General features: G+C 37.9%; 3 protein-coding genes across 3 annotated transcripts; 1 reads left to right on the top strand and 2 right to left on the bottom strand.

The window, feature by feature from the left end:
• The first annotated feature begins 3,663 nt into the window (after positions 1-3,663).
• Positions 3,664-8,636, top strand: LOC145779155 (U2 small nuclear ribonucleoprotein A'-like). The gene is made up of 7 exons (XM_082590731.1): positions 3,664-3,883; positions 4,560-4,707; positions 4,955-5,183; positions 5,793-5,872; positions 6,376-6,457; positions 7,263-7,365; positions 8,188-8,636. Exons 1-7 carry the CDS (start codon positions 3,802-3,804, stop codon positions 8,229-8,231), a joined length of 768 nt encoding a protein of 255 aa, XP_082446857.1. The 5' UTR covers positions 3,664-3,801; the 3' UTR covers positions 8,232-8,636.
• LOC145779153 (uncharacterized) lies at positions 8,491-17,727 on the bottom strand. The gene is made up of 7 exons (XM_082590728.1): positions 17,197-17,727; positions 14,906-15,023; positions 13,220-13,297; positions 11,485-12,444; positions 11,132-11,234; positions 10,619-10,738; positions 8,491-10,175 (listed from the first exon to the last, which is right to left on the bottom strand). The coding sequence occupies exons 1-7, from the start codon at positions 17,725-17,727 to the stop codon at positions 9,989-9,991; spliced, it is 2,097 nt and encodes a 698-aa protein (XP_082446854.1). The 3' UTR covers positions 8,491-9,988.
• Positions 17,728-36,899: 19,172 nt separating this feature from the next.
• LOC145778119 (protein Wnt-5b-like) lies at positions 36,900-44,282 on the bottom strand. Its single transcript, XM_082589533.1, has 5 exons — positions 43,997-44,282; positions 42,833-43,074; positions 40,966-41,108; positions 40,367-40,519; positions 36,900-38,798 (listed from the first exon to the last, which is right to left on the bottom strand). Exons 1-5 carry the CDS (start codon positions 44,086-44,088, stop codon positions 38,337-38,339), a joined length of 1,092 nt encoding a protein of 363 aa, XP_082445659.1. The 5' UTR covers positions 44,089-44,282; the 3' UTR covers positions 36,900-38,336.
• Between the last annotated feature and the right edge of the window lie 16,666 nt (positions 44,283-60,948).

Below are 60,948 nucleotides of genomic sequence, written 5' to 3'. Positions count from 1 at the left end.
GCTGCATGGAAACATGGACCCAAGAATGGAACGAGCTGCCACATATCCCTCCCCAGTTTTCAGTTATGCCAGCACTCTCCATCCCTCCTGGAGCAGACCTCTCAAGAAAGGCATGGGTCACATTGAACAGGATCAGATGTGACGTTGGCTGTACTGGAGCTAATTTGTTTAGGTGGGGGTTGCATAATTCGCCGATATGTGTCTGCGGAGCGGTAGAACAAACAATGCAACACATACTCCACGAATGTCCCATCTTACGACCCCCAAGTGGAATCACTGGTATTCGACAACTGGACCCAACTACCGTATCTTGGCTGCACGAGGAGGCATTGCCAATCTAAGCTACTGCAAGTCAAACGAGAGAAGAAGAAGAAGCCTTATCTTCAATAATATATAATCAGCAATTCAGCATCTCAAGTTATAAATCTCTCAGCAGCAGACAGCAATCGCTCGCGCTCGCGTGTGTGCGGCACACAACGCGTTTTCCCTAACTAGCCATTCAGAGCGCGCCATCTGGATCACGTGGATTGATGCGTTGTGATAGTATTGTTTGTGGAATCACCTTGCAAGAATTAGAAAATACTAACCTTAAAACGCTTACATGTTTACGGATACTGGATTTTATTGCATAAAACTTCACAAAAATACTCTACACAACAGTAGTCACCCTGTGTGATAATTCGATTTTGTCCATTCAAATTTCACATCGCCTTAATGTCTATTGTTGGAAGTTTTTACGTAATTTAACGAGGAAAGTAACCGCTCACACATTATTGGCCAATTTTTTAAAATATTGCGTGTTTTATTTTTTCTTGCCTTCAATCGCACTGCAGTATATAACCTGGTGAAATTTTATTTTGTATGTTATTCGCTCTGAGGATGCGCATTGTCATGGTGCGCGAAACGTCAGTGAAGCAATAAACCATCTTGTTTGTTGTTAATTTTACTTTCAATTTCATCAGATGAACGTAGCAACTAGTGCTAGAAACGATAATTGTCCTGATGAACACCCAAACTTTTCAGTATTCAGATCATAGACTTGTTACAAAAGAATCTCTTTTTAATAATTACTGTAGTAATGTTCACTTAAATGATACATACATCATTCATTCATTTATTTTTCGTCATTAACGCATCCCGGACGAAAAAGATACTACTAAGTACAGTAACTACAATAGTCGATATAGGCCTACCAGCACGTTAATGAACGGGAAAAGGTGGCAAAACCTTCAAAGGCTTAAAACGTGCCTGAATAGTAAACCATGTAGTAGCCTGTCTGTCTGTAGATAGATAGAAAAAGAAAACCGGACATAAAAGAAACCCATTCTCAGGCAAAAGCCCGTTTCGATGTGGCCCAGGAGAGCAAAGTGTTGAGCTCTTTCTATAATCAGATTGCACATCACGCAGTAGCCTACGACGATTGAGGAATTAAGACAACATAAATTTGACGACATGAACATGAAATACGGTATTTAATTATGACGACATGAATTTAGCTTTATTTGCTGACGACATTTTAACATTGATTGCTTTCATATTTGACGTTCTTATGAAAAGTGTTCAGCTCTGTTCGACACTAAGACTCTTTCCTGTTGGACCATTCCTTTCAGACTTTGCATTGCCTCCTAAGAAAATTTTCCACCAGAATTTTCTTGTATTATTTTGGCATTAAGACCTTTTCACAGTCTGACAACCCTGATTACAATGCTTATTTTATCTTGTTTGAGTTTGGCTTATTTTTGGCCTTTTTTCTACCTATTTGGCCTCAATTTGGCCTTTTTTCTTGTTGAGTTTGGCCTTTTTTGCAAATTTCAGTCTGGCAACCCTGTTTTAGCCTAGAGTGCGCTTCTATCAGTACTCCCATGGCTGTGACTTTTATTCATTATTTTAAAAAAAAATTTGCAAGAAAATTTTGAAAGAAGTTTTGGCTGTCAAGTGTTTGAAGACAATTTTTAATGATGTTAGTTTCAAACAAAAATAGTTTATATCAGATTGAGAACATGATTCTTCAAAGAAAAAGTTCTCATTCTCAACAATCAGAATATCTTAATTGAAAGAATAAAAATTCAACTTTTAGTTATAAGCTCAATGTAGTTACCGATCGATTTCGAGTAATGGGTAGTACCTGGGTTTTTTTTTCGGTCATTTATCGGTCATTGACCGATTTTTTAGCAAAATGTCCGAAAAAAATATAGTCAATTCGGTCAAAATGTCTAAAAAATATATAGTCAATTGACTACATACAACTAAAAATGACCGAAATGAATAAAAAATGACCGAATTTTTTCAAGTCATTTCGGACAAATGACCGAAAAGTCTCAGCGAAAAAATAAACCCAGTAGTACCAAATTTAAGTCATATATAAGTAGAGTAGACAACCGGAAACAGACATTGCCGTCGGCTGCAACGTGGGTCAGGTGTACGTCGGAAGGCGTACACCGATGCATAGCGCTCAAGTCCGCTTTCCCGCAATGCAGGATAAAGATATAAAAAACAAACATCAAACAGTGAAAAAGATATGAAAAAGAAAAACAAACAATGACGTGTTATGAAAAAAAACAAAAAAAAAACGTATCATAGGATTTTTGGTCTATGGAAAATGGTGTACGTATGCTAATTTTATTTTGGTGTACTTCTTAATATCATAAGTGTTTAAATGATTGTAGAAAGCAGTTCAGTCACATCACAAGTTTGACAAACTTTTTACATTAATCATAATAAATGGGTGCAACCTAGTTCGTACGGGCCCTGAACAGTTTGTACCCTCAGTTTGTACCCTGAAAAGATCAAGAGAAAAAATTAAAAAAAGCGGAAGTCGCTGATCGCAGTTTAATAGCACAAAGCCGAAGTCGCTGATCGCAGTTTCCGCAAACAACTTGAAGGTTAGGGATAGCGGAAACTGCGGAAAAATATTTGCAGAAACTGCGATCAGCAAGGGTTAGGGTTAGAGAGCATAGATTACTCGATGGTTAGAGTTAGGGTAAGCGGAAACTGCAGAAAATGTTTGCGGACACTGCAATCAGCGAGGGTTAGGGTTAGAGCATAGATTAGTCTATGGTTAGAGTTAGGGTAAAGGCTAGCGGAAAATGCGGAAAAATGTTTGCGGAAACTCCGATCAGCGAGGATTAGGGTTAGAGAGCATAGATTACTCGATGGTTACAGTTAGGGTAAGCGGAAACTGCAGAAAATGTTTGCGGACACTGCAATCAGCGAGGGTTAGGGTTAGAGCATAGATTAGTCTATGGTTAGAGTTAGGGTAAAGGCTAGCGGAAAATGCGGAAAAATGTTTGCGGAAACTGCGATCAGCGAGGATTAGGGTTGGAGCATAGATTACTCTAAGGTAAGGGTTAGCGGAAACTGCCGTTAGCGGAAACTACGGAAAAATGTTTGTGAAAACTGCAATCAGCGAGGGTTAGAGTTAGAGCAAAGATTAGTCTATAGTTAGGGTTAGCGGAAAGTGCAGAAAAATGTTCGCTAAAACTGCGATCAGCGAGGGTTAGCATGAGGGTTACGGTAAGGGTTAGCAGAAACTGCAATCAGCGCCTTCGGCTTTGTGCTATCTTTCTCTCGATCTTTTCAGGGGGAAAATTTTAAAATGTTTGCGGAAACTGCAATCAGCGACTTCCGCTTTTTTTAATTTTTTTTCTCGATCTTTTCAGGATACGAACTGAGGGTACGAACTGTTCAGGGTACGAACTAGGTTGCATCCATAATAAATTATACATCAATAAATACTGGTTTGGAATTTTAAATTTTTGTAGTTGTAGCTTTTACTGCATTACAACACAAACTGGAATAAAAATGGTAAAGTTAACTCCAGATTTAATTGAGCAAGCTGTTCAATACATCAACCCAGTTCGAGATCGCGAATTGCTTTTACGAGGTAAGTGTGCTTGTGTGCTGTGAGTAGTTACCGTACAATTTAAACAAAGACTTTCAAAGCTGAGAGGCAGTACCACATAATGTAAATAACATTTAACAGCTAATACTCTGTACATTTATGAATGACTTAAAAATATTTTCAACCATGTTATAAAAATTGTACATACAATACGTAATTAACAGTGAAACAATAGCATGATGTGAAATTTTCAAATGCCACAGGCTTTCTTTACTTCTGAAGAACCTAGGTTTCAGGAGGTTGATTGTCGTAGTAAAATAGTTTTCAAAGTTTAGTTAAAAGTCTTAATAGCATATTTTAAAGTACATTATGTGCTTTTACTTAAAATCTTCTAATCAGTGAGGCCACAATTGGACAAAAATGGAAGTTTCCATACTTGATTTTCACCTTTGTTTGGGATCATCACTCATCAGTAATGCATCTGCCTGTTGCCTTAAGCGCGAATCAAACTTCCTAATTGCTGAAAATTGTGGATGGCCTTGACTTGAATGGGAATCTAATCTCCTAGGCTATTTGATTAAAGAAAAATTTTAATGCAATGTTTTTAAACAGTGTAGGTAGACATAATCTAACCGTAAAATAAAGAACTTGTTAATTTTATGTTAACAATAACAAAAATCCATTATGGCATTCTAATTTCATTGTTGTGATTTCACAGGTTACAAGATTCCTGTCATAGAAAACATGGGTGCAACATTAGACCAGTTTGATACAATAGACTTTTCGGATAATGATTTGAGGAAAATGGATGGCTTTCCATTGTTGCTTCGACTGAAAGCTTTGCACTTTAACAACAACCGAATTTGGTATGTATTGGTTGCTTATAAAAGTTGTGAACAATACGTAGTATCAGAGATCTATGCTTATGTGTTTAACATTAAAGACTTTAACTGGTGGATTTAAACTCATGTTACTAATTTAATACCTTTTTTCAAAATTTGATTTTAAACATGACTGATCAACTTCCGAAGCGACATGGATCAAAAGAATGTTCTTGAAGGTTTCATACATTTCTTTAATATGTGTTCTTGTGTTTTGATACTGTTTTTTTAGCCGTATTTCAGAAGATATTCACAAGTCGATTCCAAACCTACAAGAACTGTACTTGACAAATTGTGAAATAAAGGAATTAGCAGACTTGGATGTCTTGGCAAACTTAAAAAAACTTGAATTTCTAAGTCTCTTGAGAAACCCTGTCGCTCACAAGCAACACTTTCGCCTCTACGTTATCCATCGCATACCACAGGTCCGAGTTCTGGATTTTCGAAGAGTGAAGATGAAGGTAATTTGATATTGTTTATGCGTGTCATACTCATGTGCATAGCGGAAGTATTACACATCGAATTTTAAGTGCATTTGTTCAAATGAAAAGTAATTTTCCTTCTCTGCTTGTTTTGTCAGAAAAAAACATTCAGTTGTAACAAATAAAAGTGTTTTGCACATTCTATTTTAAAAGATTTATATTTCTGAAGTGAAGAAGGCATGACCTAAGTAAATATCTGTAAAATAGGGTTTCACAAAATTTGGTTGAAGCGTTTTGATTTTCAGTTGTGCATTGTGTGATCACTTTATCTCAGTTTTAAAAGTTTAAACCTTTTCACTTGAAGAGTGGTTGAAATTTGCCTTTTTTAACGATTTTTTAAATAATATCACTTCAATTGACATGACTTTTTTTTATGTATACGAAGGCAGATACACTGAAATCTAACACAATAATCTTTTAATCTGCTGGAAGATATGACTTATGAGAAAATAATGCCAAATGCATCGAAGACTGTGCAAAAATGAAAGCACTTTTTGGTAAAACTATGTCCATGTGTCGCGTCATGTCTGGCTTTGTATGCATGAAAATTTCATTCGTTTTTGATTTTCTTGGTTCGGTGGCATCCAGGAAAGACAAGCCGCTAAGAAGCTGTTTGGTTCCAAGCAAGGAAAGCAACTCATGACAGATATAGGCAAAAAACGGAAAACGTAAGAAAATTTAATTTGATTTTTTCGAGAATTTTTTTCAAAGTCTGGTTGGTGAGTTGATTTTCTTTCCAATTAAACTGAAAAGAACAGAAACTACTGTGAAAGCATTGTGTTTTCACAACCATTATTCGACTACATTGTGCACTATGACTACTCGTAATACTCTACATATACTTTCTATGTTAACTGATGTACAAATCTCAAACGTTGTGAATGCACTAATTGTTATAAACGGTCACTTTCTGCAAGCACCGGGTAACCGGCTAGAGGAAGTCCCACCCCCCGACAAGTAAAATATAAGCTTAAGTTAATCTATGCTTATATTTAACGTTCAAAATATGGTAAACGAGCCTCCTTCTGACTTTCCCAGCGCAAACCACTGGTTGGATTACTGTGGTCAGGTTTTCTCAAACACTCAAGTTTGGTATGAGCATTTTTGTAGCAAGGTGAAGCTTACAGTAGGTACTATTGGGCAAGAGTGACGTTTATTTTGCACTTTTCAGGTTCGTACCTGGAGCTCCAATCGCAAGTAATGGAACCGAAGAGATTGGTGGACCATCGAAGGCAGACAGAGAAGCCATAAAAGTAAGTGGCATTAACGCAACTTGGAAACGTAATATATATAGATATAGGCAAAGAACGGAAAACGTAAGAAAATTTAATCTGATCTTTTTGAGAATTTGTTTCAAAGTCTGGTTGTCTATATATATATAAATTAAATCAAATATAGTTATTAGTCACTAAACCCTTGACAGCCTGTTTCCAATATAGGGGGCCTTCTGATGATACTCCTTTTAGGGTGAAACAGGCTGTCAAGGGTTTAGAGAGTAGTAACTATACTTGATTTAATTTATACAACAATAAATACTCTTAATACTACAAAAAGTGATCAATGCCAAGCAAAAAGCCAAGCAGAGCGAATTAACATTGAAAAACTTTTTTTTTTTAAACTCACCAGAAACAGTATTATTGAAGAAGTGTGGATCACTCATTTCGCATTATACAATAATGGGTAAAAAGTTCTATCAAGATTGATTGTAGGAATGTTTTTTGTATATTAAAAGCCTCTTTGGAAGCTTTTCCGAATACTTGTAGAGGTTTGGACCATGACGTAGGCGGTTCACCGAGGGCAACAGTTTAAACTTTACAGTTTTCGCTTGTAGTTGCCGTGTTGTTTGACTGTAAATTATTATATCCACTCCACCAGATGCTGCTGGATGGAGAGTTGTTTATGAAGCGTGCTACGCATTTTGCGAGTTCAACCCTAACTACTTGGTTTCGTCGCTTTTCCTTTTACAGAGCCGGGATGTTCATGTCACTCACTGTTATATGTCAGCACTGAGTTGAAGCTTTGTGCCTGTCAGTTTTAAACTATTGCTTGTTTGTTAAGGACGCGATTCTTAAAGCAACATCATTGGAGGAAGTTGAAAAATTAAAAAGAATGTTGCAAGCTGGACAAATCCCGAACAAACCGACACCAGCCTCTTCGCACAGTGAGTATTAAGCACAGCGTTGCTAATATTAATATCAGACGTGGATAAACTTATAATTACTATTCCTGACATTGACATTATGAGGTGTCGAAAACGTTCGCGAAAAAATTGTTTTAAATAAGTTTTTCTGTATTTTGAAAATAAATACGTTAAATCTGGCTATGTTACTCGGCTTTCTGTATTACTATTTATAGTACAAGAAGACCAACTTTCAACCGAAGCTCTATTGTTTTTACTGATCTCAACAATAAAATTTTCCATTTCATCCCAATTTTAATTTTTTCTAAATGTTTCGCGGCCGCGCCAAATTGTTTAACTTGCTGTCCAACCTCCGTTTCGTGCACGTCTCTTCGTTCACTAGCTTCTGCCTTTTTCTAGATCACTGCTACTTTGGCATGTATTGTTTTCTCCAGGGCTTTAGAGCCGGCATAAAAATGAAACTGCTCCAGCTCCGGAGCTCTTTCATATCGCTGCTCCAGCGCCATATTTTCTCGAATAATATACGACTTCATTAATAGTCGCCCTCGATCAGTAATCATCAATCAACCCAAATTTAAAGTCTAATGAAATAGCAGACGCACAACGAGTATCAGTTTTGTGATGGGTTGCTCTTAAATTATTTGAAATCAGCCAATAGCGATAGCATCTCATGAAATCAATTGTTGCTGGAGCTGTCTATCAAACAACTGGCTCCACCTGCATTTTATGTTCAGATCCGGTTCCTTTTGAAAATGCAAAGCTCGGGGCCCCAAAACTCTGGTTTTCTCTGTGATAAGTTAATAACGATATCTTGTGAGTTGACGAATGCAAACAATGTTTTAGAACACAACGGTAATTCCCAAGAAGTAGAAATGGATGAAGACTGAGCTGCATCACCTTCGATACAACGCCGGAACAGGATGAAGACTACTCCTCGTCTTTCACAATGGCTGCTCTCGCCTGTACAAGACGATTTTTATCACGGACAAGCATTTTGTCCAGACTATTGCGTTGGTTCGAAAAGGTTAAATCTCTATCTCAGCCAGAAAAATCCGTTCTTTTTACATTGATTTACCGTGTTTGGTGAAGTTTGAATCTTACGTTTTTACACTAAGTTAAGTCGAAAACTTAGACTTAATTTAACTCTTCATAGAATTATGATGCTAAACTGAAACATCACAAGCCGTTCAACTGCCTTGACGTCACCTTTTTTTTTTATTGTGAATCAATACGGATCTCAATTGGTTTATTTCAGGATATTTGTACAATAAATAAACTCTGCAATAAGTGCGGCCTCGGTTACCAATATTGCAGCACAGAAATTTTACAATACTGTATTCTGTGATCTTGAGAACCATAAAAGGAAATACTACTCGGTACTACCAAACTTTTGTCACACGCATGTGTTAGGATGTTTCATATTTTACGTAGTTAGACTGATGATGCTATAACAATATAGCAAAATCGATTTCTGATTATTAGACATGAAGCTGGTGAACTGTGGTGAACGTAACAAGGCCTCTTAATACTGATAATGAGACAGTCCACCGCTTCAAGCCGACAGTTTGCTTAGGTAGGTTACCATTAACACTAACAGAAAGGTTTTATAAGACAGTTTTCACAATACTGTCGAAATTCTAAGTGCTGTGGCCCTACATTTATGACGTAATAATGAGCTAAGCTTTGGTTGAGGAGTCTTTACCTAAAACCCCACCACATCAGACTCAATGTTTTTCAAAATCGAAAAAAACGGAACACCCTAAGGCAGGAGTCACCAAACTTTTTTCTCTGAGGGCCGGATTGCTGCGAGATTAACAGCTGCGGGGGGATGCAAATTGCGAAAAGACATACAACTATTTAGAATCTCCATTTGACTTGAATTGAGCACAATAAATAACAAAGTCAGCGGTGGAATAGCAAAGTTGCAATGAAAATCGAAAGGTTGCTGGAAAAGTTATCCCCTGCTGTGATACACTACAGGGCATTGTGCTCTTTAAAAAACATTACATCTTTTCAAATTTGGCTTAGGCTGTCCCCATTTGTGGTGGCCTAATGATAAACAGCAACGTCAGTCTTTTACAAAAAGTTTGGAAACTTTTTTCCTTAACAGTTCGCGGGGCGTAGTGTGGTGACCCCTGCCCTAAGGTATCGTACATAATACTTAAAAAAAACAAATACTACAGGCAGTTTAGTGCAGAAAGCGGTATGGGCAAGATGGTGGAAAGTCCAATATTTCTTTGGCGCGCAGCTGCAATGGAGTAACATTAAAAAATTGTATGCAAAAAGGTTTGAAGTTGTATGCAATGCACATTAACTGAAAAAGATATAGCAAGGAAATATCCGCCATAGAACGATATCCAAACTGCGAGCACATCTGGCAACAAATCACATTTTCACGAATAATATTGTGTTTTTGTAGTTAAAATATGTATGGTAAAATATTCAGTTGTAAAAAAGCACCATCAAAAAGTTGAAATGTTTCATAATCTGTAACGGTAGTAGATCATCTACTACAAAGTTGCCAGGATGAGAGAAAGACTGAAGCTTATAAAGGAACATTGCTACAGTCAGTAGCAAGTCATATGATGTGCAACACCGATAAACATGTTCAGCACCTACGCTATTTTAACGAATAAATAACATGCTACAGGTAAACTTCTGGCACAGGATATTTCAATGAGATATATTGAGTATCGTTTATTTTAAGGTGATGAGTTGCATAAAAGGTAACCATTTCAGGAATACTGTGGAAAGGTGCACTGAATTCTCCCAAGATCCAGAAACCATCTCTAGTCCGAGAGATGACCATGTGGATGGTTTCGCTTTTACTCCTGAAACAAAAATAATATTCGTTGCTATCCGATCGGGGTTCCGTTGAGGGAATCGCTCAGTGTGGCCTCCGATATTGACCACTTGCTGACCCTTTCCCTAACGTGAGCAGTTAAGAGAAAGTGAAAGAAATTTTCGCTATAAAATCGGATAAACGTCTTCATTTTTATGTTGTAACTTGAGTTCACGTTCCAGTAAAACTTATGTGAGAAGGTCTGGCGTCTATTCTGATATTTTGACTTTGGGATACTTACTTACATTGTCCACTATGCTATTAAGCGTTTATTTATTGAGTAATAAACAGTATTGCTAATTTAACATAGTAATGTAAAGGTTATTCCGTGATCTCTGTAGTGTGTCCTGACTCCAAGGTTAATCTTGACTTTAAACCTCCATACAAATCTGCCACTGACCAACAATTTTTATTGAAAACGAGAAAACTCACCGAAGGGAAAGGCTGAAATTGTTCCGGACACTTTCACTGTTCCGCACAAGATAACTTTCTTCCGCTTCGTTTTCTAGTCTCCTGTTCGCTTCATCTCTGGTTATGCAGCCATGAAACCAACTAAAAATGTACCGTTAATGAATGTGGTTTTGCAGTTATTTAGTGCAGTTGCTGCAGTAAAGTGTAACATCTCACAATCACGCACGAATGTCTTCCGATAAAGCTCTCGCTAACCAGTACTTCGCTTGTCGCATTTTAATTCTTGTATGGACTAGTGAACTGATAACTTAGTAGAAACGGTGCAGCGCCAGGCGACTCAGCAATAAAATGTTCATAAACACACGTGATTATTTTCGCGTGAAAATAAACAACATGCCACCGCAGCATACAACATAAAATAAGTGATTTCTATATTTTATCAAAAAAAGATAGTTCAAGCCGTTCAGTTCGATATGAAATATGTTACGCAATACACATATGAAGATATCGACATGCCACACAAACATAACTTACCTTTGTTTTTCTAATGGCACTAACGGATTAAAATCTCGATGGCTAATAGCTTCAGATGGGTGAAGTTCTAATTTTCGTTGTTGAAATTTGTGCATCGACTCGACTGAAATTAAATCAGCTTAAGTTAACGGAGCACCACTTGTAGGAGCAGGGCATGCACGTGGCGCAGGGCAATTTGGACGCTATTCCGAGTAAACTGTTGGCTACTTTATTGGGTGCTTGGTAGTTATACATTTTAAGCCTAATAACAATGCTTCTGTCCAAAACTATTGTCAGAAATTTTCTGTTTTTAGCTTGTTCAGTCAATGCTTTCCACTTAGAATTCAACTTTAGAAATTTCCACATTTTCTCACCGTGTGTTTGAGGAAGAGGCTCATGTTGATCCCAAGGCTGCTCATATTCCACATGCTTCACAAACCGTGGATCAGGCTTGTCAAAAGATTGTGACTTTCCATGCTTTGCATACATGTTGGCTGAAGAGTGGCCGAGCTCATAAGACCTTGAACGAGAATGCGCAACATGGCGATGACGTGTCGGTGCGTTCTCTTGCATGTGGCTTTCACTGTCCCAAGGTTCATCATACTCACATACCCCATCAAGAACAGGACTGCCTTTGTATGACACGTTGTTGCGTGCCGTAGAGTGCGATAACTGATTATCTGATGCACTTTTAGGAATGAAAGATCCGCTTGCCCCTCGAACACAGGGTTGGCGGTTTCTTATGTCAAGAGAACGACTTTTAGCTTTGTTCAATAAATAATGTGACACATTCATTGGCTGGACCAAAGGCGATGAGGTTCTTCGTGATGCGTCGTTGCTTAAGTGACTCCCCACTTTATTTGCGATCAATGTGTTAACAGGAGAGTGGTTTGGGGATTCACGATTGTTCTCCATTGGACTGTTGGTTCTGCTGCTGCTCCTAGAACTTCTCTGGATTTCACCAACAGATGGTTCGGCTTTAATCAACCTATGATCAATTGGTTTATACTGTGTACCACTTTCAGAAAAGTGATGGGGCTGCGCTGTGGGTTCAGTAATTGCACTAGACGACTCAAACTCGTTCGGTCTGATGAGTCTCTTGTCAAGTTTGGGCGAGTCATGCAGAGATGGCTTTGGGCTGCTATCAATTCTAACCATCCTCTGCTTCGCCAGACTCGCCAAAGATGAATCTCCGGAGTGGGATCCTCCGCATGCCGTATACCCCAGAGATGATTCTTCGTGTCTGTTGATGACGTTTTTCTTATTTTGAGGACAATAAACACCAGACCCAGTCTGGGCGTTATCCCATGGTTCCTCATATTCTGGGTAAACACCTGCATTTAAACAGTTCAAGTAAACTCAAACCGTTGACAACAACATGCTCTGGTGTATGGTTATTTATACACAAATGATTGATAAAATGCATTGGCTGCTCTGGTATTTAACACGCAGCCAATTAAAGACTTAATAATTATCCATAGTGAGGGGTGACATCAAAATAAATCTAAAGAACATAGAAATTTTGACGAGTTGGGGGTGATTAAATTTCGCTTAATTTACTACAATGAGATATGTTGATAAAAAGTCATGAATGTGGTTCTGTAACTACCCGTTGTCCTGTTAACCCAGTTGCGACCGGTGGCAAAAACTTTAAAAAGTTCATTTATAAGCAGTTCGAAGAGATACTCAGTTTTATAAATGACCACAATGAATCTTATCTGCACTTCTGCAGTTCATAAAACTACCATTCTTCCTTGGTCGCGAGTGGCGCGCACAAGAGAATAGGCTTCACTGCGTTAGTCTATTATGTCATTACTGTTAAAACACAACATAGAAATTCTTTCTGCATTCTTTTATTTAGATACTACTGGTGATAAAACTTTGCTGAATATACTGCAGCTTGGCAGTCGCAGGATGACACATTGACACAACAATTTTAGTAAGACGACAACAATTTCACACTGAATTAAACAATTTGATTAATTAGCCTTCAATTAAATTCAACTTAATCTCCAAAACACTACACATAAAATATTTATATGTACGAGTTAGATTAAATTGCAATTAAATCAAAAATACTTCTTTAAACAATAAAAAGCATTTACTTACGCGATGAAACTGCGGTTTTATCCCAAGGATCATCATAAAGCTCATTCTTCACGTGATGTGTTGCACTTTGTGTTTCACCTGCAACAAAATTTATTTCATACATGTGCCACCTGAGTCTCATACATTAACTTGAATCATTTGAAATGCTGTGTTTTTGTATGTGAGTTTACATCTAGTTTGTCATACTGCACAGACAATAACAAAAAATATTTTTGCTAGTGTAACATTGTTATTATAACGATGTTATAGAACATCAAAACGTAACATTGTTATTATAACAATGTTGTATATATATAATTACATCAAAACGTAACTTTACGAATCTGACATTTTGCTTTAAAATGCAACCTTTTAGGTATGCAATCATTTGTGTTTATCAGTCTTCACTTGAAGTCAGTTCAAACATGACACAACCTACATTGTCTTGTTATGACTAACCAGGGTTGCCAGGTTGGCCTGTTTGGGGCCAACTTTCAGAAATCTGGCTCTTTTTGAAACTGTTTGGCCCCCAAATTTTTGGTTGGCCCATTGGCTCTTTTCGAGCAGGCTGAGAACTATTTCCTAGATTTTTCTGTAAAGCTTCAGCAATATGGAAATTAAAACGTATTGTTTTGGCAACTCTTGACTTTCTGATTTTTCATGCTGTTTTCTTTTCATACGCGGCTCTGACCGAGTCTGACATCAGCATGACCTTTTTCTAGTGAGTTGAAGGATTGTCAGGTTGGCTTTTTTGGGGCCAATTTCAGAAATTTGGCCTTTTGAAAGCCAGTTAGCTCTCCAATTTTGGGTTGGCTTATTGGCCCTTTTTGAAAACCAGTTGGTTCTTTAAATTTTAGTTTAGCCCTTTAGTTTTTTTTTTGGACCTTGTTTGGCCGTTTTCAAAGTGTTATTATTATTGTGTTTGTTGGACTTGATCCAGGAAGACTAGGATGCCAAAGAAGTAGAAAGCAGGATATGAGAGCGGTAGGAAATACAATAGTACGGTAATTGGGAAAAAACTTACCACAGACATTGTGTATGCATGCTGTGAACTCGAATGGGAGGATGATGGTGAATTGAATGAAGAAATGTTTATTTAACGGTTAGATAACTTGCTTGGTGGAATTTATTTGGATCACATTCTCTGCATACCTTTTTGTAAATTGTTTATTTGTTACTGTTGTGTATCTCCAGAAGCATGATCTTACATGTTGTATGGTATGTTATGTTTCAGTGCTGCAATGTTTGTGCTACTTCTGGAAATAACGTTAAACTTGGTGATTGATTCCTATTTCAAACAATAATGTTTGTCGATTTTCCTTATTTTTGTGTACACAGTAACTATTTACCAAGGTATTGCTTTAATTATTTTGTTTACAGGTAAAATATGTGGCTATATTGCTAAGAATGTGTTGCTAATTCAGTGAAATTGCTTCTTAGTACTTGAAAATTGAGTTGGCCCTATTTTTGGCCCCTTGTTTGAGAAGTTGGCTCTTTTTTGGCCCTTTTTGAACGTGCAGTTGGCCCCTTGCCAAATTTACATCTGGTAACCCTGTGACTAACAGGTGCACAACACAATGTGGACACAGTCTTTCGCAGCTTCCCCTTTTTCACAAAAGATAACTGACAGAAATGGGTCATGTTAGTATAACTTATAAGACTGCAACTGCATTACATATGAAAGGATGTGGAAATTATTTAACTTACTAGCATGCGTTTGGTCAGGCTGATAAGGTTCCACATATCCATCTGTAGCCAAGCATCTGCTTTCTCTTGAATGAATTGCATCAAATGGTTCAGTATATTCATCACAGATGGATACACCCTAAAAGCATCCATGTTTAAATTGCTTAATGAACTATATACAATACATTACATTTACTAAGGTTTACTAGATCCAAGTACATCAACATCTATTTCTCAACAGTGTGGAATGTAGTGCAATGCTACATTGCAACCTGTATGACTGATTTAATTATAACACATAAGGTTTGCAAGTGTAGCGTATGTTAGAAAGACAAAGAAAGTTAAAGACAATTTTCACATTGAAAAAGTTAAAACAGCTTAATATGCAAGTTGCTATGTATATAGTGATGCACAGACGAAACATTTGGCTAGAGGCCAGATATTTTGGCTAGGAAATTGTAACTCTGGTTACAACCTAAAGCCAACCAGTAACCACTCTAACCAAGCACTCTTAAAAGAAGATTTAGGGCAATATTTAGTGTAGGATACTTTAAAAGGGTTCTTTTGGTAAAAAGTGGTAAAATTCAGATTAGATTTTAACTTTGATAATGTTTGACCGGTTGATCACAGGTTACTAAAACACAAATTGCTGCGGTTGGTCAAATTAATATTAGAGATGTACCGATATATCGGTATCGGCATCGGTATCGGCAAAATTTGGCCGATACTGTGGCCGATACTAAACATGTATAAAAAAGGCGTTTGCTGCGGATTTTCTGCAGAAGCAAAGATATAGATTTTTAAAGTAGTAACTAACGTCACATTAAAGTAGAAAAATAACAACCTGAGGTTCAAATTTTTGATACCTCACACTCCCATGACTTCAGGCATTGTTTGCTTACAGTGATTCTTTCACTCAAACAAAACGTTTTGTTTCAGTGTCCTTTCCTGTTGTCGGCACGGGGCTGGGCGCTCACTGGTGCGGCGGGCTGTTGCGATTCGCTGGTCATAACGATGTAGCTTCCACGCTAGCCATTTAGACCATCCGATCAACTATATGTTTCTCGGCAGCCGTTTTGTAGCAAGAATTGACATCGACAAGAATTGAAATGGCTAGTGTGGAAGCTACACCGTCATGGCTGGCGGGTCGCGGCAGCTCGCTGAGCTGGTGAGTGCTCAGCCTTGTGCTGGTGGCCGGGGGGATGCTCCTTTCTTCGCAATGAGGTTGTCATCTTGGGCGCAACGGGGCCATTTTGATTGGTTTGGTGAGGATTCGTGGTCCCATTGCTTTCTTTTTGGGCCTACTTATTCTGCCATGACATTGTTTGGGCTTGGTGAGTTAGGGTGGAAGTTGAATCGCCGACTGGTGGAGCCGGCTTGCTGGGGGCAGCTGAGTTGCATGAGTTTTTTGAGCGTTTGGCGGGGTGGGAGGCTGGGAGCGATGCAGAATTGTGCGTTTTTGCTACCTGGGTAGTCTTGGCCTGGCAAAAGCTTTTCAACCAAACAACAAGCGCCCTTAGGTTGCCCATTACTTGTCGAATAGTTTTTGTACGACTACACAAATCACGTGGTTTACATTTTACATCTTATTATTAATTATGATAGCCTATTTGGAGAGTTTGTGCAAACACTTTTTTTTCAGAAACCCCAATTATGATGTAGGCTAATGTTTCTTCCCTTATACCCCAATCCTCAATTATGGTGGCCTTTCATTACTAAAACCTACTATTATGACACAACAATGCAGTTGAGATTGGATTCTTGAATCTTTAATAAATTATGCCAATTGAAAGCTTGTTTTAATAGTTTTATGCAAGTAAGGTAAATCTTAGCATTTGATATAATATCTTGCAAATACCAAAATTGCTTCTTTTTGTAACACCAAAATATCGGCCAAAATATCGGTATCAGTATCGGCCTAAAAAAATGATATCGGTATCGGGATCGGTATCGGCCAAAATATTGGTATCGGTACATCTCTAATTAATATCATAATTGTCTCCAATGGTTGGTAGCTTTAGAATGAGCAGGAACAAGCTGGTGAGACTTTTTAGTGAAAATTGAAGTACACTTGCACAATGCAACACGCATCACCAGCACACAGATTGAAGCTACGACCACTTCCGGCCTGCAGTAGAAAAAAATGTCCTGGCTGGAGCCAGTTCCATCGGTACAATATATAATCAATCTACATGCTACCACTCTCTCGATAAACATTCGATGAGCATTGGCCCTTCTTGACAATATCTGGTCACTGGTCAGGTAAAATGCTTAAAAATGCTGATTTTTTTTTTAAATGTTGAAACTCTTACCATAGGTTTGTTTGATGGTGATAAGAAAGTTGGTTGATGAGCATTTACACCACCAGGTTTTATCAACTTTTTTGCCACTCTTGGAGAAATTCGAGGAATGTTTGCTTCAGAAACAAGTGGATGTGGATCAAATGCACTACTTGCATTTGGGTCCAAAGTAATATTCCTAGACGGTTGATGAGAGGTGTGATGACAATCAAAACTGCCAGGTTTGTTATGCAATTTTAATTTAGCTTGAGTCTCATCTTCAATTACAGATATATCAGGAATGAGTTCACTTTGTCTGTTAACTTGATGAGGTATTCCTGCTCTTGTAGCTGAGCTAATCCTCATATTTCCATCACAAGAATTATCAACATTTGAAAAAGAATCACGAGGTCTTGCCACAACATTTTGACTATTCAACAACCACTGAGACTTTTGCCCAGACCGAACTGCAGGTTGAAATTGAATTTCTTCATTGGCAAGCGTTGTACCATGACTGTCTGTCTTGTTTGTCTTTTTTCTGAAAAGATTCCACTTTTTACTCATTTTACACGAGAAATACCAAAGCTGTATCCAAAACTATGCTTAACTATATATATGGCAATCAACCTTTGAAATAAAATTGGTGTGTCATTAAAAAAATTTTGAAGCAGTGTCTCCCAACAAGTGCTTACTGTATTTTACGGGTCACCATAAAGCGCACCCGATTATAAGGCGCACTGTCAATAAATTGCTTTGGTTAGTTTTTTGTTCATACATAAGGCGCACCGGATTATAGAACGCAACGTATTTAAAGGAGTATGGGTTACCGTATAAAGCTAGTGAGTATCACAGTTTACTTGTTGCGTAATAAACGTAAGCAAGTCTCAATAGTACAACAAGTAAAAGAAAAAATGGGCCTAGTGAATATCACAGAACTTGCTAGTTGCTTTTACCGTAGTTTATTGTGTAAGACGGTGGTTTATTTATATCATAATAGTATCGGTACTGGTTTTGAGTGTAGGCAACAGCCCTCGAAATTAGCTTCCATCTACAATGACAAAAACATTGCCGTCGCCAAATCAACAAACCTTGGGTTGCGGCGGCAATTGCCGTATGCTTTAATCAAACGAAATTTTATGCGCTTCTTCTTCATCGTGTGTCACACCGCGATAGCCCAGAGCATCATGCACGCTATTTTATACGCTGACAATGCTCTTGTGAACTGTAAAAAGTTTGCAACCTTGTAAATACTGGCTTAATTGTTACGCAAAAGTTATTCTTTCATCGAATGCTTATTTTTGACCGGTGTCGTTGTGAATATAAAAAGTGGTACAAAATTGGATAAATGGTTCTTCGACAGTAAAGAAAAGTAATGCTTCTGGTCATATGGCATCGCGCGTTCATGAACGCGCAGTTTTGCGTCTTCAAGTATTCCAGTGACGACGCGACAACCTCATCCTCCGATAATTCCGATTCTGACTAGTTCTTTATCCAACAGACTTTGTGTTGCTCACAGTATCCTAATTGTGCCGAAATTATGTAAGTGTACTGTATACGTAAATCAAGGCAAGCAGAGAGCTATTGATTTGATATCGGTACCTGATTGAGCAATTAACGTTATTTCATGATAATTTAACGTCGCTAGATGTCGAATTAATGTAAAACAAACGTAAATATCTTATTGGGCATTGTTGTTACGCGTTATAACTCGCCCGAAAAATTCAATCGATTTGTGCTGACTCAAACGTTGAATCAACCCAAAATTAACTTACTTTTCCCCACAATGAGTTATAACATGAATCATTGTAACAGCGTGCGTATCGCGTTGATCGCTTTATTGCTATTTTTGGTATTATTACATTACAACAAATCAAACAGTGCGATCGTGATAGACTATTCGATCATTTTTTTCTCTTCTTGTTTTGCATATTTTGGTACAATTTTTTTGTAATAAATGTTCACAGCAATTGCCGAATGCCGAGGCAATTTCAACTTTTGCCATTTAGCCTCGTCAACGTTTTTGCAAAGTAAAAATATGCTAATTTTGAAGACTGTGTTAGTGTTCACAGCCAGTAAAATAGTCCGAGGTGATTTCTTGGTGCGATGTTTCTGCTGATTAAACTCACGCTGCGAGTAAATCAAACAGAAAGAAATTTTGAACAATTTTTGTCCGAATTAAATGCTCATTTTGCGATGGCATTTTTATTGCCGTAGCAGAATGGCCAATTGGCCATTATGACGTTTGCGGCGGCATTTAACACAGCAACTGCCGTGAGCCGCCGCTAATTTCCAGGACTGAGGCAATAAAGCACTACTTGGTGCATACATTAGGCGCATCGGCTTATAAGGCGCGCGATCAATTTATGAGGAAAAAAAAAGATTTAAATTGCGCTTTATGGTTCGTAAAATACGGTATGATAAATATTGGTTTTTCAGGTTTCTAGCTTTCCACGTTGTCACAGCATGAAAAAAGGCTGTCTCAAACTATGGTGGCTTAAAACTTATGATACCCCAAATATATTTCAATCAATGAAGTTACTCCATAGTTCATACTAGTGACTAGTTTCTGCAAAATGTTAGTATTGCTACCCAGAGGTGGGCACCCGCTACTTTTAAAGTATAGCGCGCTACCCGCTACTTGGGCCAAAATAGCGCGTGCTACCACTACCAATTTACAAAAGTAATGTGCTACCAGCTACTCGAACCAAAGTAGCGCGGCGGAGCGCGCGCTACCGCTACTTTTGTCTAAAATGACACTAGAAAACACTCAAGTCCCTAGTGACGCAAAAATGACCTTGAAAACGAATGCTATCATACGTTTACGCTGTCATTTTAACGTCGTTATAGAAAACACATTCTAAGGGAAATTTTTTTGCGCAATGCGCATCTTTTAAAAACACGAGCATTTCAAAATGAGAGTCACTAAGTCATGCCTGCTTTCGCTTAAGCACATCTTTTCCAACAGAGAAAAGTCTCTCTACTGCAGCACTGGTAGGAATAGGAGTGTTGTATTTAACGAACATCTACAAAACCACAAATCAATGTTTAGTTTTTTTCAACATGGCTATTGCTGTGTTGTACGTTTGTACGGTACAATATAGACGCCAAGACTGGATTTCCACCTTTTCTACAACACCATTAATGCTTCATTTCTGCAAACAATGCGCCATTTTATGTCGGGAAATTTTCCGCTATTTAGTAGTGCCGGAAAAGTTTGGGAACGATCTACTCTTGACTCTAGAACAGGGCTATTCAACTGACGGACAGTGGTCCGAATCCGGACCTTCTAGGTGTTGATGGTGGACCATGAGCTTTTGGAAGAATAACCTCATTGCCACGTTTACTGTGATTATCTTAGTTGCTGGGGGGCTTCAACTCCCAGACTCCCCAACACTTTCTCAGAAATCCAAGTCGAGTTACATTTTCCATAGGAAAGTGGTTTGGTATAGATAGTTTAACTTTCGTGGTTGCATGTGAAATAACTTATCACCGGACCTCTAAAAAATATTCAACTTGTCAAACTGGACCTTTGTTAAGATTAGTTAAGTAACCCTGCTCTAGTCTAGTCTAGAACTTAGATACTGCTAGACAGTAGACATAGACAATAGACCAGTGCTTCCACTTTTACAAAGCTAGATTACCACCTGTATTACCACATTTGCCTCAAATTACCACATTTTTTACTGTGACTTTCTTACCGATTTCAACCGTATTTTGACTTACTTTTACATTAACGAAGTGGCTATTTTTACCCACATGTTGCCATGGTTACAATCAGGTGTTGCCAGAGTTAGAATTAAAGTTAGGAAGGGTTAAGGTAAGGGTTACACTTAGGAATACTGTATAGTAGTAGGCTACTGTATTAGTAGGCTACTGTATTTGACATCGTAGCTAGAATCTGAAAGACATCTTGACTACAGTACCGTAGGATCACATGGTCACCCTACGTTCAAAGTCAAAAGTCAGGACGCAATCCAAAATCAAACTGAAAAACAGCATGCTATTGCGGTATAGGCTAAGTAGTTTTTTGCATATCTGTTCGATTTCGGAAGACAACAGTTTAATGCTCTTATTTATTGATACTATTTTATGCCAAATTTTCAAAATTTATAATTTCCACATTTTGGCAATATTTTCATACAAAATTTCCATATTACTACTAAATTAACACAAATTTTTCATTACCACATTTTTACCACAAGCATGATGAAATTTCCACAATTGTGGTAATTTCCACCAAAGTGGAAGCGCTGCAATAGACATCAGTGCTTCCACTTTTACAAAGCTAAATTACCACTTGTATTACCACATTTGTCCTCAGATTACCACATTTATTACTGTGATTTTCTACGCTATTTTAACCGTATTTCGACTTACTTTTACATTAACAAAGTGGCTATTTTTACCCACTTGTTGCCATAGTTACAATCAGGTATTGCCAGAGTTAGGATTAAAGTTAGTAAGGGTTAAGGTAAGGGTTAGACTTAGTCATAAAGTTAGGGTTTTGATCTTGACCCAGAACTAAAAACAAATTCCAAAATGCAAGTTTTTGTTTTCAACAGCTTTATACTTTTCTCAGATTAGGACAGAATTCCTTATCTGGCAACGCTATTATTTGGCTATATTTACGTTATACGGTATAGTGTAAACTAAAGTCTAAAACAACTACGGTACTCAGTTTATTAACAGTTATTAAAACGTTCGAAATAAGAAAGCAAAGTACTGTACTTGACACCGCAGCTAGAATCTGAAAGACATCTTGACTATGAATATGATCACATGGTCACCCTACGGCCTACGTTCAAAGCCAAAAGTCAGGACGCATTCCAAAATCAAACCGAAAACAGCGGAACATGCTAGTCGCATGCTGTTATAAGTAGTTTTTTGCATTATCTACTCGATTTCGGAAGACAACAGTTTAAATGCTCTTATTTATTGATAGTATTTTATGTCAAATTTTCAAAATTTATAATTTCCACATTTTGGCAACATTTCCACACAAAATTTCCATATTACCACATTTTTACCACAAAGTTTTCATTACCACATTTTTACCACAAGCACGATGAAAATTCCACAATTGTGGTAATTACCACCAAAGTGGAAGCGCTGATAGACATACCAAAAGTGACCAAATGAGTGTTGCCAGATTTAGCAGTTAGAGCAAGTTCAACAAAAATAAGCTGAAAAACAGCTGGAAAGCAGCAAAAAGCACTTATCAATTAAGCCACTTTCAATTTAAAGCAACATTGCAAAGAAAGCACTTTCATATCCCTGTTTTATGCTGTGTTAAATCTTAATTTTCACGCAGTTTCAATTCCTATGAAATCTCGCACACAGGCATTATGCGTGATCGTGAACCATAAAAGTTAGCACAAGAGCGTTGAGATGATGCTATTAGATACAGCTTTACTGAGTTGTTAAGAATCAGTGAAAGAAAAATGCAACTTAGGTACAACACCCTCAATCCCCATTCCTTCCAGGGCTGCGGTAGAGAGATTTTCTTCATTGAAAAAGACGTGCTGAAGCCAAAGCAGGCAGGACTCAGCCAGTCAGCAACTTACATTTTGAAATGATTGTGTTTTTGAAAAATGTGTGACAATAAAAATGTCATCTTGAACGTGTTTTCTATAACGACGTTGAAATGGCAGTGTAAAATAATGATATCATTTGTTTTCAAAGTCATTTTTGACGTCATAAAGTGCTTCCTGTGTCAGTTTAAGTTGAAAGAAACGTAGTATGAGAAGCAGCAGTAGCCAGTAGCGCATGCCCGAGTAGTGATAGCAAGAAGTGTGCTACTTTTATCGATTGGTAGCGAGTAGCTTGCGCTACTGTAGCCCGAGTAGAGATGGTGGGTACACTTAAAATAGCAAATGCCCACCTCTGCCTGTGTCAGTGGTTTTCTTTCTCCATCCTATTATTATTTTCAGTTCAGTTGTTTTTATTTCTGACCATCATATCAAAAACAATACACGTCAACATAGCAAAGGTCGAGAAAAAGGTAGAAGCGACAAAACGCGAACGTCAAAACGTGCTTGTGAATTATTATGACTGCTCATCCACATCAATATTGGAACTGGCAAATTCAATCCACAACACTTTTCATTAGGCTGTCATTCATTACTACATGTGTGCTTCTCTCTGTTTTTGTTTTATTTTTTGCTATTTGTTTTTTGGGTTTTGTGGCAGTGCTAACTACTGATATAAATAGCCTACAGTACTACATAATTATTCATTCAGGCACGTTTTAAAACTTTCAAGATTTTGCCACCTTTTTTTGTTCATTAACGTGCTGGTAAGTCTACATCGATTTTTGTTGTTAGTATCTTTTTTGTCCCGGACGCATTAATGACAAAAAATAAAATGATTGATTGATTGATTGATTGATTGTTCCTTTAAATTGTGGAATAAAATTTAATATCTGGCAACACTGCTACTTCCAAGAGCAACCAACAAACATTAGAACATGGTCTACAATTTAACAAAGAATGCAAAAGTCGTGAGGAAAAATGGAGTTTAGTTCTTCTTTGCTGCTGACTGCTTTCTTTTTTTTCTAAAATGTTAATTTTTCATTTTATTTTCTCGGTTTCGTCAACCACTACACTCAGATAGTTTTTTCCCAACAGGATATGCTTCTTTTTTTTTTTCTTTGTTAAATCGATGAACATGTTCTAACGTTTACCAACAATAACCAGTTTTTCTTATAAAATAATTAACTGCGTGATAAACAGTTCTTATTTTGTATTCTAATTTACCGCTTTTCAGTTGATTGGTTTCAGACGCGATTGTGAAATGTGAACTGTAATCATGCTTTTTTTAATTTTTAGCATTAAATTTTTCATTGTTTGGTCTATTTTTTTTATTTTTTTATTGCCGACAAAACTTTCTCCATGGTTACCACACAAAAAAGATGTAGGGTAGCCTACAATATAAGCGTCACAGAGTATTTTAACAGCCATTAGGCTTAAACATTTGTAAAATCACAATTTTAGTTTGGTAGCAATGCAGTAAAGCAGGGTCTCTTGCAAGGGAAAATAGGAGAGGGAAATTTCCCTCACCAACAGGTTTTCGCCTCCCACTGAACTTTTTGCCTCCTCACTTTTTAGTAATTTTTTTCACTTGAAGTTAAGAATATTATTAACAATCTCTGTAATTTTTGCAAAAGATATAATTAAGCAGCTTGCTCTACCTTTTAAAATTTTTAGAATCTTCCCTCAGAATTAAGCATTAATTCAGCATTATGCCTTTGCAGCTAAAACTCTTTGGACGTGATAGACGTGATTATTGGCAGGGCCGTGTGAGCACCATCTCGAACCCCCTCCCAAATCTACTAGTGGGCTCCTATGTTTAGTGATTGCTTTTAAAAAAATAGAACCAGAAAGCGTTTAGAGCAGCAAACTCTTTCAATGTGAGGAAAAAAAATTTCATTTATCATTTTAGCAAAGAGTAAACGACTTTTAAGATTTTATAGAAAAAAAATAGTGGGTATAGGTGTTCCAAACGGTTGTTCGTCTGGTCAAACGTCATGTAGAAACCGTTCGGGTCTACTGAATATTACGTCATGGAAATTCCTAAAACATGAGCCAAAATTGCACCATCGATCGTAAGACCTGTGTCAAACCGGTTTAAACCTGTTTCAGTTTGAAACCTGTTTGGACATGAAATATTGCGTCACACGAACTGCTCTCGTGCCTTTGAGTTATCACAAATTTTTCTGATTCATTCTCGAAGTTGTTTGTTGGAAGTCGGTCGCACATTTAACTGGTTTATTTGGTGCTTGCTAGCTGGACAAATTCTCCGTCTTTTATCCAAGTAATCTGTATCGTAGTGACAGTTTTGGTGTACGGCATTGCATCTCAATTTCGATAGCCGCGGGCTAATTTTACAGGAATACACTTATTGAATAGACGTTTCAAGAAGTGTTTCTTTTTCGGTCACTATATGCAGACAAACGGATCCGGGAACTTTATGTTACAATTTTCCCACGAAGAGATTATGGTTTACCGCTGTGACCATAAAAAATAAAAGACGATTTTTGTCAGTTGGTAGGTCAAGAAGAAATTAAAGCAAAAAATAAAAATAAAAGACGAGTTCTTGTTAGCTGGTGGGCCAAGAAGCACTTGAAGGCATAAAAATAAACGATGTGTTTGTTGTCAGCTAGTGCAGAAGAACTAATTAGAAGTACAAGAAATAATAAAAGAAGATTTGTTGGTTGGTAGTCTACACTCTTACAGAAGCAAAGAAAAGTAAAGACATTTCTTCTCAGTTTGGTACTGAAGAAAAATAACTTTGACATTCATTGGCAAGAAAGAAGATTAAAGACAATCCATCTGTGCTTGTAGATTCAAGTGGAAGAATCCAAGCAAGTTTGTGGACTTTAGGACTTCATACTCGTACAGCTACGGTATCGTGCATTTAAATTCTTTTTTGTATTTTTACTGTTTTTGCAGTTAAGTTTTTTATAACTACTGTAGCCTAATGATTTTGTGTGTTTGTGTAACTTAATTTTTTTAATTGTTAAATTTAGCCCCAACATTTAATATGTCTACACTCGGTGGCGACAAGGACTCGACCGCCGTAGACTGAGTTTAAGCCTGATGATGTTCTTTGCGGTCGGGCAGGCCATTCTGGGGAGGGACCCATTAACGATGAGGCTAAGTCAGTTCGAGAGGCCCGGCATCTTAGACGGGATATTTTGACTCAAATTGGGAAACTTTCTGTAGCCCTAGGTTCTTTGAGTGATAAGCAGGAACTGTTAATTTTTAGATCTAAGTTATCTACTTTAGAAGAGGAATTACGGCATTTCCATGCTCTTTTGACTAAAATCTTTAACTCTGCGATCTTGGCAGAACTTCGTGATAGGGTAGACCCCGAATTTAACTCGTTAAAAAATAACTTTGAACAAAAAGAAAGTGAGTTCTCAGATATGTTGGATGCTGACATACATCCTGAGGATAGCGCCTCAAATGTAAGCACTAGGATGTCTATGACTTCGTCTCGGATAGTGGCACAAATTAACCTGCAGCTAAGACGAGAGGAGCTCCAGATACAAGCTGAGGCCGAAGCGAGAGCTGCTGAGGCTGCCGCGAGAGCTGAGGCCATTCGAGCTGAGGCTGCCACGAGAGCTGAGGCCGAAGCGAGAGCTGCTGAGGCCATTCGAGCTGAGGCTGCCGCGAGAGCTGAGGCCGAAGCGAGAGCAGCTGAGGCCGCCGCGAGAGCCGAAGCGAGAGCTGCTGAGTTCGCACTCAAAGACGCTCAGTTGAGGGCTGAACAACGTAAAGAGGTAGTTTTAGCTGAATATCGATCAGAGGTGGGCTCTCGGCGTAGCTCTAAGAAGGGCTCTTCTAGGCATTCCAGAAATGAACATCAATCGCAGTTTAATTTACATAACCTTTTCCAAACGCCCGTTCAACCTGTGAGTGGACCAGGGCAATCCACACGTTTTCCAGCTGTTTCAGGAGGTCTCGGGGCCGCGGCTAAGGGTCTTCCGAATGCTGTAGAGCCAAGGTCTGCGAATTACAACCGAACTCCTCCCCCAGAGCGTACAGGTCACGGGGCCGCCATTAGTAGTAATGCTTTGCCCCCTTCACAGTTTTCTGCGCCGCTAGGTTTTGATCGCCCAGCTACACGTAATTTGGGTGGTGGTGAGAGGCGTATTGCGTCTCCTGAATTTAACGTGTGTGAGGATCGTGGTCGGGCTGTGCATGTGACTGAGCCCACTCAGCCCCTTAAGGGATATAGCTTGTCTTCTCCCGCTAAATCGAGTTCTCAACAGCAGGATTGCTTTTTTGAATACCAAAATAGTAGGACGTTTTTCGATAAGGCGGCCTTGATTGGTTACGATGGTAATAATATGCCATTTATCTTCTTTAAAAATCGTGTTACGGCCTTAATGGCAGCTTCGCCCTTTAAGGGGACTCGTTTGACTTTGTTACAAGCAGCTTGTGTTAGAACAGCTGCGCAAACGATTGCTAATTTGGTTTCTGACACCCCTGGCTTGTCAGAGGAAGACAGGATAGAAATGTCGTTAGCTCGCTTGTCCCAGCGTTTTGGGGTTCGTGGAGGTCTTTTTGCAGAACCAGAAATTAGAAAGTATCGCCATGGTAGCAAATTGACTTCGACCTCTTCCAGTGATCTGAAAGAGTTTAAAGATGAATTATCGCAGTGTTTGCTTTACGCGCAAGCTTATGGTCAGCGTGACAAATTGGAAGGACGTTTTGTTTTGGATTTGGCTAAGCGACTCCCGTTTGACGCTAAGCAGCGTTATCTTGACTTTTTAGGTGATCAGTATGGTGGCACTAATGAGCCTACTTTTCAGAGTTTGTTCGATTTTGTTGTACGAGAGGAAACGCGTAAGTCGACTGATTTTAGCATTATGCTAATGGGCGATTCTGGTGAGTCGCAGCATTTTAAAAAGTTTGGCAAAGGAAAATTGCCTTCATGTCCGGTTAGGCAGACGTCCGTAAAACCCCACGATGATGTGATGTCAGGGAGTTCGCAGTACTCGACTGTTGTTGGCGCACCGCGCGGTGGTGAAGCCAGACGTAAAAACCTACCGGCATGCATTTGTTGTTCGTCACGTGGTCAAGTTGAATATCATTTTTTGTCTAATTGTAAAGAATTTTTGCGCTTGACACCTAAAGATCGGAGAGATGTCATTGTGAAAGCTGGCAAATGCTTGAATTGTTTGCGCCAGCATATGGTTAGGGATTGCGTTCATGCAAATAACTGTCGTAAGTGTGGGCCTAACAACGATAGGAAACACTATTTTCTTCTGCATGATTTTTATGTGACGTCACGTGATTCTCTGGATTCGGTTGGGAAAGATGATGCTCGTGCCAGAGTTCCTGTGCGTAATGTTAAGATTGGAAATGTTAAAGCAGCCTTTAACCGCGTTACTGCTGCTCGTGTTTTGAATCCAATGACTGGCAAATCGAAGTTGGTGTATTGTCAGCATGATCCTGGTTCGCAGTTGACGTTTGTTTCGAGTGACTTGGTGTGTGAACTTGATCTTAAACCGTACGATAAAGCGTCGTTTAAAATGGATACCCTGGCTGGTCAGAAAGCTACTTGTGCTGACCTTGTCAAACTCGGCTCGGGTTCCAAATAGCGACTGTCAGAACAGCGACTGTCAATAGAGCGACCACACGACAGCGATTAATTAAAAACAGCGACTGTCAATAGAGCGACTACACGACAGCGATTCATCAAGAACTCGATTAATTAAAAACAGCGACCTCGAAATTTGGCCTCCAAGTCAAAACCTGCTGACTGGCATGATATAAATCCAAAAATTATGAAGTCGCTATTATGAAGTCGCTATTATGAAGTCGCCATTATGACAGTCGCTGTTTTGACAGTCGCTATCCGGCCTGGATGCCGTCAAACTCAACATCCAGTCGTTAGAGACAGATGAACTGTTTTGTGATATAACTTCGGTGGTTAACCCAGCTTGGGCTGATGATGTTAAAACTTTACCGCATAAACAAGATTTAAATGGTTTCCGTCATTTTCATGACGTGAATATGTTTCATTTGAATGATTGTAGTACTGTAGATGTACTGATTGGCAACGACAACGCTTATTTGATGTGGGCAAAAGAAGAATAACGTGTTGGTGAAAATCGTAGTGAACCGCATGCTTTACTCACTCCTCTCGGTTGGTTGGCTTGTGGTGGTAAGTCACCCTTAGAGGAAAGCGTTGCTAAAGTGTGCAGAGTGCAGACGTCTTCAGAGTCGGATGTAATCTCTGGCTTTCAGCGTAAAATTGAGTCTCGTGATATGGAAATAGCAGACCTGAATAAAGTCATTCAGGATTTGACGTTGCAAAATGAAACCTGTGAATTGTCTCGCAATGATAAGTTGGCTAGAGAACTTGTTGAACCGAATATTGAGTTGAAAGATGGTCGATTTGAGATACCTGTTCCGTTGAAGGAAGATATTGATCTACCTAACAATTTTGTGTTGGCGTCAGATAGAGCTGCTGCTTTAAGAAAGAAAGCTTTAAAACAACCTGAACTTCGTGATTTCCTTACTGACACCATGAAAGATCTTAAATCAAATGGCTATATTGAGCGTACTGGTGAACCAGAAAATGTCAAGGGATTTGAATGGTATTTACCATACTTTGTTACGTCACAATTAAAAAAGCGCATTGTTTACGATGGCAAGTCTGAATTTCGAGGAACTTGTGTTAATGATGTAATGTTTTCGGGTCCTGACTTGTTAAACCCTCTGGTAGATGTCTTGGCTAGATTTCGGCTTGGTAGATTTGGTCTCATGGCTGATGTGACTAAATGCTTCTTTCAAATAAAGTTACCCGAGTTGATAGAATCAGCTGAATTTCACAACGCCCTGAGACAGAGAGAGATAAACTGGGAATTTATACCTCTGTATGCTCCGGCGCAAGGTGGCGCCTGGGAGGCAATGGTTAAACAATTTAAAATTGCATTTTTTCACATTTTGGACTCTTCAATTCGTAAGCCCAATTTTATTGAACTGCTTACGTACACAGGCAGTGCCGTTCGGATCGTGAACGAACGCCCTTTGGTACCTTTGAGTGACGACCCTAGGGATTTTACTGTCATCACCCCTGCCTCACTTTTGACCCCATACTTAGACCCATACTGTGCTGTTGGGCAACCACATGATCGTGACCAATTAAGAAGGGATTATCGGTTCAATTTGTCACTTTCTCATCAGTTTTGGAGTAAATGGATCGATTTTTACTTGCCAGGTCTTCAGGGCCGGAAAAAATGGCTAAAAATGGCCGAGAATTTGGAGCCTGGTCAAATTGTAGTGGTAGGTTCTCTCCAGGACATTGGTAAACGTGGGAAGTATCAACTTGGGAGGGTGCATGAGGTAGTTCCACAAATTAGGAAAGGGAAGCCTGTGGTTCGTAGAGCTAAAGTTGCCGTCTGCAACTATGATGAGAGTACGGGGAAAGTGAAAGTAGACTATGTGTTGAGGGATATTTCGTGCCTCGCCCCCGTAAAGAACACCTAAGTGTTAGGGTTTGAGCCTGGTTTTGTCTGCGGTGGCCGACACTTGTCTGAGCCCAGAACAGTCGGTTATTATCGCAACCATTGTATATAGCGTCATTTTTTGCGTGTACCTACTACCTATGGTACCAATTTCATGTATCGTCGTGTTTATTCTTATTGCTGTTCATTCTTCGCATGCCCTTTGTATTTGCGTATTAACTTAAACGTGAGTGATTCAAACAATTTGTGTATCATGTGTTTTTATTCATTGGCTCACAATTGTCGTCAATTCTTTTTTAGTTATGCCATGTCAGACTGTCATAACTAGGGGCCGCTATGTTCCAGACGGTTGTTCGCCTGGTCAAACGTCATGTAGAAACCGTTCGGGTCTACTGAATATTACGTCATGGAAATTCCTAAAACATGAGCCAAAATTGCACCATCGATCGTAAGACCTGTGTCAAACCGGTTTAAACCTGTTTCAGTTTGAAACCTGTTTGGACATGAAATATTGCGTCACACGAACTGCTCTCGTGCCTTTGAGTTATCACAAATTTTTCTGATTCATTCTCGAAGTTGTTTGTTGGAAGTCGGTCGCACATTTAACTGGTTTATTTGGTGCTTGCTAGCTGGACAAATTCTCCGTCTTTTATCCAAGTAATCTGTATCGTAGTGACAGTTTTGGTGTACGGCATTGCATCTCAATTTCGATAGCCGCGGGCTAATTTTACAGGAATACACTTATTGAATAGACGTTTCAAGAAGTGTTTCTTTTTCGGTCACTATATGCAGACAAACGGATCCGGGAACTTTATGTTACAATTTTCCCACGAAGAGATTATGGTTTACCGCTGTGACCAATAGGCTATCCCAACAATGCAGAAGGGGATCTAGAAAAAAATTGGGAAAGGACCAGAACTTTAGCAAAGTAAAATAATTAAAGTTTATAACATAGCTAAATGAACAATACAATGCAAAACTTAGGCTAATGTCCAAATAAATGAAACAGACAAGGGGTGTGGGGGCTTCAGCAAATTTTGACAAATAGCCTATAAAATTGTTTTGGACACTTTTTGGCATCGATGCACACTTTGTCTTGTATGGAACCAAATTCATCAAATTAAAATTGGATTAAATTAAGGTAGATGTTTTGTTCAAAATTTAAGTTAGCCTACCACTTCAAAAGTTTTTTATTCACAGCAACAGAAGGATTTTAGTAATTTATTTCGTGAAAGTTTATAGCCTATAATGTGTTGTAGCCTTTCAGAAGGCTAGAACTTCGAAAACTTTACTTTTGTAGCCATCTACCCACCTTCACAGATAACATTTTTACTTCATAACCTATCTCGATTCACATTGAAATTTATCAATTTAATCATTATTAATTAACTAGGCTATTTGAGTGAACAGTGTATTATAGCCTACCTCGAAATATTGCATCATTACGAAGGCTTTTTTTAGACACAAAAAAAAGTTTTCACTCCCGTCTCTCTTAATCTTCAACTATGCTTGTTGCTTGCCCAAAATCGTCGAGATGAGCGAAATGTGGTTAAGAAAGAGAATTTTTTTTACAAAAATAGAAAAATATTGTAAAATTACAAGCCGAAAAACGCTGCACAGACTAAATAAAAGTGAGCCCCTAGTTAGAGATAGGCAGTGGTGCCGAAGTAGGGGGAGATGGGGGGATATATCCCCCCAATATTTTGGCAGCATCCCCCCCCCAATAATTAAAAAAAAAACTATTTGCTATGAAGTTGTACATCGATTTAGTTGTTTGCAAGCATCATCGATTTAGTTGTTCCACAAATAAACAAATCCGTGGCACACAATCTTTTGGCACATCGGGGTACTAAATTGTGGAGTGAATTGGATGAATGTATGAAAAGCAAACACCTTGCTTTGTTTAAAAAACTTTATAAAATTACCTTGTTAAATTCTTATTAAATAGTTAAAATTGTTCAGTTTAATTATTTTATCTACATGTAACCTCGTATTTGTGTACTTTGTGTTATTACCTGATATGATTCATTATTATGCTTATGTTTTCCTAGCTGGTCTTGATTCATTTTCCTACAAAACCTCATATGTTTCATTTCGATTTCGAAGCCACTGTTCAATCATGCTGTTTATTGATTTAGCTAATGTATAACTTGTAATGTCTAACGCTGCAATGTATGATGTCTGATGTCAGGCAGCACCTTGACTGGTTAACCGCAAGGTTGTTCGGTGCTACCAGACCTTTCTATTGCTATATTTTGATTTGTATGTAATTGTGTTGCTTTTTCTCGACTCGTATTAGAAAGGCAAATAAACAAACATCTCTCCCTCTCTCTCTCTCCAATTGCTGTTGTTTTTCTTTTTATTGATGTTTGATCACAGTTCTAAATTGTCTTGGATTTGACGCTGCTAGAGAAGGAAATTTCGCTGCAATTTAGGCAATGTCGCTATCAGATCACACTGGAAACTATGGAGCAAGAGATCGAGAATCCCATTACAGTTGCGACTAAGATTGTACAACGCGTACTGCATCCCAATTATGATCTACAACTGTAATAGCTGCTCTGTTACCAAAGCAAGTCTTGAAAGATTGGATGCCTGCCATCGAAGACATTTACGTGTCATAACTGGTCATACTTGGCCAAACAGTCTTATCTCGAACAAAAGCGTCTACAAAATATGCAACAGTGAACCATTGTCTTGCAAGATCTCCACCATGAGATGGAACATGTTTGGACACAGTCTAAGACTTCACCAGGACTCACCTCCCCAGAAAGCCCTTGAATTTGCAATAATTGGCAGCAAAAAGTAGCCTACCAAGGCCGAACCGGACGTCACCGTACCAACTTATTACAACTGCTGAGATCTGACATCAGAAAAGCTGGCCTGGGATCCCTGCTCAGCACACCACATCTCCATCGATTGCAAAACATCGCAAAGGACAAAACAGAATGGAGATCCTATCAACCTTGTTGAAAGACTGATCGAAGCCAGCAGATGCCAAACGATTTGGCTACACTGGTGGCGGAGACAGTTACAATAATAGAGAAGGAAGGATCGACCTTCATTGAAGCAAACTGCGGCCATTGTGCCCAACGAGATGGTTGTGCAGGGTGACACCGATACAGTCAACGGTGGTCAACTATCATATTATCAAGAAAACTTAGTCAGTGTCTACGCTAGAAGCAAAAATAAAAGCCTAAGGAATTTTAACAAGCTTAGTTAAAGCTGAAACATAATTTGGAATTGTGCTGATTTTGAAGTCTTTGTCACTTATGGAGCAATGTAGCATCACGCTGCAAGGAGAAAAGCTTGACATTGACTCTTGTGAAGTGCTGTTTCAGACCCTGAAAATCACTCTAGAGAAATATCGTGATTTGGAGTTTGAGAACAATTACAAAAATGCAGTTTCACTTTCAGAAAAATTTGCTGCTAATTTTATCACGCCTTTGCAAGCACCACGGCAAAGAAGAGTCCCTGAAGGATTGGGGAGAGGCTCAGTGGCAGCTACTGCGGACACTGAACTGCATTATGAAATACTTTACAATCAGTTCATGGACAGAGTTATCTCTGAACTGACCAAACGGTTTGAAAATAGCCTGAATTCCGATTCGGCAAAGTATAAAGAACTTGCACGAATTTTCAAGACCGGCGTAGTTCCTGAAATGGTCAAAAATTATCCAGAGCTGAATAACAATCGATGAGTTATCACATTGATTCATTCAGAAAGGCAACAGGAGCAAAATCTCTGTACGATGCTAAAAGAGCTTACCACAGCAGGCATTGTCCGAGCTGGAAAAACCTCTCTATTCTCAAATACTCCAGCTGATTAAAATCTTCTTAGTTTGCCCGGAAAGCTCTGCTGCTTGTGAGAGGTCGTTTTCCAATTTTCGTAGATTGAAAACCTGGCTGAGAAATACCTTGGGACAGGAAAGGTTGAATGCTAGCATTGCTTGCAACATTTACCAAAATATTCTTAATGACATCAGCATAAATGACATTACTAATGAGTTTTCAATGCGCACTATCGTAAGACGCAATATGTTCGGTTGTAACAAGTTCTTATGATGTGTTTGAAAGTTATTATTTTTGTCATAAAATTGCAGATGTTCTTCTGTAGCTTCGATTGTTTTCAGTCTCCTGACTAGTGACTTTGTCTTATAGTGACAAAGTCACTAGGCATCCATATGAAGAAAAGTATAACTTCTGTTTTTTTTGTAAAAACTAAGTATTCATTGGAAGGTCATAAGTTCGAAACCCGATGGAAATAGGCCTACCAATTTTTCTTTGCTTGTTTCTTAATCTTGCAGCAGCCATTCACAAGAGCACTGGTAGTACTTTTATCTCTATGATTTCTTATCTGTATATTATGCTGTTAGCAGCTAATTGCCAAGGTCCGGTGATTGTTTAATAAACTTAATACCAGTAGGTCTACCACTAAAATTGTGTATAAAAATTTGCATCCCTCCCAATGTTCAAAATTGTCAAAAATTTGATAAAATGTAGATTTATCCCCCCCAATCCTCAATTAACTTCGGCACCACTGGAGGTAGGTCCCCTGTCGGAGATTTGAAAAGCAGTAAAAAGGCCTTACATGAATTACTTAGTTATTGATTATCGAGATTTGAGGTATTTTTTATTTTTAAATAGTCAAAAAACACTACACAGATTAAAATGAGTCGGCCCCTAATCAGCCATTAGCCCTTCTCAGTAGGGTGGAACGGGTGTTAACACGGCTCTGATTGTCGGACCAACAAAAACTATCGTGTTAAATCAGCACCACAATCCAATCAGTTAGGTTTGTTCGCACTTGTTTGCTGCTAGCAATCTCGACTTTAAAAGCCTTCTGCACAGTCAGTCAGTATATTCGTTTGTTCATCACAGACACCGACGACAGTTTATTTATCGACAAATCAAAAAAAAAAAATCAGGACAAATAATTATGTTTGAAAGCGAAAGAACGTTAAATATTTCGAAATTATGAAACAAGAATTTGTAAAATGAAACAAAAAAGTTGCAATGTCAGCAAAAACGATTTTGCATATGATGCAAAAAAAGCGTGATGATTTAGATGTTAGAAGTTCGAATTTCATTTTTTTCGTAGAGATTTCATTCAAAAACTACAGAATTTTTTTGCGTAGCAATGCCGGATCAAATAATTTTAGAACAAGATGAAAGTGCAGAAACAACACAAAAAATTTAATTCAAGAATTTGTTAAAGTAGAAATGAAACTCACAGCATCACTGAAAAAACTGATGGTGTATTGGCACTAGCCAGGGGTGTAGTCATAGGTAGGAATTGGCTCCCATGAGGTATTTCAAATCTAAAAGCGTCAAAGCGTTCTCAGCGTCAACTGTCTGTCGCGCTAAAAGGAAATCCTTTACCATACACTGCAAACCCAACTTACCTTGAAGTAAAACTTGACCGGCAGTTGACCTAAAGACCCCACATCGAGTCACTCCGTGCCAAGGTTACCTCGCGAAATAACCTCTTGAGAAGCCTAGCAGGAACAGGATGGGGAGCCCGAGCATCAACCTTGCGTACAAGTGCACTAGCCTTGGTCTACAGCTCAGCCGAATATGCCTCAGCTGTGTGGAACCGCAGCAGACACACAAAAAAGATGGATGTATGCATTAATAACACCTTGCGCATCATCACTGGCTGTCTCCGCCCCACACCTACTGCTTATCTGCCAACTTTGGCTGGCATTGCTCCTGCTTATGTCCGTAGGGAAGAATCCTCTCACAAACTGGCTCTACATGCGAGACTCGATCCTCAACACCTTCTCCACAGTCACTCCCAAACAAATGGACCAGTCAGACCTCAACGCCTATCATCAAGGCGCCCATTCCATCGATATGCTACACAACTTGTGGATAAGAACTTCAGCTGCATGGAAACATGGGCCCAAGAATGGAACGAGCTGCCACATATCCCTCCCCAGTTTTCAGTTATGCCAGCACTCTCCATCTCTCCTGGAGCAGACCTCTCAAGAAAGGCATGGGTCACATTGAACAGGATCAGATGTGACGTTGGCTGTACTGGAGCTAATTTGTTTAGGTGGGGGTTGCATAATTCGCCGATATGTGTCTGCGGAGCGGTAGAACAAACAATGCAACACATACTCCACAAATGTTCCATCTTACGACCCCCAAGTGGAATCACTGGTATTCGACAACTGGACCCAACTACCGTATCTTGGCTGCACGAGGAGGCATTGCCAATCTAAGCTACTACAAGTCAAACGAGAGAAGAAGGTATTTCAAATAAACATTTCACTTTCTGTTGCAGCATCATTTAACAGAGTTTTACTGTTGATTTAGGCTGAAGGAACTCTGAGAACGTGCAATATTTTGGTAGTTTTTTTTTTTATTTTTCTGGGAGAAGCACCTCATGCCCCCTGTGGGGTTTTCACCTTTGTCAACTCAAGCAATCGTCCCATATCTTTGTTCTGCATCCCTTTTAAGATCCTTGAGAGACTGATCTGCGCTCATGTCAAACCAGTAATTGACAGGATTTGTAAGACTATTTTATCTGTTCATTAGGTAACTAACGAATAAGGTAGTCTCACTACCGTACGGTATTTCACAAATAGTTTTAATTAAATATTGTTGCCAGTAAGCACAATAATGGGCTAGAATACAAAGAATGTGTTTTAGTAAGCCTACTCTTAGCCTGCATAAGAACAGTCCCCTTACAGGCTGATCGTTTGTAGCTATCTAATCTTCAAAATTTTGGCTTTCAAATATAGTCAACTCTGTATCAATTATTTTTAATTTAGAGACATAACGCCATAAGTAAACAAACAAACATTATTAAAGTACAGTATCAAGAATTGCAAAAAATTTGTTTATCAAATCAAATGCAAACTCAAGCCTCAAGTTCTGGTAACACAAAGACTTGGTAGGACTCGCAACTTTACTAATAGAACCGCAATGGACTATTTTGTCAAAATCATTCATTGGTTATGTGCTGTCCAGGTCTCCAGGACATGAGCTATTACGATATTATACAAACTTTGAAGCTTATATAGGTTTATGCTTGCAAGGATCTACTGATTGCATACAAGCAACAAATCAAGCAATACAATTTCTCTGCTAGCCTTCTGCAACAGAAACGTACCCATGACGTAATGAACCCATAAAACAATAGAGTATTGTATACATAGCACCGCTTGCTATATCATAAACAGTGAAGTTTAATAAAAGATACCCAAGGCAAAGTCAAAGCATAATTTCTAGATATTGTAACTTGTTGTCAAATGTCAAAAACGTGTAGTAGAAACTAACACTGTACTGTATATTGACAAGTCGCAAGAAAAAAAAAATACTCGTTTCATCAAAATACTGCATTTATTCATCGTGATACCACGGCCGGCAAATCGGTTCTTTTTATCGATTCAACATCTGTAGACGTTGCATCAGTACAAAATTAATTAGTTTTCTTACTGGGATGGAAGAGAGCAATGAGCCAAAACGATTGGTGATACAGTAAGCTATATGCATTATGCAACCAAACATTAAAATAAATGACTACAATCCACATCCATCTATCCGACTGTTTATTTTAAACATATCGAAATAGACGCGATATTTTCAAAAACTAAAAACAAATGTTTCTAAATCTACATTTTTGAAAAACAAAAACGTGAAAAACAGGACACACTTTCAAGCAAAATCAAACAAATAAATAAGTGCGACCTACACCAACAATACTTTCTGTGTGAATCATGCTAAAGCGGTTTTATCACACATGATCCGGTACCCAGTTCAGTTTGTTTTTATTTCTGACCATCACAACGAAAAACAATATATGCCAAACATAGTAGAGGTCTAGAAAAAAGTAGAAGCGACAAAACGCGGATGTTGTAATGTGCATGATACCAAAACAGGACAATCAGTTTAAAATACGGCACGGTCGCAACACCTTAACAACCCAACTTTTATATTTCAAGATCTCTGCTCAGTATACAGTAGGCCTACTAATTCCGAGAGCATGCGTGTTTGCGAGGTAGGAAGGGTGAATGGAAGTGCGAGTTTCATCATTCTTTAGCGACTTCTCTCGGCTTCCAACCCAGAACTGTCATATTGAGAAGCTCTTTCGTACCCTCGACGAGAAAGGCTGCTGCAGGCAACAATATGCATGCCTGGACAAGTTCTTATATTGCAACAATGCCCACTTACGAGCAGTCGATCACTTGCAAACATGTCGCCTAACGGTGCGTTTGCATCTTTCACATTTCACAGAGCAACACCACTGGAATTTGCAGCGACATTTTTCAACCACTCGCACTCTGTACGTTTTGTAACCACGTGCACAACACATAAATCCACAGCCATCGTGTCCAGTTGAATCTTTTTTGCATTCTCGGCCTGTTGTGCCAAGAACACCAGTGTGATTATTTGGAAAACAATAGTCGGGAGAAGAGTCCAAATACACCAAACTGGTTCTTGGAATCTGGGTTCTGCGTGGTCCCTTTCTTAGCCGAAGTACTCCTCTGGAATTGCTACGAACTTCCACGGCGCTTGTGTACTTGTTTATCAGTTCATGACCTATTTCTCGGAAGCCGGGGATTTGCATCCAGCACGTCTTGAGACTGCACGATCCTGACACTCCGTGACATTTACATGATGGTCGCGCTGATCTAACTGCAACCTGAAGAAGAAAAATAAGTTTTTATTTGCATGGCGAGGCAAATCAGGCAAAATAAAATGCAACATGTTGACTTTAACGTAAAAAACGTGTTTCTTTTTAGGTACAAAATAAACCCCACAAATTGCTTTCAGCGGTTGATTGACTCATATCTATACGCTAAATTTATACCTAATGGCATTATTCTGTTTATACATTGTGTCAGGTAAAGTAAGAAAATGCATCAGCAGCCTTCATACGGTAGTTGTGTTTTTAAATAATTATATACTTTACTTCACAAAAAATATTTGCATCCCTTAAAATTTTGTTGCCCCTTTGAATTTTTCAGCCTTTGTGCATTTTTAATGCAAAGTATATATCTTTGTGACGCATAATGACATCGCTTCAACGTCAACAAACAGAGCAACGTCAAGGAATGCACAACCGAAAGATAAATTTGATTAATCCTGCCGATTGACTATTCTCCCAAACGAAACATTTTCAGTCAGTTAGTCGCTCACACAACTTGTATGAAACTTCTTTAAATACTTTAAAATTTAGCTGGTTACGCCCTGTTTGAATTTTGACGTCAAGTGAAACAGTATTCAAAAATGGCCGCAATAGAAAACAAGTCACTGCTTTTTTAATTCTTAATTTATAACAATCGCTCCTTCCTTGAGACTCAACGGATACTGGTTAATAAAAACTGGCCAATAAAGTTATATCTGCTCTGTAAGCGAAGCATTACGAGCAAGTCGAGCGTGTGATCGAATCGGTCTCGGCGGTTCATTCTCATTTTTCTTCAGGACATCTAATCGAAATGCAGAGAAATGAATTATACAGGCTTGATCAAGTGTGTAATTAAGTATCCCAAATGTGTGCTTTCAATGGATTGTGCACACAATCACACAAAAGAGGAGCCACTAGTATGACTTACATGATGCTAATTCAATATCAGTGTACGTTAGTTAAACGCAACGATTCCAAAGGCAAATATGAATTTATTGATTTGGCAAAATCAAGACTAAATTCTATTGACACAAGACCAAAAACCAATCAAGATTGGATCCACCTGAATTAAATTGGGAAATTTTTAATGAACGCTGGGAATGAACTCAAAGCAGATACCGCATTGTGCAACCAATCAAAATGTTGGAAGGCTGGGATGGCTATTATACTAAATTATTTGTCACTGTTGAATCTATAAACAATAAAATCTGTTTTTTCCTAGAGTACAACTCTTTAATTGTTTAGATATTCGAGTGTTGCCATGTACAAGGGTCGTTGAGAGGATAATTTGTGCCGGGTACCAATGAAATCCACTGGGCCCTAAATCTAGACATTTCTAAAAATGCACTGTATCCAAAAATACACGTTGGTTTCTTTAATTTTCTGGACCCCTTGGAAAAGATGCCGGCCCCTAAAATCATCCCAGACCCAGGTCCCAAATTACTCTTTGGATCCCCCGTCCCTCCTGTTACTGGCCATGTATCATTGTGACGTTACGAAATAATGCAAGCAGACTACTGTCATTCAGCGAATAGAAACAATCATCCTCAGCAAACATGAAATAATTTTGGAAACACTCGTACCATTCTTCCGGCTTCATTATTGTGCATATTCATAGCCTTCCTTGCGCGGTCCTTTGATCTTCTTGGAGAAGCGTTATCGCGTTCTCTTGCGTCTATGAACTCTCGTGCGAATCCATATGCGTATTCCGTATTATCGCCGCATCCGCCCCAACGCTAAGAACACAAAAATTTAAAGATATTGAAAAATTGAAGCTCTCAGTGACATGGTAACGCATTTTCTCCACAATTTTTTTCAGTGAACCGAAATAAGTGTTTTATGTAAATTAACGTTCGAAACATTTACTACAAAAAAGAATCTAGATTTAAATCAACATAACTTATAAAAATGTAAGTTTTTGAGATTATTGTCTTCTTTCGAATGAAATAGGACTGTAGATGGGGCATTCAAAAACGACATGGTCAGCAGTTTATTCTTCCGCGCCGCACTCGCAGGCCGATGAGGGAGCCAAACCCGCCTGTACACATTGGAATAGAAGCGGTCGACTCCTATTCGAATTCTATTGAGCTTGACCCAAGTCGGCAGGTCCAATGGTCCATACAAGGTGGAGCGCGCCACCAGTTGAGGTATAAACCAAGTATTATACAAAGTATCAACTCACCCAATCGGAGTCTAGGCCATTGGGTCGACCAACAGAGCTACAGCCGCAATGGTTTTGCAATTGCTCGTTTTTGCAAGCTCTAGCTACAGCTACGACAACTCCAGCAGCGGACACAGCGTATGTGAATGCTGTTTCTTTGCTCCCTGCAATTCAAAGCAGAGTCGTTACAAATCACCGCAAAATGCAAAGATATTTCTATCCTTTGAAAAGCAGCAAGTATCTTTATAATGAAAGTCTTATGATAGGATAAGACTTTCAGGGTAGGATAGTTAACTTGCGTTTGAAATTTGTGTACAGAAAAAAATGTTAAAAATTTTTTAAATTTTTTTGTATTTGTCGAGGTGCTAGGTCACTTGCAATTATTGTTCTTTTCGATGGTTGATTTGAAATTTAAACGGTCTCGGCAAAATACCCAACAATTTCGTGGAATATTTGACCTAGTCTTATCGTTTAAGGCTTTCAAGCTTATAAAGTATCGTTTTATGTGACTTGATTGAAGCACACTGTCTTTCCTAATAGATTTTTTAAAAATCACATAATAGATTTGCAACCGAGTTGACAGTCCGCCCAAATATATCCAATTATTTCGCGAGTTACTACACTAAACAAGGTTGTTGAACAAAACGAAAAAAATAGATATTGAGGTTGCTAGAAAATTAGCACTGTCGCTTTTAGCTTTCAAGTGAACAGCTGCCCATGGTGTTATTGTAACGTTCTCCGGCGACAATAAGGTTCTCTCAGCTAACTGACTCAATGCGGTAAACATTTTACGACTTCTTTGTGCACGCAAATCTGAAGGTCCAATTAGTACATGAGTTTTGATAAATTATGTCTTAGAAGGTTTAGTTTAACATCGGCGTTTGTAACAAAGTCAACATTTGGCAAGCAAGAAGTAGACTACTGGAGTACTGTTATATTTAACGTGATAGAACAAAACAATGATCCAGTGCACATGAACACTGTTGGTAAAATAAATGCTCACAGTTTTTGTGAATGATCATCAAACAACGAAAGCCTTTTTGGTCAATGCAGCATAATCCTTCATTAAATTTGAACAAATCGCAGCTGGTTGTTGCGACAAAGATGCTGCTAGTCAAAGCACTTTAAATTCTTGGGCTTAACTCAAACCCAGTTGAGTCAATGAAAATTTTTATTTCTCATAAACCTTTTATGGCTTCTGAAAAACCAGATATGTGGGTAGCTTAAATTTCATAGCAACCGGAGCTTAAATTTCATATATTGTAGTGTGGTGTGACAATGAAACGGCTTTTTGAAGATGACATGATGCAAGGCATATTCACGCGTAGTTCCAAAACTATGCTATTTGATGCTTGATAGGTTATAGGAGCTTATTTGTGAAACAATGCATTAGAAAAATTTGATCTCATGAAGGAACACAAAAATTAGCCGTCATCGTGTCAAGTCGTTTAGGACACAGAAGGTGTTTACAGCAATAAAAATGTTAGCCTACATTTTATTTCATCACAACAGAAACTTTCAATTAACGTTCCAATACGATAAGCCGTCGTCAGCTAATAACCAGTATTCTATCTGTAGATAATGATAACATTTGCAAGATATTTTACTCAAGCAGAAATGTGGGTAAGAAAACAATGACAGGATGCCTAATTCCTTTGCAATGTTTACTGATCTCCGATTACTTGGCCTAAAGTTTTTGAGACGAAGATTAGTTAGCAGTCAACCGAACTGAAACAACGTGAAACTGTCACATTGACAGAATGTGTGATAAACACATCTTAAGCCTAATGTGATTTACTAAAGAGTTGAGAAACAATCTCCTCAAAGGTCGAAAAACAAAACGACAAAAAAAATTGCTTTCAATCGTAAGCAGCAGTGTGTCCCTTACCAATTTTGAGAACTTTTCCGAACACGCTGTCGTCTTTCACGGTTGAGCAATTCCATCGTTCGTTTTGAAATTGAAATTTACATTCATTGATGCCCTCGTTTGCACCTTCGCTGACATACTGCATGTGATTGCTATACTTTTGACAAAGTGCCCGTTGATTCCTTGATAAAGTGTCTAGTGTTCCGCAGATGGGACTTGTTCCAAGGATAAGGGTGTCCAATATTGGGTTGTTTGCTAAAGACCTACAAGCGAAGATAAATTAGCCAAGTGTTCCAGAATTTAGGCAAATTATAAATTGAAAGGACATATATTGATGCAATAAAGAATTTTAAAATTTAAAAGTTTTTATGAATATACCAGGTTAAATATATTTTAACATGTACTCTCTAGAACTCTACCACCTATTCACAGAATTATCCGTCCTTAAAAACTACATCGCCAAGCGCTTCAGCATTGGTCAACGGTTTCATAATGTTGAGATTTTACTCCCGCTTTAAGACTAACGTGCACCGATCTTGTTTGAATTGGATTACAAAATCAAAAGTGTAAGAAATCAATTCAAACATGTCTATTTTTGTCATTTTCATATTATTATTATCATTATCATTGCTCTTTTAAATTTTCTCCACAGTTTCGCTTACAAAAACCTGATAAAAACGATGCAACGTTTACTAAAAAGCAACCAAGCAAAAACATGGATTTTTAAGATTTGTTCAGCAAGATAAAACTTGCAAAAATAGACTGAGCAATAAGTTTATAATAAAGTTCTTTTTTCCAATACCATTTGCATATTTTCCTGCATAAATTCTGGCACTTTTCTGTTTGTATCGTTGAGCTATTAAGATTCCAAGCTTGAGTTTATTGTAGACAGTTAAACTTGTAACTTGACAAAAGCAAACTGCAAGTTTTGCAGTTATTTTGTTAAAGATATTCTTAAACTACACGTGCGAGTGCTTTTCACTTATATGAATAAAATGATTATTGGTTTCAAACCAATAATTTATATTTTGTTGTTTCTCAGAGAAGCCTCGACGTTCGAAAACTCACGCCCTATCGATCGCATCGATAAAGTAAATAAAAGCCCTCACAAACACGTCAGTCCCCAACAAAGATCCCAAGTTTACAAAATATAGTACAAAGTAAGCTGAGAAACATCAAACTTACCACCAGTGAGCTCCAACGCAGGAAACCATTGAAGCAGCAACCCAAGCGAAGATCAGGGACAGCATTCGATTTTGTCGGGAAAATAGTTGCATTTCTACGGTCAATTAAATAAACGTTTTCGAAGTAATGCAAATATCTGCGCCTTTCACTATAATCCAAAGATTAGTGGTTGATCTTCATACACAGTCCCGAAAAAGGAAGTAATTTTTCTTTAATGCAAATACGACAAAACCAAAAGGACTTTTTATACAATAAACTTATTCAAAGTTTTTTTAGCTCTGACAGTTGACTGTACCTGTGGCGAGAAACAAAAATGTAGCCTAAATAGATTTTAAGATAAGGCTGCAAATACATAAAGCTAATATTTATAAAACGCCGGTGAATGCCAAATTATTCTTTAAATATCAATAAACTACAAAGGTCGATGCACGAAATCTTTTCGCAAGGATAAATTATGTGATATACATATCATGGAGTGTGTTGGGACCACTACAAACTAATACAGTATTTTACAATTAATAACAGTTATTTGTCACTAAGCTAAGTTGAAAGAAACACGTCCACTTAATCCCCCTCCCCCCCCCCTGGAATACATGCTCGTGGGTTGAAAATACGCTCGCGCATATAAAACACAGCTGTTTTCATCTTGTTTTGAATCCCATTCAACAAAAATGGGTTATTGATGGCAAGCTAAACCTGTGGTTTTCAAAAACTAATAACTATGAAAATTTGCTATATTCTTTCGGCACCTTGTCTATAACTTCAAACAAGCAATAACTGCTAGCAAACAGTCACACCACTCCCACTATGCTGATTCTGATAAAATGATCGTGCTTAGCTTTCGAGTCTTCAACGCTTGTACGGGAGCGTTTTTCTCTTGCTTGTCCTGCTCGCTTGTTTTCAGCTCAGTCTGAGCGGCCGCCAAAACATTGATTAAAACAAAAGCGAGAAAAATTGTGGTAGTCACAGATAACACAATTTCTACCATACCACGTTGTCTTGCGCTTAATTGTTACAGTTTTATTTATTGTCGCTCTACAACAGCTAAGGTCTTTTAGCGACAGGGCTCATTGTTAATTTTATATTAGGTTTACGAGGTCATCACGTTATTAGCTGGCTTGTTCTCACCGCGTTGTGCAAGAAAGAACACAACCGTACCGTTTTTAAAGTCTTCGGTTTCACGGTTTGACCTGACATGGAATCGACCTCAGATTTATCAGCACCAGAGGCGAAGGCGAAACCACTCGGCTACTGAGCTGGTCTTGTCTAGTGCTTACCCAGCCAGCAAATCAGTTTTTTTTTTAATAGTTACACTTTTGTAGCCGAGACGTTAAATCAATGTAAAGGACTGATTAGACATTGTATTTGAATGCATAAAAGATCTGCTTCAGTATCTATAGCCTACACTGAGTATTGTTCTTCTAAACAACAGCAACAATATTTTCATTCAAACCACTTCTAATCAACAATCTTGAAATGGCTACCTGTAAAGTTCAAAATTGTTTTATAGCCTCTGTCGGTCTCATCAACGAGTCCATCCTCTGCCGTCAGTTAATTTAATCAAAATACCCAGAAAAACACATGTAGGCTACATCGAATTTTTTTCTTGATGAACAACCTGAATTAACTGCAGTACCGGTAGTATATCACAGCAAAATTAGCTGCGCCTGCTTCATCAGGACACTCAGCAAACTCTGACACTATTTATACAATACTAGTTTTCCCATCCGTAACAAATTACTTATTTGCGACGATTTTTGTAATATCTCACTATCTTCAACTAAGTAAGATACTAAATAACTGCTCCGCACAACAAAAGAATTCTTCATAGAGTAAACATGTGACGATATTCTCGTGTTTCACAGAGTCAAAATGTTGGCTAATCTGTTTACCTTACATCTTGATGGCTGTCCTGTCCATTTGCTATATCATACCAGCGTTTGGGCAGTAGAGAATACAATCTTTACGGTAACTCATACGTGCGGGCCCTGGCTGGAAAACTAATTTCAAAGAAACTTACCATGGTTTAGTAACCCATGTAGGTGCTGCTACTCTCAAGGTATCATGCATCAAACTAAATTAGGAATACTGATTTGCTTCTACAAAGATACAAATATACGCCAGTGTGTTTGTATTAATAAATCGTACTATTTCTTTCCCGTTTACTGATTGATACCAAAAACCAAAAGTGTATCACAGTTCTTTTAGTTGTTTCCTTGTACTTAAATGTATTCCTTTACGCCATACGCTGAAAGTAAACAATTAACTTTGGTCAATTTCATGCCTCGCGGTTACAATCATTGCTCAGGTACAACATAAAATATAAAATTTAACGTCTCGTTCATAAATGAAACTCATCCTTCTGCCTCCACCAAAATGACTGTGTACCGCTATAACCAAGCAGCTTAACAACCTTCTTTTTTTCTGGGTCCTTTTTCTGTTTGCTTGTCTAGCCCAGTCCGATGACTGGTCTCTGTGAGTGTGAGAGCGCTAAGCAACACAGTATCAATGAAATGCTGGAACTTGCGTAAACAAAACTAGATACACGTTGCATTTAATGATTTTAATTATTATTATTTTTTAATTTTATTAAACAATTCTATTCTGTACCATCGAAACTTTGGAAATCATTTATTTTTATTTTATATTTGTATCAAAATTGTCAAGATCTTTAACATACTTTTGTGAAGAATTGGCAACTTACCAAATAAGTGTAGCGTCTATTGTTTGCGAGAAAACAATCGAAGCATACCTTCACGTTTATGTATCAAACAAAATTGATGTATTTAAAACGTTGCCATGACCAAAAATTACTGAGGAAATTTTGAATACAGCCTTTTGGCGGCTTGAGTGTCACCAGGGCCGTTGAGATGATAATTTGGGCCCAGTACAAACGAGCAGTGGGACGGCGCAATGGATAAGGCGTTTGCTTTCCAATCATGCAATCTTGGTTCGACAGAAAAACACCGTTCACTTTTACCCACAGTGGAATAAACTGGGTGGGGGTAGTTGCTGAAGGCAAGCCGGCCAAGAGAAAGGAACTGTTACTCCTGTTAGTGCCGAAGGCTTAGTATAATGAGAACCTTATCTTCTCATCCCCCGATGCTTGAATCAAGCATGGAACTCACTTTTTTTTACCAATGAGAACTTCGGATCTTAAGTCAAGGTACTTTTATGAAAAAAATGTATCAAAGTATGGTACACTGGTACAGTATAGTAAAGTAAAGTATATCCAAGTGCGAGGTAGTTTCGTCAAGTTCTCGGGCCCCTTGGAAAAGTTACGAGCACAAAAAATAATCTCGGACTGGGTTCAAAAATACTCCATCGACCCCAATGCCAATGCTTCCGAATGTTACTGATGAAAGACTATTTTGTTCGGGTTTGCCTCATTTGGAGCACGACGCTCACTGGGACGCCTGTTCGACACCTATATGGTGCTATTCAAATAGCTGTGTCGTTACCTATACGGCAAATCAACCGTTTTTTACATTGATTCAAACTTTGTAGAATTATGCTTGGTGACAAAATTTTAAAGTGGACACGAAGACGATTTCATTGCCTTCCCGACCACAATCTAAATATTGAACCACTGGGCATTAACCTGGATACGATAAAAATCCTGCTGTCATGACGGCAGAACAGCACTCTGAAGGCCGTGCTATCAAAATAGTGGCTTTCTTCCTAGCTTTCAGCGCTAACCAGAGTACTCACCATCAGAACCAGCTGAAAGCAGCTGTTAACTCGCGGTCAGAACAAGTGCGGTTTCCTAAGCCTACTAATGAGCCCCTTAGGCCGAAACAACTCTATATACGGGTTCATTCCTTCCACAGTCAACTCTCGAAATGTCTGCGATAAAATTCTTGATATGAGAATATCATAAACTCTTTATGATGTACAGTAGGCTACGGAAGACAAGTTATATCAAATAACAAAATATATCCATTGTTTTAAAACCGTTGTGACATGAAACTAACAATCACATAGCATGTAGTAAAGTCCTGAGTAGGTTTGCTGCAGGCAGGGCTTAATTTCATCTACTGGGCAGCAAATTCAATACTTGATACCAAAGTTCATATTGAGTAACCGGAGATTCTGGTTTACATCCGTTGTTGTTGTTTAAAAACTTATGCCAGCTACTTTATTTTATTGACTTTGAATTTTGCTTTTAAGTCTGTTAAAATATCCAGATAAAACTTGGTTAAAATACGCTGAGCTTGCAGCCTTGCAGCGACTGACTGCCGCTCGGAAAGTTGCGCACTTTTAAAGCCTTGTCTGTCTTGCTCACAACGAAACTACTTTCCAGTTAAGTTTTGTTTAAGAAGTATGATCATCAGATCTTGGATGTTTTAACTTGTATACTTCGAGCCTGAAACAACTTGCTTTGGTGATTTAGTTAATTAGCAAAGCAAAGGCGTTGCAAAACGAAAAAAAAATCTAAAAACAATAATGCCGAATGTCGTCTGCTGAATATAAGCCTTGTCACATTTACGCAAAAGTGGTTCTTGACAGAACAGTTGTTTACCAGTATTGGATTACTTAAAGTCTTACACAATTGAATGACAAGCCATTTTCAAATACTTCTTTACTTGTTTACTCTTTTCAGCCATGTTGCAGCACACATTGCGGGCAAATTTTGGAAACGGCTTTTAATTTTTATCTCAATGTTACACAAATACTGTCCAAATGAATCATCACCAATAACAAAAACAAACCAGAAATGGGTTCAACAATTTCTGCAGTGTTTCCAAAGCCTGTTGTTTTCATTTTAAGCACACACATTTAATAAAAACTTTCTGGTTGTTCACGTTCTTGTTATTTTCTTAATATTTGTTTTCTCTATGAAACTTATTGAATTTGAAACTTATTGTTCAAATTTTAAATTTGTTGTCTTTACATTTTAGTTCAAAATCTAACATAACGCCGCATAAACATCAGTAAAAGTAAAATTACACTGAAATATCCAACTAAATGTATCTGCGTTATTGACCAGTAGCAAATCAATGTAATTCGAAACCTGCATAAAACTCGCAACATGGGTTAAAATCAAAAACCCTCTTTTATAAAGCTGCAACAAAACATCAAACCCTTCCAGCTGGTCTGATTTATGCACGCTGTGAAATAATATCTACTTGTTCAATCACTAAGAACATTTGTGATGGAAAAATATGTCGTCTGACTATACACTATATCATATCAGTTCTAACAGATAGGGCAATATATCTGTTAGTCTTTACATTTTTTATCGTAATTGGTGAGTCTATACATTTTTTATCGTAATTATTTGAAACATGCCGGCTGCGTGACTTGCACCTGGACGACGCTCAAAGAACGTCGGTTCGACTCCAACTGAGCGCATTTACTTTCGTTTTGATAAGACACTTGATGTACAATGCACATGAAGATGGACTTCCTTATCTTCCGATTCATTTTATCCAAATTTTCAAGCGTCGAGCTTAATTATAATCGATCGGAGAAAAGCAGTTGAAGCCGCAACTAGCTTCACTATGTCAAATTCTAAGGTGACATGAAAACTCAAAGAGACACAATGGCTAGTGTTGTAAAATGCTTGAAAGCCAGGACTCAGCATTGCCTGCTGCAAGAAATACTGTTGCATGTTATCACGCCTACTCAAAACCAAAAGTGCCATCTATTTCACAGCTAGCTTTACATTCACACAAACTACGTGAGAGGTTGATTTTATTCACACTGGGCTAAGAAGCTGAGAACAAACACATTCTGAACAGCACTCAAGCTGCGAGCCGTTACTGGAACACTAGATAACTCAAGAAATAGTAGAATCAAAAGAAGTCCACAGAATTTCTCGGATAGCCTGAGTTTGTGCAAGAAGTGACTGACACCTTTTCGAATACATTTTGCATTTTTCTCATGTGAGTGCTGCATTCAGAAATGGACACATGGTGTTTTATTGCATTGCTAAAACGAAATTGACCTATATTGCAATTTTAAAATAAAACCACGCAATAGTTTCAGGCGCTTTGCAAAATTATACTCTTGCAAAAAAAAAAGTGCTCTTGCAGAGCTTGAAAGTGAAAATTTACCGCCCCGAAGAATACAAATAAGATACTGTGGGTTTTTGTGATCTGCTTGGTGGCGGCAGCCCACTTCAAAAGGAAAGCATGCAAACGATAAAAAAAGCAAATAAGTTCAATGCATGGAACGCCTGCACATTAGCAGCCCCAACGTTTATCTTATTGTAGTTGAAAGCAAAATTTCATTATCAAACTCTGAACGCCTTAGGTAAAAACGCATTTGTGAATTGATAAATAGACCCGTTTGAAACAAGACTTAATAGACCGTTTATTAAATCATCAATCATTCATAACGCGGATTATAGTTTCAAGTAAGCTGCTAAAGTTTACAAAAAAAAAACACCCTCAAAGTAATGAACAATCAGCAAATTAAGTAGGCTAATAGAGCTTTCGGCATGGCAACTTCGTAAACAAAGCACTGGTGATGCGACAATATCATCACTGCTTTGTTTTCAGCTACAGGTTAAACATACTAATAGTTTTAATACGGCTTCCGTTCTGAGAAATTAGTTTTTCCAAAAAAGTTGTATCAACTGTGCAAACTTTAAAATAGTATTCATTAGCAGACGTTATGTAGCCTACTGTTTGACGCATAATATTGATGTAATCTCAGCTTCCAAGAATTCACTTTTCACACCTAAATGCATAAGTTATTAGGCCAACTAACCTGTTACATCGCATTGTTATGTCAGTTATGAAAACATGTCTTGCTCTTTGACATAATTCGCGGCTAAGTGGTGAAAATGTGTGAACGCACTCTGAAGCTGTCGGTTCGAATCCCTCCGAGAGCGTTCTGTTGAGTCTTGGCAAAACACGTGGCAATGTGGCATTCCAAATGAGAGAAACTGACTGGATGCCTGTCGTTAGAGTGTCGCTGCTTGCTCTTGTTGTCTTGCACCTGGTAGCCTTCTGTACTACACTGCAGCCGATGTTGCCACAATAGAAACAAAATAAAAACAATTTGCTGGACTGTCGAAATGAATTTGGCCTACATGAGAAAAATGTTTTCTCAAAAAGCGAAAAAATACATCATTGTTTTAATGCGAAAATGACAAATCAACTGAATTCGGACCAAATTAAACCGGACGTATGCCTAGAAGCTAGAGTAGTCAAGCAGAAACTTTCATATTTTGGTCACATCATGAGAAGTACGTCACTGGAAAAAAGACGTCATGCTTGGTTTGGTCAGCGAAGGAAGAGGAAAGGGTCGTCCCAAGACGAGATGGCTCGATACGGTGAGGAGTGACAACAGGTTGGCATGGAAGAGCTGAAGGAGGCTGTAAGGAATAGAGAGCTGTGGAAGGACAAGATCTATAGAGTGACCGAGAGTCGAAACCGACTGAATGATAAATGGATTTGGGCATACAGATCAACTCAAGCAGCTTTAAAAGTAGCCTCTCCGTTAATAAGTTAATGCAAGAAATGTCAATCTCTAGCTTAAGATAGGAAAACAAACCATAGGATATCTAAGCTATCTAACTTTCATCAGAATGTACAGTACCGTAGCTTAACATGTTCTTGATATTGTATAACCAAGATTGTCAATTAGAAGCCTGTTTTAAAACAATGCCTGTAAACGCGGCGGATCAAAGTTGTTTTCAAGAGTCAAAGGAATGCTAGAAGTCTGTTACATTTATTACATTGGCAAACATCACAATAAATCTTGGTTAGTTTGAGAGACAACAATTAACGCGTCGATTTGTTGCGAATTTGTAACATCATCACTCTTGATTTACAAGCTTCGATGCACGATCTTCTAGCCGTAGAAAAAGCGGTAAATTTGAAAGAAGCTGACATGTTTCAAATGAGCTGTCACTTTATCACAGATCTGGTTTGATTGAATTGGTTCTAACGTGCAGTGATAAAGGTTGTTGTCGTTCAACTTGACGTTAAACTTAAGTGAACATCGTTGTGATCGAACATAATCGACCAAGGAGTAGAGGAGCGCCACTTCTGACAAACTGATTCTTCAATCCGGGCCTTTTTTTTACACAGGCCTACATTTGCTTCAAAAATACAAAATTTGCATAAAAAGTGTGTTTGGCATACCCAGTTTACTTATGTTCTCCCCTTATGCAAACGTTTAGTTATATTATTGGTTGGAACAGAGCTGTTTGACAAGCCACACAAACTAAAAAAGAATAGTTAAACTGGGTGTGATTCGACGATTCGACTTATCACTGAACAGCAGAAAGTGTTTCCAAAGCGTAGCCTACATTCAATCTCATCAAAACAATCGTACAGCACGCTACTCTTAAAAACAGTTTCAAGACTGAAAACAAATGTATATGACAATGCCACTTACGTGCCAATTCAGAGAAGATATAGGTGAACTTTTACCGCCAAGGTAAAGTGCTATAACCTTCAATTAAAGTATTTTTGCACTAAATTGTTACAATGCTTGCAATGCTCTTCTCAACAAAGTGATATTCTTTTCACTGTTTTGAAAATTAGGCTATATGTCTATTAGTTCTCTCAAAGGCTTTAATCAGGCTTTTTCATTTTTGAGATTGCTTTTCTAGCCAGTGAAACAAAACCAAAACTGTATCTATGCGAGATCAGATTTCTATTCTTCCTTGCAATAGTAACCTTGTATCACAATAACATCGAGAAGTAAATGAAATTACCGTGCTGTAATATGAATAGGTTGAAGTATCTTTTATAACACAGACACTTAGTATTGTATGCTCCACTGGGCACTGAGTATCCTACTATCAAAAAGTTCTTAATCTTGGTTGGTTTTTGCTTGAAAATACTGAGCTTTTCAGCAAGACACACGCTTAGACTTACGAGTTTGTCCTTGATAGCCTTGTTAACTAAAGAATGGACAACATTCTAATCATAGCATACTGAGTCTAAACCAGCTACACCAAATTAGGTAGGCTATTTGAAGAAATTTATGTGGCATCAATCTAATTTAATCCTTTTAAGTTTACGCAAAATATCTTCCAAGTTTACTGCTACTCGTGTATAAATACATCGACCACAACCGTGTGCTGGCTTTTGTTACGCGGGAAGGTGTGAATTTAAGCGTTGGCTTACTTTGTCTCAGGAGAACTGGTGACAAAGAATTCCATTGCTGATTAATAACATGTTCGAAGAAGAGATAATCTTTTCAGTTTGGGTTCAGTTCGTTGCTGGATTTACATTTCTTGAGCAGCAAAATACCTGAACACCAATTAGTAAAGGTCTGATTTTGAGAAAAACACGAAACATAAAAGATATTAAGTCGATAAATAATTAAACACTTGAACGTGGTGCACTTTGCAAAATTAATCTCGCCTAACTACTATAAAAAATGAAATGTGAAGCATTCTAAAAATCTAAAAAAATTAAAGTTGATTTAAGAAGTAGGCTACTCATCAACAATATCAAACTTCTGATATTTCAATACATCCAATGCACGAGTGATGCGTTGTTGATAGTCTGAAAACACAAAGTACTCTCTTGATCATAGGCAACTAACTATTTCTTTTGAGATATGATACCGAAAGAAACAACAAACAATAATTTCGATAGATTAGACTCAATCAAAGCAATACCAAGTGCTGAGACCGATAAAGCTTTGATCTTTGCTGCGTCATGTTGTTTCCTTCATAATATGGCTACTTTTTTAAGGTTTTGTGACGAAAATAATAGCAAATCACTGTGCGAATTCTAAAAAAACAACTCCACATAGCGAGGGGTCGTAATTCCTCTCAGTGATAAACGTACCACTTCAAACGGCTCGTTCATCATAAATGAAAAGATGAGGAATAAGTGGTTATTTTTCTACATTCTAATGTGTACGACAATTTACGATCTTAAAATGGCAGGCCGGTTTTGTTCGCACACCCAAGTTGCCAATAACGATAGTTGCTCAATAGAATACAGAACGTTCTTGTGAAAGTTTTGTTCTTATGCGTTGAATCATCGCAAACTCGAGGACAAAGTTAACTTTCAACGATGAGAATATTTTGTAGATGTAGGACTTTGCAAGTGTCATATCTTGTACGTAGTAAACTTATATTTGGGCGAAAAGTTTCAAAGAATACCCACGCGCACTCAGCTATAATCAACTCCACTATCCAACAATAAAATCGCCTTAGAAATGTCAGATTGCCATGTGGAAAAGTAAAAATCTTCTTTGAAATGCAGCTGCTGTTGTTTCACAGACGTCATAAGAAACATTCTCAAAACAGTGACCTGGTGATTTGTAGCCTACTTTTCTCGAGTAACAAGCAGAAATTATAAAGCAAAATGGTTGTTATTTATCATCAGGTCGTGACAAGCAATTGGGATGTTTTGGTCACGAAATTGCAGACAAGATGTTTTCGGAATGCACGTGAATACGGTTTTGTCATTTGCAATCTTTCTCGTGCGCGTTCAGGGATAATTGAATTCAGTCACATATCTTCGAATATTCTAAAACTTTGCTATTCATTTTTAGATAACATCAGCACAAAAAGTAGAGTTGCTGCAACAGTGGGGTGTCTGCAAAAAGCTAAAACGGGACTATTGGCTACAATTTTGGTCAAAGTACCGTCTGTTAGAGCAAAATATAGGCAAAACAGTTCTCCCCTGTTCGCCTGCATACACTGAAGCTTACATTTTTCATACGGTAGACTATTTTAATATTAACATTAAAAAATTGATGGTTATTAAAAAACATCGGTTTAGTACTTTTAAAAATTGAACTAAGATTGGAGTAGCCTACGATAGGCTAATATTTACCACGCAGACTTGCGTTGGGATGTATCAACATTAATAATTTTGTGCGAAAAAGATCAAGATTCAGTATCAATTCAATTTAAAGTTTTTAATTACCAAAGTATGTTTTTTTAGATCCGCTACTGCTTTGAGCCGCTACTGCTTTGAGCCGCTACTGCTTTGCAGCGGGGGGATGGCGCAACGGATAAGGCGTTGGCTTTCCAATTATGCACACCCGGTTCGACTCCCGGCGTTAGCTGGTTTTTGAAAACACCGCTCACCTCTACCCAGGGTGTAATAAATTGGGTGGGCGTAGTTGCTGAAGTAAAGGCGGCCGAGAGAAAGGAACTGGCCACCCTACTCTCCTTAGTGCCGAAGGCTTAGTACAATGAGAACCTTATCTTCTCATACCCGACACTTGAATCAAGTATGGGACCCTCCTTTACCTTTACCTTACTGCTTTGAGAGATTGTAAATATTTTCAGCACAAACTGCAATAACAACTGTCTTCTCTCATGTTGTCGCTATATATCAGAACACCCATCGGTTAGCCACCGCCCGGTGTCATCATCAATGGAGACCAGACCTTCCATACAATGAGGTGGTCCGTACAGCCGGCAATCCTTGATTAATGATTATGTGGGCTGCCGTCTGCATTTCACCACACTCACAGGTAGCACTCTCTGCCAAGCCTTAACGCAACATGTCTGCACCATTACAATTGTCGAATTTATTGTATCCAAAGCAAGAATGCAGTCAATGCAGGGATCTGCATATATGCAAGAACAACAGTGCCCTTTAGTCGTGTGGAATGTAGCCTATCCGGTCCATTGCAACAAGATAGAAAGTAAATAAAACTCATGTTGACTGTTTTAAGGTTTAACATAAGTTAGAATCGAAACGTAATGCGGCCAGTTTGTTACGGTAGGTAAACATTATTGTTTTTGCATCTCAACGCAACCAGTTTTGTCAGCAAGAGGCGAACAGACTACAGAAACACATTCCACAAGGCACAATTTTTTTACATTAGTTGTTACGATCTAAATAAGTTGAAGATCCGTTGCTCCACTATCCGTTAATGCACGTTTGTGTAGATAGGTAGAAAATTACACAAGAAAAAAGTTTTTTATAAAGCAAAAGGTATGTTTTAGAAATTTCACGCCGATACTGTCAACGAAACACTAAATCAGAAGTAACGCGAACCTTATATGCTCAAAGGTTAAACATTCAACTATAAACATAGCGATTGAAAAGTCACAAGAATGAGACGTTTAACAAAAATCTCAAAGTAGACACAAGTCATTGAAAGTTAATGATTCGGATATTGCTACAAACAATAAAATTACTTTTCAGATAAACTTTCTATAGCACCTACTCGAGAAGTATTTGCATGCAACACCGCAATATTATCCGATCACTGCATCAACACGTCATTTGTCACTCATACTGTGTAGGCCAGACTATCCGTTAACAAAACAATATGTCTCAACTAGTGACTTGCTTGGTAAGTCAGTATTTTTACTTTTGGGGACGTTTGTTTAAAAGGAAGATGAAAATTTAAGCAACACTTACAAACTTTCACTTGACTAAATATTGGCCTACAACTAAATTACTGTACAGCATACGTAGGCTACAATATTCCAAAGTCTGACACTATGTTACATTTATTAGTGCAAATGTAGCGTGGTTTATATACAATTATACATATTAGCAACATCAAAGTGTTATTATTTCTAAATGAATGTAAACAGAAACTGAGGCGAAGATGGATCAATTGTGTCACTTATACTTGGAATCGTCTGATCATTTGTGTATGAACCAAAAAATGAATACTGGTTTTTACGTCAAGGAACAGGTAGAAAGAATTATTTAGCAATTTCAAGAATTAACATAGATAAACAATATTCAAATTCTGCTACAAACCGGTTATTTAAAAAAAACACTGAGACCAATGGAACGAAACGAGACAAAAACAAATTAGGATTTTGTTACTTCTGATTCTTACTACAAAACGACCCGTTTGATAAAACAGGAAAGCTCTAATCAATTCATTTATCTTTGAGACCTTCAGAACTTTTCTTTTTTCCGAAAAACTTACATTTAAAAGCATAAAACTGAAACAACTGGTGTTTTTGGAAAACACACCAAAAAATTACGAGCAAATATTGCTTTGAAGTGTAGTAACACCATTTTGATTGTTTTATAAATAATACAGCAATGTTGAGTAGTCTGCATAAACAGGTAATACCAAACCTGCTCAAATATCACCTTCATAAATATCAGGTATTCAAACAAGAGAAGAGTAATAAGAACGTTTTCCTATTTGAATAAGAGCAAGCAGTAAACACCAATGTAGAATACGATGCTTGCAGAAGCTGCAAAGTGTGAAATTAAATTAAGTTCTAAACACAACACACACTTAGCTTTAAAACAATTCCTTGGACAGTATTTTTAGTAATTCATGATTTGGTTATTGTTTTCATATTTAAGATGATTATTTAGTTTCTGTTACTTTTTTATGCTTTTATATCAATAAGTTATAGATCAATCACTGAGAGATTCAGAAATATACTCTGAAAACTAAATATAAAATCCAGGAAAAAATGATAAGCAGCTTTCAATAGTGCTGTTAAAAGTAAGAAACCGGTCAAGTTTAAATATTCATTAAAGAAGTCCCTACCCTGCAACACACACTTTGAGGAAACAGAGACAAAAACGTATTTTTGCTGAGCGTACGTTTTTTTTTATGGATTAGGGGCTACGGTTCTTAATCTCCCATGTTACATGCTGCTGTAGACATGGAGACAAAAAGATCGTTTTCTTTAGGAAGTTCTTTCCAGACTCAAAATAAGGCAATGCTGACTCGAAGGTTTAACAAGTTGCTTATCAACTTAGTCAGAAAATCTTGAAAATCTGAAACTGTTTCAACATTCATCGAGACAACGACGAAATTTTTGTCACTGAGTCAACAATTTTATAATTTCTATGGAATTTGGGTATTTTACCATTGCCAGTGTAACCTACGAATCTCTGTTGCTACATTGGCATCAATGAGCAGTTTTCTTTAATGAAATACCACTCCGCATCAAACAATTGTTGTGGATTTTTTGATTTGACCAAGCCAGACTTAAGCTTCTGGTGACGAAGGCAAAGGAAACTTCAAAGAGGTGTAATGTTTAGGGCTTGATAACATGAGATCTTTGAATATCTGTAAAACGTGTGCAGACAGCACGGTAAGCTACATTTGTGTGTTTGGCAGACAATACAAAACTTGGTGAACAAAGTATTTGTTGCGCACAGTACAAACAGATAACCCTTGCAGCGATCAAATAACGCAACTGTTCAAGCATTATTGCCGAGTTTAATAAACTTCTTGAATAAACAGGCCTGTCTGACCACAAGACCAAAGGCTATTGGATATCTTCTTATTGGAAACATGTATCAACCTTTTACAACATCGATACAACTCCAGAAAACGTAAAATATATTTTTTTCGGTCTGAAAGTTTGATTCTCTAAGACGTTAAGTTAAAGCTGAAACTCCAAAACAGTTCAATTGTGGGCAGTGTCACGCACACAAGATGTAGGCTATGTATAGATTCAGTTCAGTAAATCACAATTACTTTTTGCATAAAATTGAAAATTCTGCTGTAGCCTGTAATATTTTACCGGAGATCGTCAAATTATTTTCATAGCGACTGAACTCACTAAAATCTATCCTCTCTTTAGAGTGGGAGAATACAAAATTGATCAGTTAAATTTATTCGTCTTCTTCGTGTGAGCCAAGTTAGACTTATTACGTTCAACTTATTGATAACAATTTAATTCTCGTTTTATCTTAACATTGCACTAAAATTTACTAAATAACCAATCGGCATGAGATGATATCATGCATATTTACAGAACATTACAAAAAAACCTGTTGGATAAAAAAAATCTCACAAACAGTGAATCTTCATACAATAACTATTCTCTGTGCAAAAACTATTTAGCCCAGAAATAATCAACAAGGCGTGAGAGCATGCGTTGGGAAAGAAATAAATTCTCATGTGAAAGCAATTCATCAAACTTCTTTCGAGATTTATTGAATGAAAAATACAAGTTGTAGTTCAATTTTAAGAAGGTTTAGTCGTATATTTATTTACAACTGAGGTAACAAAGTTATAATAATAAAATTAATTTGCGTTCTTCTGGTGACTATTTACTAGGTTACCTCGTGATGTTAAAGATGATAACTAGCTTTTTTTTCCGACGTTTCTTTTCCGACGTTTTTTTCCGACGACGAAAGTTATAATACCTTACCAAAAATACACCTACGTAAAAAGATCATAACAATTTTCATACAAATACATTTAGTAACGTAGCAAAATGGCTATGATTTGCTTTCAAGGTTGCTTGTGTAATTTGCAAAAGTTGACTAATACTGTACATTTGAGGTTGAATTGTAGTGAAGGTTTCAGACGTGGTATTTCTTAGCTTTGACAAATTTGTTTGATTTCCACAAGCACGTCTAAGAAATCCAGCAAAAAGAAGTGCTGTTGTTTCAATGACGCTTCTCATTTATGACAAAATTTAACAAACTCAAAAAAAAAGGTTTTGCTCTCTGTGGTAATTGTTTACAAAACGAGAAGAATGTAAAGTTTGCAAACCATACACTTCTCTTGCCTTAACCACAGAGAAAATAATTTTAGACTCAATATCATTAAACACAAAAGAATCTATCAGAAATACACCAGCTATGAACAAATTTCAATCACGGATGGCATTTAGATAATCCTTGAGTATTTATGCTATGTTATTTTTATCTTTAGTTCCTATACAAGTAATACTTGAAATTCTTTAAATGAAAAAAAGCAATGCCGCTGGATAAACGTCGCACAAGCAAACAACAAAAATTTGAAATGTTGGAATCCAACGTTCAGTAGTAGGACGATAGAGCATGATCCTAAGCAAAATAAAATGTTTTGCAAGTGTTTGAATTGGTATTTCTGTATAATTTTCAAAGGATATCGGTTTCTTGGCACAAAAGCTCTTACATTCTTTTTATCAGACTTTGTCGTAGATTTCAAACCTGCTAGGCTAAGCCTGTGTCAAAAAGTAAAAAATTGTTTACTTAACTTCATGCAGTTTGGCTTCTTAGGTCATCTCCATTTGCCCTATTTACTTTACATAGGCAACTTTGCACAGGAAGTGACATGCGATAAAGAAGAGATGGAAAAACAAATTAGCTTTATCTTTTTAAGTGAAATCAAGCTCTCAAGTGTAAGGAAAAACTAGCGCTATCATTGAGAACAATCTGACTTGGCTGTGGCAACATTTTGCATTAAGATTTTGCTTTTGGCCAAGCGTGAAGTTGACCAGATAACCCAAAGACAAGGCTTCTGCATAGTGCTCGCTTCCGAAGTGTGATAGATGGATGGTGTGACACCGGTCCTAAAATCCTTTAACGACTTCCATATGTGGCTTTTCGCTTACGCAATAAAATAAACTGCTTTGTTCCTCTTCAGTAACTGCTTGTATTTGTGTTTGGCTGGGGAAATCACTAGACTGTAAAAGATATGTAAAAAGGGGTTCTCGCCACCCACATGAGGTCTACACAAGCAATCATAATTAAGACTTTTCTTTTTAATCCTGATGGTATCGTGAGTCAAAACTAAGATTTTTTTCAGACCATTAAACATTCCTTACAAATCTATCAGGTATCTGCTGGTGTCGGTGGTAACATACCGTTCAATAAAGCTGATGATATCAGTTATATGGAACTTCTTTGCTTGAACGAAAACGGAAAACAAGACGTCGAAGCCGATTAGACATTGCGAACTCAGACTTAAACTTGGGATTATTACATACAAACAAGTTGACAAGCAAAGAGCAATAATCTTTTGTCGATCATACAGCCGCAAAAAATCTCAATGGTATGACCATTCAGAGTTTTTTTTACTTACGTTAGTTTAACGTCAGTTTTTTAAAGAATTGACGTTTGGACAACAAAAATAGAAGTTGCCGAATGAGCAAGTTGTTCTTCTGTGAAAAGGATTGATTGCTTTCAATTTACGTCACGCCTGAAGCGGTTTGTTCTTATAATAGCTAGACCCCACATCTGAAGAACAAGCCATGGCACCAATCAGAAAAACTCCAAAAGCATCGTTTTTCGTTTTGCCTACCAGCTCAGTGGCCGAGTGGTTTCGCCTTCGGCTCTGGTGTTGATAGATCT

The sequence above is a fragment of the Aplidium turbinatum genome, chromosome 10 (assembly GCF_918807975.1).
Source record: "Aplidium turbinatum chromosome 10, kaAplTurb1.1, whole genome shotgun sequence".
Taxonomy (NCBI): domain Eukaryota; kingdom Metazoa; phylum Chordata; class Ascidiacea; order Aplousobranchia; family Polyclinidae; genus Aplidium; species Aplidium turbinatum.
Note: the sequence above shows the minus strand (reverse complement) of the source record. Positions and strands in the feature narration are given on the sequence as shown.

Excerpts from the sequence above, each read along its gene's own strand:
- LOC145778119 (XM_082589533.1), bottom strand. The coding sequence starts at position 44,088 with ATGCAACTATTTTCCCGACAAAATCGAATGCTGTCCCTGATCTTCGCT. Across the intron at positions 43,075-43,996 it reads TGCGTTGGAGCTCACTGGTG|GTCTTTAGCAAACAACCCAA; the intron begins GTAAGTTTGATG and ends CTTCGCTTGTAG. Across the intron at positions 38,799-40,366 it reads ATAATGAAGCCGGAAGAATG|GTTGCAGTTAGATCAGCGCG; the intron begins GTACGAGTGTTT and ends TTTCTTCTTCAG.
- LOC145779155 (XM_082590731.1), top strand. The coding sequence starts at position 3,802 with ATGGTAAAGTTAACTCCAGATTTAATTGAGCAAGCTGTTCAATACATC. Across the intron at positions 3,884-4,559 it reads TCGCGAATTGCTTTTACGAG|GTTACAAGATTCCTGTCATA; the intron begins GTAAGTGTGCTT and ends GTGATTTCACAG. Across the intron at positions 5,873-6,375 it reads ATAGGCAAAAAACGGAAAAC|GTTCGTACCTGGAGCTCCAA; the intron begins GTAAGAAAATTT and ends TGCACTTTTCAG.
- LOC145779153 (XM_082590728.1), bottom strand. The coding sequence starts at position 17,727 with ATGAGTAAAAAGTGGAATCTTTTCAGAAAAAAGACAAACAAGACAGAC. Across the intron at positions 13,298-14,905 it reads GCCTGACCAAACGCATGCTA|GTGAAACACAAAGTGCAACA; the intron begins GTAAGTTAAATA and ends ATTTTGTTGCAG. Across the intron at positions 11,235-11,484 it reads GCCTCTTCCTCAAACACACG|TCGAGTCGATGCACAAATTT; the intron begins GTGAGAAAATGT and ends ATTTAATTTCAG.